Source organism: Lissotriton helveticus, chromosome 9 (assembly GCF_964261635.1).
Source record: "Lissotriton helveticus chromosome 9, aLisHel1.1, whole genome shotgun sequence".
Classification (NCBI taxonomy): domain Eukaryota; kingdom Metazoa; phylum Chordata; class Amphibia; order Caudata; family Salamandridae; genus Lissotriton; species Lissotriton helveticus.
Genome location: NC_136070.1, coordinates 15,372,832 through 15,444,920, shown reverse-complemented (window position 1 = coordinate 15,444,920; position 72,089 = coordinate 15,372,832). Strand labels below are relative to the sequence as shown.

Sequence of the window (72,089 nt, the reverse complement as noted above, 5' to 3'; positions counted from 1 at the left end):
CGGACCAGACCACTCGCGTCACTTCCACTCCCACCACTGGGCTCCCCCCTCCATGGACCGGACCACTCGCTTCACTTCCACTTCCACCACTGGGCTTCTCCCTCAAGGGCATGGACCACTCGCGTCACTTCCACTCCCACACTGGGCTCCCCCCTCCATGGACCGGACAACTCGCGTCACTTCCACTCCCACCACTGGGCTCCCCCCTCCATGGACCGGACCACTCGCTTCACTTCCACTTCCACCACTGGGCGCCTCCCTCCATGGATTGGACCACTCGCTTCACTTCCACTTCCACCACTGGGCTTCTCCCTCAAGGGCATGGACCACTCGCGTCACTTCCACTCCCACACTGGGCTCCCCCCACCATGGACCGGACCACTTGCATCCCTTCCACTCCCACCACTGGGCGCCTCCCTCCATGGATTGGACCACTCGCGTCACTTCCACTTCCACAACTGGGCACCTCCCTGCGTGGACCAAAGCACTTGCGTCACTTCCACTCTCGCCACTGGGCACCTCCCTCCATGGACCGGACCACTCGCATCACACCCACCACTGGTCTCCTCCCTCCATGGAACGGACCACTCGCTTCACTTCCACTTCCACCACTGGCCTCCTCCCTCGTTGGACCTGACCACTTGCATCCCTTTTACTCCCACCATTGGGCGCCTCCCTCCATGGACCTGACCACTCGCTTCACTTCCACTCCCACCACTGGGCGCCTCCCTCCATGGACCGGACCACTCGCTTCACTTCCACTCCCACCACTGGGCTCCTCCCTCCGTGGACTGGACCACTTGGGTCACATCCACTCCCGCCACTTCCGACGGAACCGTTCTGTCCATAGCACCCAAGGGATTAAAGCCAGTCTCAGCATAGTATTTTGTACTGGAAAGTTATCCTTCGAGTACAAAACCTATGCAAGACTCACGGAGACACTCTTGCATTATAGTGGAAAGGTGTGTCCCTGGCGCATGGCGGCACATTTCTGCACCATTGCTAGGAAGAGGGGAAGAGAGTGCCATATTACTGTAACTTTGGTGTTCTCCTACTCTCTTCTTCTCATGCAGCGCAGTGCCGCATTTGCTTTTTTTCAACTTCTATGTGTGCTGCATTCAGCAGCACACGTAAAAAATGGAAACCAACATTTCAGATTGTTTAAGTGCCGTAAGGGACACCTTCCTGCACATGAACAATCATCCCCTCAACGCAGGCACGCGTGCACCATGGTTCAAGGGTGCCTGCGTCGGCACATGGCAGCAAATTGTGCACCAGCTCAGGGGAGAGCAAAGGATCCGTCATATCATTGTAGATATGACTTATCCCTGTGCTTTGGAATTAACGCAGCGTGGCGCAGCCAAATGGCTTGCAGCACTGAGCTGCGTCAATTCCTTGTAAATGAGGCTCTTGTTCTTTTAAAACATCCTTTCAAATGGCGTTACCTTTTGGCGCTAAACCCTGTTTTCTACTGTTTGTAGATAGGGTTTCGCATCAAAAGGCATGGGTGGCGGCATGGAAACATCCATGTCCCACCCATGTAACACCCCTTTGGCGCTATTTAACTCAAAGCAGTGCTTCGCTCTGCTTTGTATTACTTTCAGGGCACTGGATAGTAAATTAGGAAAAAAACATTTTGTGCTGTCTACTGTCACTTTTGTGATGCTAGCCCAGCTCAAAATGGGGCATATTTACAAGGAAGTGGTGGAGCTCGGCGTTATAGAATACAGTGCAGCCTTGCCTTTCCCCCTGCGCTGCCACTAATTTAGCTGCGTAGCGCCAGAGTGGGCTGGGTATGCCCAGACATGGGTCCCAGGCTCTCCACACCACTGGAGTCAAGCTATTCAGGCTGAAGAAGGCTGATAGCCAGAAACCGGAACTAGGATGTTTAATTCCGGTCTAAGGAAGACATGGCTTGGCAGTTTGGGCTGGACTGTACCCATGAGGCACAGGGTCAGACTGATTTGCATATGGCCGTGTCTGAACTGGGGTGGTGTGGAGTGCAAAAAAACGATGGATTTAGGCCCAGATCTCTGTACTGGGGGTGAATGTATGACATGTTCTGCATTCTGTTCATCAATTATTCTTTTTGCATAGCACCAATGCAGGCACCCTTGCACCATACTACCAGGGTGCCTGGGTCGAGAGGAATTGATTTTTTACGTGCAGGGACGTGTCTCTTCCTGCACATAAACAATCTAAAACGGTGTTCTGAAACTTCAATGTGTGCTGCTTAATGCAGTACACATAGAAGTTGCAAAACGTCATTTTTTAAACTAATTGCTTATGTGCAGGAAGAGACACTTCCCTGCACATATACAATCAATGGCTTTTTGCTGTTTTCATGTGTACTGCACAACGCAGCATACATGGAAACAACTAAAACAAGGAGAAATGAAACATTTCTCCTTATTGCGCCAGTGTAAGACCAGGTTTTCGGTGGTCTTAATTTTGACTCTGCCCCGTATTTACACCACTCTTGTATATATGGGACAGTGTCAAAATCAATGGGTGTTGCAGTGGAACGCCCGCCACAACACCCATTGCCCGCCCCTTTCATGCTTAGTATTGCGAGAAAGGGTGCCTTAGTCATAAGGCGGCGTTAAGCCATGTTAAGTGGCTTAATGCCGTGTTGTGAATAAGGCGAACCCCTATCGCCACCACAACGTCGAGAAAAGTGATGTTGAGGTAGCGATAGGGGCTTGTGAATATGCCCCAATGTTTGCAAAGCCATCCCTAGGCCCATGATACTTGTGCCCAGGTCAGCACACTGCAGAGTGCTTGAGTGATGTTCGCACTCCAGGGCTGGGCTCCATCCTTCCAGCATCCTTGCCGAGAGAGGAGCTGAAGTGCAGAATCCATTTGTTAGAAGTGCTCTTAACTCTGCCCTTGAGGGAAGAGCTCAAGGTCAGCTGGTGAGGACCCCTAGAGGTGCCATGGGGCTGCCACCTTTACCACAGATCAACACAGCCGTCTCTTCACAGATTCTGCAATGGCCCGGATATGATGCTTGAGCAAAACTTTATACAATATTTTTAACAATGCCTCTCTGTCTTTGTTTACCTTAAGTATCAGCCAGGCATCATTAAGGCAGCTCTAAATCACGTTTTAAATTGCTTTCTTTTTATATTCACTGTTACATGTGCACTGGTAAAGGGAGAAGCTCCAGGGCATTTTTCAGGGCGGGTTTATTTTAGTAATACTCGCCCGGTGACGTCATGTGGGTAAATACCTCACTGGAGCATGCACATATATCAATGAGACGCAAAGCAGCAAATACCTACCAATCCAAAGGTACCCTCGATGGGGTATTTTCAGACCTCTCGAGGGCAGAGGTAGGTTTGTCGCTGTAGTCAAACCGTCTTCAGGGGTCTCTGAACGTTCTTGTACCTGCTTGGGGGCATATTATCAAGAACGGCGTTAAAAATTATCACTGGTTTAGTGTAGGAGAGTAGGGTCTGCTTTCCTATGGTCACCCCATTTTTTGCTTTTTGCTTCACTGGTTTTCGACTTAATGTGGCTGTGAGCCTGCTAATCAGACCCACAGCCCTGCTGTTCTCTCTCTAAATTCACACCATGTACTTTAGGTACATCACCAATTGGGATTTGGGTCACTCTTATGAGTCCCTGTACAGTGTACTATAGGTACCCAGGGCATAGATGCACCCAAGGCCTACCAGGGGCTGCAGCATATCTTTTGCCACCCCTGGCTGGTACTTAAATCGACACAACTGGCTGTTCACACAGCTGGGGCAAGGTCATGTAAACACCCCTTGCTTAGATATACAATACCTATGTCTAACCTTATATCTGGACACATATGCACCTATAAGTCACTTCCAAGGCAGGCCTTAACAATCTTGGAGGCAGAGTGCTTGGTTATATGTGAGATGGTGCTCTAGCACGAGCTGAGCCTGTCTGCAGCTTTTGGAACCATGTCCTTATAGCTGTTCCAGGATATTGCCATACCATATACTCTTAAGTGCATTATAATCCTCGCGGGTATTGCTAACTTTGGTTTGGCTTTATCAAAACATGTCGTGTAAAGTGTCATACGCTTTGGGATACTACCACCTCACCAGTTCTGGCAACGGGGGTAGCATTCCACCCTTCTAGAAGGAGAAGACATGTTACTTCCATTAATCCCGGTTAAAGTTAACCAGAGCCTCAGCATCACAAAATGGATGCTGCTGCCACAGACACAAGTCTGACCTCCTGCTGCTGGGAGTCCTTCCAGCGAGGGAGGCTTGGACAAAGGGTTTCCTGTCTTGGGAGGTGCTAGCACCACCCAGACATGCCATAGTTTATTGGGGCAGGGAGGGCTGAATGAAATGAGACACTGTCTGGGGCACACAAGGTGTCCCATGCATAGTCCAGTTCAAACCGGTGCTGGGGCACTCCAACCCCAGCTCTGGTGCGAAACTGGACAAAGGGAAAGGGGTGTAACCACCCCCTTCCTGGGTCCCACCCATAGGAGGGACCTAGCAGGTAATCCAGCCCCTTTCTTTGGAATAAAGGTAGGAGCTGTGACCTCAGACTTTAGATCATCCTGACTGAAACTCTGATATGAAACTCTGGACCCTTCAACATCCTACTCGACGTAAAAGACTGAAGAATCTCCCTTGTGGTGACCACCCTGTGCAAGCAGGCACCATCAAGCGCTCAACGGTTTGCTTTGTCGTTGCTCCCACCGGAGCTTGAACACAGAGCCTGACAAGATCCGGACTTCCAGCCTTCCTTCGACCCGATCCACAGCCACAGCAAAGCTGAGACCCGTGGAGGCGATGCGAGACGTGGGACTGGCCATCTTGGAAAGCCAGCGAATTGCTTTCCGTGCAACTTCTGAGGCACCCTCGAAGTTGTGCATTGGGGATTGACAAGCCCCAGCCCTGAGCACCAACTGCACCGAAGATCACCTCTCCACCGAAGATCAACTCTCCACACTCACCGAGTGCTGCGTGGGGCCCTTTTGCATTTTCCTGCTCGATGTGTCTGTCCGGTCACTTGCCCGTTGGCTAGTGGCCTCTGTGATGATGAACTCTACAATCTACACCACTGGTCTGGTTGCTCCAGACTGGCCCTTGCTTCCCTGCGAAGGAGAAGCCCCTCAGTCCTTGCTGGCCTGAGTAAGAAGCCATCTTTGATTCCTGCATGGGTTGCATTTGCCAAGGCCTGTTGATTCCAAATCGAGAACCGACACCGCCATCAGCGAGAGCCTTCATGGGACAGTCCGTGCCCAGCTCCTGGTCATCGTCGACACCTCCTGATCCACGTGGCAGCAGAGACAAGCTTCATTACATCACCTGATCGCAACCCGACATCGCCTGGTTCCTTCGTGGTTCCATCCTGGTCACTGGCTAGTGACCCAGACTCTGTCCCCTCTGCTTTCAGGTACTCTTCATCTTCGATCCACCCTTGGATCCAACCGGACTCTTCTCTCCTGGTCGCCTGCAACATCTTTTCTCCAAGGCTCCATAGAACTCCACGACGAAACCCGACACACTTTGACACCTATGCACCCGCTTCCTGTGGGTGAGGTAACGCGAGTACTGCGGTGCTCCTGTAGAGATTTACACTGCTAGTGTCCTAGTTTCAAGTGGTTAAGTTCTAGTCCAGACGGAAAACTCCTAACTCTTTAACTTTCTAACTCTACGCACCCATTGACCTCTATGTGTGCACGCGTGTGCATTTAGACACTGCACCCGCATCCCGTGGACCTCCTGCTCCCTAACTACTGTTAGTCCAGTGTAGGCCCAGCGATTCCCAAGGCCCTAGGCCTTTCCATTGTTCGTGAAGTGGTACTTATACCACTATTTTAGTATATAGTTTAACGGGCCACCAGGGCCTATCCATATTGTGCAACTTATTGTATGTTATATTAAGTTCCTTGTTATACGCTTGTGCTTCTGTGCTCATAAAGAGTACAGGGGGTTGTTTAGAAATAAATATATATATATTTTCAGTATATAACCTGTGTGGTGTCCTTTCATTTGGTATTAAAGGGTTTGCATATGGTAAAACAGCTGTCTTCACATGCCCTCTTGAGTTTAGCCCAAGACTGTTTTTGTCCATGCTACCATTAGGATAGCTGGTCTATAAGGTTGACTTTACAACCATCACCATGAGGGTTGTTTCGAATGGTGCAAGGTGCTCACTAGAATAGTGAACATCATATACCAGGCCAACTTCTCACATTGGTGTGCAGCGGTTGGGATTTGAGCTTGCTGTTGTTTTACCAATTGTAATCTTTGATATTATTTGAAAGATCACATTAGGTACCATAGGTACATATAACAAAGCTTAAAATACATAGGTTCTACTGAACTTAGTTGTTGTAGAGGAAAGGGCCTAGCACACCCTGACTATAACTCCTAGAGAGGTTCTAGTAGGTAAACACTCGGTGTAGGTAGGTGTACACGCCACACCTCACTAGACATGTCTGGCACAGGTGAACCCTCTGGTTCTCTACCTGTGGTAAGTGACCTTCCCAAGGCGCCCTCCAGATATGAGATGCTCAACTTCCGAGAGATGCGGTCACTGTGTACCTCAAGGAGGTTGAAACAGGGTTCCAACCCTACCATCCAACACCTGATAGAAGTCCTAGAGGCAGCTGATCTTGAGAAGGCCTCTAAACCAGGCCCCCCAGATAACACAGGTGAAGGAGTACCCTCTGCAGAAGATGACTCCATAACACCAGAAGATGGTGAGGAAGTGGAGGAAGATTCAGATGGAGATGATAGCCAGGCCCAAGTCAGGAGGCTTAGCCAGGCTAACCTAAGCTTACATGGGAATGGAGAAGGGTTGCACCTTCCCAGGCCTAACAGTAGACTTAATGCAGGCAATAGAAGGGAAAGATCTCCTTCCAGGGAGTCTCTCCTCTCTAATGCCTCAAGGGGTTCTCAAAGGGGAATGACTTCCCCTCAGAGAAGAGAACATGAGGCCAGGATGAGAGCTCTCTAACTACAGATAGAAAAGGAGGAAACAGCCCTGGCCCAAGCTAAACTTGCTTTAGCAAGGGAGCAAAAGTTAAGTGGATTAGATTCCACTGGTGGCAGCAATATCCCTAAGGATAAAGACAGGTCCTATGATCATAGAAACCTGAGTAAGATTGTGCCCCCCTACAAGGATGGGGATGACATCCACAAGTGGATAACTGCTTTGGAGAGGGCCTGCATGGTACAGCAGGTTCCCCAGAGTCAGTGGGCGGCTATCCTGTGACTCTCCTTCTCAGAAAAAGGAAGAGATAAACTCCTCACTGTTAGCCATGAGGATGCTAAAAACTACGTATCAACAAGGAGAGAGGTAGGGAGAAGGGAACACTCTTATTCCCCACTGGTCATCAAAAACAACAACAAAAGAGTGTTTGTAGCTCATCGGGAAGGCGAGATTCAGAGCACTAAGAGAAAAACAACACCCATTTGGTGTTATAGAAAGCCCTCACTCACAGACCTAGTCGGTGACATGCTTCATCTGGGCCCCACTGGGAGTGGCTAGGTGGTTATATAGGTAAAAAGTAATGTCAAAAAAGTGCATCCACGAGACCCGGTTCCCGAGGGCAGTAGCAGGTACCAAGCGGGTGCTTGATGCTGAGGGCGGTGTGCCAATTGCGTCAGCACCCCCCTCCCGAGGTCTATGGTGTGATAGAATCTCACCTGTCAAGTGCATTTTAATTTTTGCGTGGTCTCCAAAATTGCGAGTACCTATCATTTTGTTGCACTTTTTTGACATAACTTTTTACTTTCACGTTCCTTGGTAGGGTGGGCCTTAGCGTGTCCATACCGCCGGGGTTTAGTACACCATAGGTCCTGACGAATGCCAGGTAAATTAACACCAACATTGGCAGAAACATGCTGACCAGCATGTAAATTTATAGGAAACAAGCCATTCAATCTATTTGGCTTAGTTTTCCTACACATATTTAATATGTCTTATTGATCAGGCAATAAAGGAATTTTTTGATACAATTAAGACATTTTTAACCTCAACACTTACTCTTCTTTTATTCACCTATATAACCACCTAGCCACTCACAACTTCGCATTACCCGCTCCGCAATAAATCTGGCGTTGAAGCACACTGGGATGGCACTCGGCCACTCCCAGTGGGGCCCTATGATGAAGCATGTCACTGATTAGGTCGGTGAGTGAGGGCTTTCTATAACACCAAATGGGTGTTGTTTTTCTCTTAGTGCTCTGAATCTCGCCTTCCCGATGAGCTACGAACACTCTTTTGTTGTTGTTTTTGATGCTAAAAATTACTCTGTCCTGAAGAGTGCTCTAATTGATGGGTTTGGCTTAACCACTGAACAGTACAGGTTAATGTTCAGAGATACCCAGAAGACACAGACTCAGGACTGGACTGATTTTGTTGATTGTGCCACAAAGGCTCTGGAAGGTTGGTTACTGGGAAGTAAAGTTAAGGACTATACAGTATTGTATAATTTGATCATGACAAATCCTTAATAATTGTCAGAACCAGTTGTTGCACCAACAACTGATTGACTCAGATGTGACCTCTCCCCAAGAATTGGGAAAGAAGGCAGACAAATGGGTCAGAACCAGGGTTAAGCAGAGACCCCAGAACCAAGGTGGTGACCAGAAAAAGGCAGACCAAAAGGGTGGAGATCAAAAACAAAAAGACCAGAAGTCTTCTTCAGGCCCCCAAAATACTTCTAATGAGGGGGGGTCCCAAAATTCCAAGAAAAAGAAGAAAGAATGTCCAAAGAAACCTTGGTGCAATTATTGTAAAACTGCCTCTCACTGGTTTAGTGAGTGAACCAAAAAAGGTACAGCCCTACTACTGCAGCCCCTAAGGCACCTGCACCCCCTAGTACAGTCAGCAGTGGTAGTTCTCAACCCAAGGCTATAGTGGGGTTAACCATGGGTACTGAGGTGGATCCTGGCCTAGTCAGGATTCCTACTCAGGCTGTCTTGATCTGTGATGTGGACATGGCTATGTCCACTACCGTGAGTCCCAATACTTTGGGCAAGTACAGACAGACACTTTTGATCAATGATAAAGTGGCTCTTGCCTACAGGGACACATGTGCCAGTGTCACTATGGTGACACCTAACTTTGTGGACCCTGTACAGATTGTACTGGGTGATAATTACCTGGTGACCAATGCTATAAATGTCACTACTACACATAGTGTGGCAGTTGTTCATTTCTCCTGGGGAGGGGTAACTGGCCTCAAAAGAGTTGTGATAAGTGCAGACCTCCCAGTTGAATGTCTTTTGGGCAATGATCTAGAAAACTCAGTATGGTCAGAAGTGGAGTATAGGACTCATGCAGGGATGCTAGGTATTTCAGCACATGTTCTTGCTGTGACCAGGTCACAGGGCAAAAAGTGCTTACCTGAACCAGTGCTGGATCTCGAAACTATAGACCAGACACAACCCAAGAGAAAGAGCAGTAGGGTTAAGGCAGTGCCTTCCCCCCTGACCTCAAGTGAGGATCAGCCTTCTCAGGAAGCTGACTCTGAGACTCCTGAAGGAACTGTCCTGGAGAAGCTTGAACCTGAACAGGTTGAGTTTCTGTGGACAGGGGGACCTTCAAGAGCAGACTTGAGGCAGGCTCAGTTAGACTGCCCCTCTCTTGAACCCTTCAGACAGCAGGCTGCTGGGAATGCTCAAGGTACCCATAAAGTGTATTGGGAAAATGGGCTCCTTTATTCAGAGGCTACATACCCCAAGCCTGGTGGTTCCAGGAGGTTGGTCATACCTCTGCAATTTAGGGGCTTCCTTCTTACCTTGGCCCATGATATTCCCTTAGCAGGACATCTAGGCCAGAACAAGACTTAGGACGGGCTTGTCCCTCACTTTCACAGGCCCCATATGTCAGAAGATTCAAAGGAGTTTTGTCGCTCCTGTGTTACCTGCCAAGCCAGTGGCAAATCAGGTAGCACAACAAAGGCCCCCCTCATACCACTACCTGTGGTGGGGGTACCTTTGAGAGAGTGGGGATAGACATTGTTGGACCAATGGACCCCCAAACAGCATCTTTGCACAGATTAATACTGGTGGTAGTGGATCATGCCACCAGGTATCCAGAAGCTATTCCCCCGAGGACCACAACAGCACCTTCTGTGGCAAGAGCCCTCCTGGGAGTTTTCTCAAGAGTGGGCTTTCCAAAGGGGGTTGTCTCAGACAGAGGTGCAAACTTCATGTCTGGGTACTTGACTGCTATGTGGAAGGAGTGTGGTGTTAATTACAAATTCACTACACCCTACCATCCACAGTGCAATGGGCTTGTTGAAAGATTCAACAAGACCCTCAAAGGGATTATAAAAGGGTTACCTGAAAAGCTTAGGCGAAGATGGGACATCCTTTTACCCTGCCTTCTGTTTGCTTACAGAGAGGTTCCACAAAAGGGGGTTGGCTGCAGCCCTTTTGAGCGTTTGTTTGGCATCCTGTAAGGGGACCCCTTTGTCTTGTGAGGGAAGGATGGGAGTTACCTCTCAAAAAGCCTAAACAAGATATAGTGGACTATGTACTTGGTCTCCGCTCCAGGATGGCTGAGTATGTGGAGAAGGCTTCTAAAAACCTTGAGGCTAGCCAAGAACTTCAAAAAGCTTGGCATGACCAAAAGGCTGTGCTGACTGAGTACCAGCCAGGACAGAAGGTGTGGGTGTTGGAGCCAGTGGCCCCGGCAACAACCCTCCAGGAAAAATGGTCTGGACCCCACACCATTATTGAGAAAAAGGGAGAGGTCACCTACTTGGTGGACCTTGGCACCCCTAGTAGCCCCCACAGGGTACTACATGTCGACAGACTCAAAGCATATGTTGACAGGGCAGACATGGGCTTGCTCATGGCTACAGATGAGGGACAGGAGGAAGAGAGTGACCCTCTCCCAGACCTGTTGACTCAGAACCCTGATGATGGTTCAGTTGATGTAGTGGCCTTGGAAGGCAGCAGCCTCACTAACCAGCAGCAATGGGACTGCATACAAGTTCTACAGGCCTATAGACATATGTTTTCCTTAAAAACTAGTCAGACTAACTGGTGCACCCATGAGTTTGACACGGTGACAGTGTGCCTATGAAGAGTAAAATCTACAGGCAACCTGACCATGTCAGGGACTCTATAAAGACTGAGGTGCAGAAAATGCTTGAGTTGGGAGTAAATGAGCCATCAGAGAGCCCCTGGGCCAGCCCAGTAGTCCTTGTACCAAACCCTCACACCCAAGATGGTAAGAGAGAGATGAGGTTCTGTGTGGACTATAGGGGTCTCAATGCTGTCACTAGGACAGATGCTCACCCAATTCCAAGAGCAGATGAGCTCATTGATAGATTGGCTTCTGCCAAGTTTCTGAGCACATTTGATTTGACAGCTGGCTATTGGCAAATCAGGTTAGCTGAGGATGCCAAGGCCAAAACTGCTTTCTCAACCCCAGGAGGTCATTATCAATTTGTGGTAATGCCCTTTGGTTTGAAGAATGCACCTGCCACTTTCCAAAGGTTGATGAACCAAGTCCTTACTGGGTTGGATGACTTTTGTGCAGCTTATCTTGATGATATTGCTGTCTTCAGCTCCACCTGGGAGGATCACCTGATCCACCTGAAGAAGGTTCTGGAGGCCCTGCAAAAGGCAGGCCTAACTATCAAGGCCACAAAGTGCCAGATAGGGCAGAGTAAGGTTGTGTACCTGGGCCACCTTGTAGGTGGGGGTCAGGTTCAACCACTGGAGAGTAAGATCCAGACCATCAACGACTGGGCTCCTCCAACCACCCAGACACAGGTCAGAGCTTTCTTGGGCCTGTCTGGGTACTACAGAACATTTGCCAAGAATTATGGGTCCATTGTGACACCACTCAATGACTTGACTTCAAAGAAGATGCCAAAACAGGTTCAGTGGACAGTTAGCTGTCAAAAGGCATTTGATGACCTGAAGAAGGCCATGTGCTCTGCACCTATCTTAAAGAGTCCTGACTACTCCAAAGAGTATATTGTCCAAACAGATTCTTCTGAGTTGGGGGTGGGAGCTGTGGTTCTGAAAATCTGGACCCTGTTGTTATCCCGATATCGAGGTCCAATACCCGTGTCACAAAATATCAACGTACCATGACGAATTTGGTATCGACGAACCGATAATGATTAGTACATCATTCCTATGCATTTACATCATGATCGAGACATGCTAACACCCCCGAATCGTAGTTTCCGTCCCGATCCCTTAGACTCCATTTTGTGAACGACATCCATCTTGTGTCTTGCCCTCATGATAAGTCAATTAAAGGTCGAGCTTGATCTAAAAGGACACGTCCACCTTCCCTGACTTCCCTCTGACCTGTCCCAACTGACTCCATTGCCTTTAGCCAAACCTGTTTGGGCAGCCCCTCGCCCAGTGGCCAAGTACGATAGCATCAATACATAACATTCCTCAAACCATTCACTACATACAGACCATGCTTTCTACAAACATGCACCTGTCCATACTCCTTGTTTATGGCCAGTTTTATGACTGGGTGGTACCTTCCTTTATTGATGTTTCATCGATATCTGATGGGAGTTCCGGGCCTGGCTAGGTAATCTATCACGAATTGGACATCTAAAATATGGGCTTGCCTACATGACTTCGCTCTTTCGTATTATTGTAGAAATATGTGTATAGCCATATCATAAACTCAAGAATTCTTGCTTGCAGCTATTATTTTTGTATATAAGGAGAAGGCTGGTTCTGTAAAAACGAACAGTCTCCTGAGAACACATGACCCGTGTTTGTCGTGCTTCTAGGACACGTGTTACTTGGTAGCTATCAATAAAACTTGATCTCTGACTGCGACTAGAAGACTCCGTGTTTCTGTGGTCCGAAACAAGGGGAACTCAGAGGTCTTCGGGTGTTATTCCCTGGCACCACCAGGTTCCTAAAAACCCGGCACCTCAGTTGGCGCCCAACTCGGGGCGGTATCAAGCGGCGACGGTCTAAGCCAGATGTTCGTGAGGAGCTTCGTGTGAAAATTCCGGAGGACGGCCAGCCACTTCAGCGACCCCTGTATGTCGACGTGGTTCCAAAGGTCTTTGCTGCGAGGTTCCCCGCGTCCCGACGGCTACGAAGGACTGCTGCCCTGACTATCGCCTTGTTTTGGACCCAGTGATCCTTGGTAGAGCGAAACGATAGACGAGTCTTCTAGCGACGTCACAGATCTTCAAATACTTCAGTTAAGTATAAGTGGAGCGTCTCCCAGTCCATAGTTTGTCCTTAGTTTTTGGTATCCTTGAGATACGACTTGATTTGGTACTTGCAAGCCCCAAAGCCGAAGGACTCGTGTTTTCACGAGAAATATCGTAATAGATAATCTTTTGAAGTTTGAAGCTAGACTAGTGAGCGAAGATGCCTGGTTTTAGCAGACTTGGAAACTTGTTTTGTCTTGGTTATAGTAAGGACTCCCGATTAGAGGATTCCTGTCCGGTTCCTCCGATTGGAACTCCAACGTATGAGCTCTATGTAAAGCACGGCGTAGGTCCTATCGCATATAATGAAGTGTGGATAAAATACACCTGTAAGGATGGTGTTTTAAAATGGCCCCAATATGGTAGTTTCGACTCAGAAATTTTAGATAATCTAGAGGTCAAATTGTTCAAGAAGAAAGCCCGGCCGGCGATGTTTGACTCTTTCCGCTTATGGCGTAAAGAGGCCAAACAAAAGGAAATTAAATTAGAAAAGAAAAATAAGAGAGAAAGAGGTATTTCAGTAATGCAAGCCGCGATAAAATTTAAAGACAATGAAGAAGAACAAATAAGTGAGCAGTTGCACAGGCAACGTAAAATGGCAATAGATAAATACTATCCTGTTTTACAACCTCCTCTGCAAGAAACAATAAAAGAGCGTGAAAAAGATCCATTAATGGCACATCTGCTAAGTTCGCCGCCGCCCTATGCACAAAATGCCACAGCACCTCCGCAACCTTTAGTTGCACCTCTGGTAGCTGTTATGCCGGCTCCTTTACAGCACTCACCAGCTGCTCTTCAACTGGCTTCTATTTCTCTGGTGCAGCCTCCTCAAGGCTCACCGATTATATCTATTTCTCCTACTGTTCCTCCTACAACTTCGCCTAGCACACCTTCTATTTCTTCTGATACTCGCTCTACGAATGCTTCTGTTCCTACTTTGCATGACTCTGTTCTGCCACCAGTTATTCCTCCGCTTTCACCTTTCGTCTGGCATAAAATGGCCAGCATTTCTACTAACATTCCTTCACCACTTTTTCGGTCGCCTAAAACGACCCCTAATACGGGACCAAGACAATTACGAAGCCAAATGCCTGATTATCAAGAGAGGGAATCACTGAATAAGTTAGCACGGAATTGGGCTATTGATACAGCGAGATATGATGTAGAGTCTGTCGTGAACGTCTTCCGTCAATGGGATGAACCGACGCAAAGATATGTTTTTGAACAGATGTGTGTTTTTCTGTGTGAAGATTTGGAAGATAATGGTCAAGAGAGCAAAGCTCGAGAATTGTGCAATGTACGATTTAAATTTGGGGAAGGCATGATCATAGGTCCCGATGTCGAAAAAGCAGTTGGGATATTATTATCATATCGAAGTATGGGTGGTAATTCTGGGTCATCATCTGAATGTGGTACGTCTAGTAGGAAGAGAGCGAGACAGTACCCCATGAGAGAGGTTCCTCCCGTTTGGAGGGAAGGTGATGCGAATGCAGTACCGCCAATTCTGCCCCATTTCCAGCGTGTATGGGTACATGTCCCCTGGAAAAGATCGGAAGTGTTGGCACTCAAGCAGTCACTACCTGACCCTCGTAAAAACCCGACTGGGTATTATAAGGAGTTATCGCAAACTGCAAGCTCATGTATAATGAATTTAGCGGATGTAGACATGTTGTTTGGGAACGTTGTTCCACATCCTTTATGGAGCAAAATCCGTCATACGGATCACGATCAGGAACTAGGTGACTCGTGGGCGAATATTGCGACTACAGATGCTAGACAAGTCGGTGGTTTTAAACCTGAGCCGTTAATAGCTGAACTTCCCGGTAGGATTATAGCGTACATGAAAACAATAATGCCTGAAGTGCGCGTAAACTGGGACAAGCTATCCGCATGTAAGCAAAAGAAAGATGAGAATGTGTCTGACTTCTTCACGAGATTTGAGGAAACTTTCACCGATCATAGTGGTCAAGATATGGCTACCGAGGGTGGCCAAAGATTGTTTGTAGACAAGTTCGTACATAATTTGCTTCCTGAACTATGTAACAAACTGAAAGATTCGGAGAGTGCTTGGGCTGTCTCTACGTCGGCGCAGATTTTAGCTACAGCCCAGTACTATGAAAATAGGCGTAAAGACGAGCTAGATAAAGCAGATAAGAAGACGAAAGATTTGAAAACTAAAGTTCTTCTCCAGCAAGCTTATCCGCCTCGCACGGCTAGTCAGCCCAATTATCAACAACAACAGCAGTATTCGAGAAACGCGCAAGGAAACGAGTTTTCCCATCAACGTCCTACGTATGGCCCGAATCAATGTGCGTATTGCAAGGAAGAGGGTCATTTTAAAGGTAATTGTCCGGCCCTTGCGCGACGTTTAAACGGTTCTCCAGGTGTAAGGGGAAGAGGTGTTCAGCATGCCCCTAGAGGTAGGGGCCGTGGAAATCTCACTCAGAATACGACTTCTTTTCCGCCTCAGAGTTCGATGAACAGCTTTGACCAACAGAATAATGCGTCGTCCAGGTCAGCTCAGTACTATGCTGACGACTATTACACCGAACACGAAAATGAGGGTAATGATTGCTAGGACAGCCATGGACAAAGAGAGGGAGTTGTTTCAGTTACAGTAGATCAGAATGGACCTTATGTCGAGGTGATTACCTCAGGAGTGTCAGAGCCATTTCTGCTGGATACTGGTGCTACAAAAAGTTCTATTATGCACTCGAAACTTCCTGGCGCACCTTTGTCTGGCGAAATGAATGTCTCAGTAGGTTTCTCTGGCGCCCCTGTTAGAAACCCGATCTCTAGTCCTATATCCCTTTCTGTTGGCACATGCGAATTAGAAGCACCCCTCATTTTGACGACAGGTTGCGGTGAAAACTTGTTAGGTTTGGATTTACTAAAAAGGTTGTATGCGACTTTGTACTGTTCCCCCTTGGGAGTACAACTCACTTTAGGCAAGAAGGTCGTTTCTCAAATGTATTTGTCAAAGGAAAATACTCCAACTGAATTGTTATCACTTCCTGATATACTTTGGGCTAATGGTTCTAATGATGTAGGTCGTTTGGAGATAGCACCGTATGTCATAACTTTGAAAGCCAACGTTAGGTTGCCACGTATTCCCCAATATAAGATATCTGGTGAATGTGAAAGAGCGTTATTGACGATTGCTTATGACCTGATTGATAAAGACGTCATCGAACAAACAACAGGAAATGTTTGTAACAGTCCAGTTTTGCCCGTCTTAAAACGTACTGATCCTTCACAACCGTCTGTATACAGGTTCGTGATCGATCTCAGAGAAGTGAATAAGGTAGTTATCCCACAGTTTCCAGTTGTCCCCGACATTACTGCTTTATTGACAATGGTTCCAGCTTCAGCAAATTGGTTCTCGGTGATCGACTTGAAGAACGCTTTCTTCAGCATCCCGATTGCCGAGGAGAGTAGAGATCTTTTCGGTTTCAATTTAGGAGGACAAAGCTTCCGCTTCAAGTGCGCTCCTCAAGGCTACTGCGAAAGCCCATCGATATTCAGTCAGGCCCTGAAAACACAACTAGACACCATTGTTCTACCAGATGGGTCAACTCTGATTCAGTGTGTCGACGATCTGCTGATCGCTGCAGACACTGAAGAGATTTGCAAGAAAGCTACGTTATCATTATTGCATCACTTATGTGACATGAAGCACAAAGTCTCTCTCTCCAAACTACAATTTTGCCGACAAGAAGTAACCTACCTAGGTCACATCTTGTCGAAGGAGGGAAGGAGACTGACACCAGAAAGAATACAAGCAATTGCAGAACTGAGTGCCCCAAAGACACAGAGAGAGGTTCGAGCCTTCTTGGGCATTACAGCGTACTGTAGACAATGGATACCGAATTTCTCACTACTAGCTAAACCCTTGCTGGCGCTACTCTGTAAAGACACGCCTAATCCTATGCCCTGGTCTGAAGATTGTCAGACGAGTTTCCACGAGTTGCGTGATGCATTGTGTTCGGCTCCTGTGTTGGGAAATCCCAACTACAGTAAGCCTTTTACATTATACGTCCATGAGAAGGAAGGTTGTGCATTATCAGTCTTAACACAACACTTTGGGGACAAACAGCGCCCATGCGCGTATTTTTTGGCAACTCTAGACCCTGTGGCTAAAGACGACATTACACACCATTATAGAGACCGCACGTATTTCCCACCATTCTGCACAAGCTGCAGCACTTATTGCACTTACCAGAGCATGTGTGTTAGCAAAAGGAAAGCGAGTGAATGTCTACACTTACAGCCAGTACGCCTTTGGTGTGGCTCACAGTTTTGGGAGATTGTGGCGAGAACGTGGTTTCCTTACATCACATGGTGCAAAGATACAACATGGTCAGCTAGTTAATAAACTCCTTGAGTCACTGACCTTGCCCCTACAAGTTGCCGTTATGAAATGCAGTGCACACAAAAAGATTCAGGACGATGTTGGCCGCGGGAATGCATTTGCAGACGAGGTTGCGAAAGAGACTGCAAGGAACACAATGAGTCGGATGTATGTTGCGGGTCCCGCTAGATGGATTGCTGATGTGGGAATGTGTGAAGACACCATTGAAAGCGTGAAATCCATACAAGCCGAGGCAACTAAGAAAGAGTTGAATGAGTGGAGGGAAAGTAAGGGTAGACTAGATGTGAATGGTTGTTGGGTCGAATTGTCGGAACACCAGCGATGGCTATTACCTAATGCATACGTACTTGCAGTAGTAACGATGGCTCGTGGCATTGCGCACATCAGTTCGAAAGGAATATGTAAACTATTGGCCCCAGTATGGCAGAATAGCAATATCCCAAAATATGAAGAGAATGTGGTCAGAAACTGTATGATATGTCTAAAACACAATCCCGGTAGGGGAACTCCAACTCCAGCTGGTCATTTTGCGCCTCCAACGTATCCGTTCGAGGTTTTGCAGCTCGATTTCATCCACATGGAGAGGTGCAACAATCTAAAGTATGTGCTCGTTGTTGTTTGCGCCTTTTCCAGGTGGGTGGAAGCGTACCCCCTTAAGGACAATACCGCCTTGACAACTGCCAAAGCCCTTGTCAAAGAGTTCTTCCCTAGATTTGGTATGCCTAGAATTGTCTGGAGTGATAATGGAAGTGAATTCGTAGGACGCGTGATGAAGAGAGTGTGTGAGTGTCTAGGCATACACCAGAAGTTCCACACTGCAAATCACCCCCAATCAGCTGGATTAGTAGAGTGCTACAATGGCACGTTGAAACTCAAGCTAGCCAAGATCCAAGCCAGTACAGGTCTTAAATGGCCTGACGCCTTGCCCCTAGCACTCTTGTCAACGAGAATGACTGTCCATTCCAGATTAGGACTTAGCCCTCACGAGATAGTGTTTGGCCGCCCAGCCAACGTCTGGGGCGTGCCAAGACCAAAGAAAGTCAGCGAAATAGAACACCCCGTACTGCTTGACTATTTGTGCGAATTGACAGCTAAATTGCGTGTTTTACACCAACAGGTTCACAGTTCCTCTCCGCCAGCCTCTGACGATCCAGGTCATACCATCAAACCCGGCACGTGGGTCCTGGTGCGGAACGTCCAGCGCACAAACAACGGACAGCCGAGGTGGACCGGACCATACCTGGTACTTCTTTCTACGAGGTCCGCTGTTCGGGTGGAAGGCAAAAAGAACTGGGTGCACGGGACCCATTGTAAACGGGTCCCTCTGCCCCTTCCATACGACCGGTGGGTCAATAAAGGACTTGCCGACTCTGAAACAGAATCCATACCTCGTTTCATCCCTTTCAGCGATGCACGTTTAAAAGAGACTGGCACCGAAAAGGAGAGTGATCGTATTTTGCAAGGACTTGTGCCACTGTCTATGCAGTTGGACACTACCGAACCTGAGACATTGTTTGAAGACACTTCCGTACCTGGGAAACGACGATACAACTTGAGATCTAACCCCAGAGACTAATAAAAGAGCAAACTAATGTGATTTCTTTTCCCCTAAGAACTATTTTTTTGATTTTTCAGCTCTCTCGTCCCAGGGAACTTGCTCATTTTTGATTTTCGAACCGCCATCCGGTTCTGCTGCTAGGGTCGCGGTTGAAGTCTGGGGAGTGCAACTGGGGACGTTTAGGTCAACGGTTCTGATTGGTCCAAGGGAGCTACCCCGGACTGAACAGAGCGCACTCCCTGGGAGAACCAACCTACCACCGCGGGCAGCAAGTAGAGGATGGAGTTTCCGAGGGTAGAGAGACCTGCCAGATTCACGAACCTTGAAAGACAATTGTGTACAATACTGTCCAGAAGAAGATTTTTAATAATATGTGTTTTAATGCTGTGTAGCATAGTAATGTTCTTGACTGGTTATGCTCTATTCGTATTTCAAGTTTCCTTATTCCAAAATGACACCCGGCCAACGCCTCCTCCCACTCTCTCTCCACACTCCTTTCACCATCTACCTGAACACGAGTCTGCCAGAAGACTCGAATTTGTAAATAACTCATTTATTCAACTCCTACACCAACACCAGTCCATAATGAACACATCAAACTGTTGGATATGCGGACTCATGCCGCACACGACCGATAAGGGTATCCCATACTTCATCCTGCCATTCAGTTATTATGGTTCTCTGTGGGCTTTCCAGACCATGTTCCTATTCGCCCTAGAACCATACCCGACCCGTTCCATTGAAAGCGATTCTAACAACAAGGCACTAGTGGCAGGGATAAGAAACATGAGTAGAGAGTTCGACACATATCTAACGATCCCCAAAGATGAACTCACTCCATACACTCGTTGGAACGTAACTAAATATGGGTTTTACCTGAGTAAGAGCCAGACAGCGAAGAAATCCCGCCCAGTTTGGATAGTACCCCACCGAGGTCACTTATGTTTACAAGGTATTGGTAGGGATCCCAAAGCACAATTAGGAAAGAGCATATGCACGGAAACATATGTGTTCGCTTCTCGAACTTCCCCTATACTCTTAGCAGCCAAAGGCACGTATTTCGTCTGCCACGACCAAGCATATACATGGTTGCCCCCTGACTTATCAGGCACGTGTTTCATCTCATTTCTGCTGCCTCCCACCTACACGGCCCGAGCAGATTACCATCGGACAAGGACAGCTAGAGGTGTCGTGAGTAACGACGACACCGCGGGTCAGGAATTCGCTGACTTCGCAAAGGGTTTTTCTGCCATTTTGGGGGCCTATGGTGAACAGCAGGAATATTCGCCAGCTATCAAGGATAGTCGAATCCGCCGTGATCACAACGGCCAGAGCACTTGGCAATTTGACGACCGAGCTTCAGTCGGATCGACTTATGACCCTTCAGAACCGAGTTGCCCTAGATATCATACTCGCCGATCGTGGTGGTGTGTGTAGAGTGATCCAATCTAGTTGTTGCATTTTCATCCCTGATAACGCACCGACAGTGTACCAAGCCATCTCTAAACTACACGAAATATCTGGTTCCCTTCACGTGGAAAAAGGAGATTGGTCCTTGCTAGGGTGGTTCTGGGGACTGATCACTGCCTGGGGATGGAAAACACTGATCTTCATTGGGATGATCTTAGCACTTCTGTTTATGTTCTGCCTGTGTGTACAGTGCGCTCCTGCACTCTGTGGCCTCTGTGCTACTTCATGTGTACGGAAGCCTGTGTCAAGGGACGAACTGAGCAACAGAATGATGTTACAGCAGCATCTCCACGAATTCCTTCATACAGATTTGGACTCAGATTAACATGAATTATTGCCTTACATAAGGGCAAAAGGAGGGTCTGTGGTTCTGAAAATCTGGACCCTGTTGTTATCCCGATATCGAGGTCCAATACCCGTGTCACAAAATATCAACGTACCATGACGAATTTGGTATCGACGAACCGATAATGATTAGGACATCATTCCTATGCATTTACATCATGATCGAGACATGCTAACACCCCCGAATCGTAGTTTCCGTCCCGATCCCTTAGACTCCATTTTGTGAACGACATCCATCTTGTGTCTTGCCCTCATGATAAGTCAATTAAAGGTCGAGCTTCATCTAAAAGGACACGTCCACCTTCCCTGACTTCCCCCTGACCTGTCCCAACTGACTCCATTGCCTTTAGCCAAACCTGTTTGGGCAGCCCCTCGCCCAGTGGCCAAGTACGATAGCATCAATACATAACATTCCTCAAACCATTCACTACATACAGACCATGCTTTCTACAAACATGCACCTGTCCATACTCCTTGTTTATGGCCAGTTTTATGACTGGGTGGTACCTTCCTTTATTGATGTTTCATCGATATCTGATGGGAGTTCCGGGCCTGGCTAGGTAATCTATCACGAATTGGACATCTAAAATACGGGCTTGCCTACATGACTTCGCTCTTTCGTATTATTGTAGAAATATGTGTATAGCCATATCATAAACTCAAGAATTCTTGCTTGCAGCTATTATTTTTGTATATAAGGAGAAGGCTGGTTCTGTAAAAACGAACAGTCTCCTGAGAACACATGACCCGTGTTTGTCGTGCTTCTAGGACACGTGTTACTTGGTAGCTATCAATAAAACTTGATCTCTGACTGCGACTAGAAGACTCCGTGTTTCTGTGGTCCGAAACAAGGGGAACTCAGAGGTCTTCGGGTGTTATTCCCTGGCACCACCGGGTTCCTAAAAACCCGGCACCTCAGAGCTGTGCTTTCACAACTTAATGTATATGGTCAAGACCAGCCCATTGCTTTTATTAGCAGAAGGCTGGCCCCCAGAGAGAAACCTTGGTCAGCTATTGAGAGGGAGGCCTTTGCTGTGGTTTGGGCCCTGAAGAAGTTGAGACCATACTTGTTTGGTACTCACTTCAAGATTCAGACCGACCATAAGCCCCTCTTGTGGCTAAATCAGATGAAGGGTGAAAATCTTAAACTGCTCAGGTGGTCCATTTCCCTACAGGGGATGGACTTTACAGTGGAGTACAGACCAGGGACTGACCATGGCAATGCAGATGGTCTCTCCAGGTATTTCCACATAGAACACGAAGACTTATCTGGTCAAGGTTAAGTTTAATGTCCCTACGTTTGGGGGGGTTATGTAGGAGAGTAGGGTCTGCTATACTATGGTCACCCCATTTTTTGCTTTTTGCTTCACTGGTTTTTGACTTAATGTGGCTCTGGGCCTGCTAATCAGACCCACAGCCCTGCTGTTCTCTCTCTAAATTCACACCATGTACTTTAGGTACATCACCAATTGGGATTTGGGTCACTCTTATGAGTCCCTGTACAGTGTACTATAGGTACCCAGGGCATAGGTGCACCCTAGGCCTACCAGGGGCTGCAGCATATCTTTTGCCACCCCTGGCTGGCCATCCAAACTGACACAACTGGCTGATCACTCAGCTGGGGCAAGGTCGTGTAATCACCCCTTGCTTTGATATAGTATACCTATGTCTAACCTTATATCTGGACACATATGCACCTATAAGTCACTCCTATGGCAAGCCTTAACAATCCTGAAGGCAGAGTGCTTGGTTTTATGTGAGATGGTGCTCTAGCACAAGTTGAGCCTGTCTGCAGCTTTCGGAACCATGTCCTTATAGCTGTTCCAGGATATTGCCATACCATATACTCTTAAGTGCATTATAATCCTCGTGGTTATTGCTAACTTTGGTTTGGCTTTATCAAAACATGTCGTGTAAGGTGTCATACGCTTTGGAATACTACCCCCTCGCCAGTTCTGGCGATGCGGGTAGCATTCCACCCTTCTAGAGGGAGAAGACATGTTACTTCCATTAATCCCGGTTAAAGTTAACCAGAGCCTCAGCATCACAAAATGGATGCTGCTGCCACAGACACAAGTCTGAACTCCTGCTGCTGGGAGCCCTTCCAGCGAGTGAGGTTTGGACAATAAGTTTCCTGTCACAGGGAGGTGGTAGCACCACCCCAGACAGGAGATAGTGGATTGGGGCAGGGAGGGCTGAATGAAATGAGACACTGCCTGGGGCACACAAGGTGTCCCATGCATAGTCCAGTTCAAACCGGTGCTGGGGCACTCCAGCCCCAGCTCTGGAGTGAAACTGGACAAAGGGAAAGGGGTGTAACCACCCCCTTCCTGGGTCCCACCCATAGGCGGAACCTAGCAGGAAATCCAGCCCCTAGATTTGGAATAAAGATAGGAGCTGTGTCCATAGATTTTAGATCATCCTGACTGAAACTCTGATACAAAACTCTGGACCCTTCGACATCCTACTCGATGTAGAAGGCTGAAGAATCTCCCTTGTTGTCAAGGAGTGACCACCCTGTGCAAACAGGCACCATCAAGCGCTCAACGGTTTGCTTTATCGTTGCTCCTGCCAGAGCTCCAATGACAGAGCCTGACAAGAACTGGACTTCCAGACTTCTTTCGACCCGATCAACAGCCACAGCAAAGCTGAGACCCGTGTAGGCAACGTGAGAAGTGGGACCGGCCATCTTGGAAAGCCAGCGAATTGCTATCCGTGCAACTTCTGAGGCACCCTCGAAGTTGTGCATTGGGGATTGAGAAGCCCCAGCCGCGAGCACCAACTGCACGGAAGATCACCTCTCCACACTCACTGAGTGCTGCGTAGGACCCTTTACATTTTCCTGCTTGATGCATCTGTCCGGTCACTTTCCCATTGGCTAGTGGCCTCTGTGATGACGAAATCTACAATCTATACCACTGGTCTGGTTGATTCAGACTGGCCCTTGCTTCCCTGCGAAGGAGAAGCCCCTCAGTCCTTGCTGGCCTGAGTAAGAAGCCATCTTTGATTCCTGCGTGGGTTGTATTTGCCAAAGCCTGTTGATTCAGAATCGAGAACCGACACCGCCATCAGCGAGAACCTTTGTGGGACAGTCCGTGCCCATCTCCTGGTTGTCGTCGACACCTCCTGGTCCACGTGGCAGCGGAGACAAGCTTCACGACATCACCTGATCGCAACCCGACATTGACTGGTTCCTTCCTGGTTCCTTCCTGGTCACTGGCTAGTGACCCAGACTCAGTCCCCTCTGCTTTCAGGTACTCTACTTCTTCGATCCACCCTTGGATCCAACCGGACTCTTCTCTCCTGGTCGCCTGCAGCATCTTTTCTCCAAGGCTCCATAGAACTCCACGACGAAACCCGACACACTTTGACACCTATGCAACCGCTTCCTGTGGGTGAGGTAACACGAGTACTGTGGTGCTCCTGTAAAGGTTAACTCTCCTAGTATCCTAGTTTCAAGTGGTTTAGTTCTAGTCCAGTCGGAAGACTCCTAACTCTTTAACTTTCTAACTTTACGCACCCATTGACTTCTATAGGTGCACGCGTGTGCATTTAGACACTGCACCCGCATCCTGTGGGCCTCCTGCTCCCTAACTACTGTTAGTCCATTGTAGCCCCAGCGAATCCCAAGGCCCTAGGCCTTACCATTGTTCGTGAAGTGGTACTTATACCACTATTTTAGTATATGGTTTTACTGGCCACCAGGGCCTATCCATATTGTGCAACTTATTGTATGTTATATTAAGTTACGTGTTATACGCTTGTGCTTCTGTGCTCATAAAGAGTAAAGGGGGATGTTTAGAAATAAATTCATATATATTTTGAATATATAACCTGTGTGGTGTCCTTTCATTTGGTATTAAAAGGTTTGCATATGGTAAAACAGCTGGCTTCACATGCCCTCTTGAGTTTAGCCTAAGACTGCTTTGTCCATGCTACCACTAGGATAGCTGGTCTATAAGGTTGACTTTACAACCATCACCATAAGGGTTGTTTGGACTGGTGCAAGGTGCTCACTAGAATAGTGAACGTCTTATACCAGGCCAACTTCTCACATTATGTATAATTTTCTTTTCTCTTTCTTTTTTAGTGGGATATTGTTGATCCATACTGTGTCTGTGCAGAGTACGTGGTGGTGAGTTTAGCTGCTTCTGGCAAGTGAGTGGTATTGTTTTGCACTGTATAGGTATTTTTGATAAAGGTGAATTGTGTTCATTGCTTATTTTACATAGTGATTGTTGTTGTTGTTGACTTGTGTGACAAGTTACCTTTATTAGTAATCATTATGGCTAGCCGTAGAATGACTGCTCAGCAGGTGGTTGGTGTGCTTCTTGAATCTTCCTCTGAGCCGGATTATGACACTGACAGTGCGTCTGAGGGAGAGGAGGGAGGGGAAGATTCTGGCAGTGAGTTTTCTCTCCACACGGAATCATCGGATGATGAAGGTTCTCTCAGTGCAGATGAAGGGCCTGTTTTAGAGGAGGACACTGCTGTGCCGATGGTGCAAGAGGCATCTGGATTGCAGCCTGAGGATGCTAGGCTTCCTACTGGAAGTGTTGGACTCTGGGTTGATCCTAACATGGTGCAGCCGGTTTTGCCTGCCTTTAGCGGTGATGCAGGGTGTAGAGTGGATTGTGAACATTTTTTGCCTATACAGTATTTTCAGTTATTTATGGATGATGTGTTTTTGGGTGAGATTGTTGAGCAGACTAATTTCTATGCTGAACAGTTTTTGAGGGATAACAGTGACAAACTTAGGCCCCACTCTAGAGCTACCCGGTGGAGTCCCACAAATCTGGAAGAGCTGAAGAAGTTTTTGAGTTTGACTTTATTAATGGGTTTGCTAAGGAAGCCGAACCTGGTATCATATTGGTCTTCTAGTCCCTTGATGGCAACAGCCATATTTCCAGCTGTTATGACTCGTGATCGGTATTTACTTTTGCTACGCATGCTGCATTTTGTGGATAATTCTTTGGCGTTGCCTCGTAGTCACCCTGACTGTGGCCGTCTTTTTAAGATTCGGCCTGTTCTTGATCACTTTGTTGATCGATTTTCAGAGATTTACATTCCAGGGAAAGAAATAGCTATTGATGAGTCTTTGGTTTTGTTCAAGGGTCGTTTGGTTTTTAGGCAGTACATCTCTAGAAAGAGGGCACACTATGGAATTAAACTGTATATGTTGTCTGAGAGTAAGACAGGGTATGTTTTTAATTTTCGGGTGTACACTGGTAGAGATTCCACTATTGACCCCCATGGTTGTTCGTCCACTTTTGGAGTTTCAGAGAAAATTGTGTGGCATCTTGCTAGAAGACTGTTCAACAGAGGCCACCATTTGTACCTTGATAACTTCTACACTGCTGTGCAATTGTTTAAGGAATTGTTCAAAGTGGACACTTTTGCATGTGGCACAATCCGCTCTAACCGCAAAGGTCTTCCCAAAGAGCTTGTTTTAAAAAAACGTCCGAGGGGTCAGTGCAGTTCCTTACGTAGTGGCGAACTACTAGCTGTGACATTTGTGGACAGGAGGGGTGTGCACATGCTGACCACCATCCATGATGAGAGTACTTCACCTCTGCCAGTTTGGGGTCAGGTTGCTGAAGTGCACAAACCTGTGTGCATTCTGGACTACAATAAGTACATGGGTGGTGTTGACAGAGTAGATCAGAGGTTGGAACCTTACACTGCTAATCGGAAGGCTTATGTTTGGTATAAGAAGTTGGCCATCCATTTTTTCAACTTAACATCTTTCAATGCTTTTATTGTGTTCAAGGTGTGTTCTCCTGGGTCAAAGTTGACATTTCTTCAGTTTCAGCACTCTGTGATATCTAGCCTTGTTGTTGTGGAACAGGTAAGTGTTCCTAGATTTGGAGTGGTGGAGGATGTGGCTCGATTGAAAGATCGCCACTTTCCTGATTACATTCCTCCCACATCTACAAAAGACTTTCCCACTAGAAGATGTAGTGTCTGTTGGCGAAGAGGTTTGTGGAAGGAGACTTGTCTTTTCTGCCCTGGGTGTCCTTCTAACCCTGGGCTGTGTGTGCCTGCTTGTTATAGAGCTCACCACACACAAAATAATTTTTGGAATTATCCATGAGGGGTAAAATGAACTGCCTGGTCTGTATTGTTTAAAATTTGTATTCTGTTTTAAGGTTGGCATTAGTGCAATGTATTTAGTTTCAGATGTTGTGTTAGTAGATTTGTATCTATTTGCAATTTTTTTGTGTTTCTTTTGTAAAACAAATTCTAAATGTGATGGCGGTGTGTGTAGGCTGGCGCTTGGCTGGCGGTGTGCGTGGACTGATACTTGGCTGGCGGTGTGCGTAGACTGGTGCTTGGCTGGCGGTGTGCGTAGACTGGTGCTTGGCTGGCGGTGAGCGTGGATTGGTGCTTGGCTGGCGGTGTGCCTGGATTGGTGCTTTGCTGGTGGTGTGACTGGATTGGTGCTTGGCTGGCTGGTGTATGTGGAATGGCACTTGGCTGGTGATGTGCGTGGAGTGGCGCTTGGCTGACAGTGTGCGTGGAGTGGCGCTTGGCTGGCGGAGTGCGTGGATTGGCACTAGGCTGACGATGTGCATGGCCTGGTGCTTGGATGGTGGTGTGTGTGGACTGGTGCTTGGCAGGCAGTGTGTGAGTAGTTACTTTCTGTTGGTCACTACACACACTGCTAGCTGTGCGCCACTCCACACAGTCCATCACTTTGTGTAGTTGCTGTGTCAGGAATGTGGGCGTGTGAAAGTGATGGGTCCTTGAATGGTGCTGTCTGCTGGTGTGAGTGTTGAGATGTAATGGGCGCGCGGCTGGTGGTGTGAATGTTTTGTATGTGTCACACGTATGAAAGGTGTCTGAATGGCCTATAATGAGGTTGGTGCCTTGACGTGGCTTTACAGCTCACGAGCTGTGAGTCAATGGTTCAGTTTCTCCTTTCAATTATTAACAGTGTATTTCATTTTTTGTGAAATGTCTTGTTAATAAAATGTTATGTACTGAACCATCACTCGCTCTCGTGCCAAATCCAACCAGTATGTGTGTGTGTTTGAGGAATAGATAGCTGTGTGGAATGTTTGTCTTTTGAGTCTCTCTGTCAAGGTGTACATTCCATCTAGGAATAACCTAGTAAATGTGGAAATTATTGTTAGCCCATGGGAGAACATGGTGATGTCTCTCTTGTGAATTCCAAGTTATTTTTTTATCCACAATGTCCTGCAAACTTGAAAATGTCTGTCACAATTTCCATGCAATATTGTGCCAAAAATCTCATGCTGTAGAACTGAACACATAATTAAGTCAAAACAATTTGGTGGTGCAAGGGGGGTCACCTGGGTTTTTGGTCCCATGCTCGGTGGCCATCTAGGGAAACCTACCAAACCCACACACTTATGAAAACTAGACACCCGGGGGCTTTCAAGGAGGTATGGCTTGCATGGATCCCCCAATGTTCCCTTACCCATTATCCCTTGCAAACCTTAATTTAAGACGAAAAAAAAACATTTTTTTCACACATTTTTGTGTGGCAAAGTGTGGCATCACCAGGCTCACACAAATTTCCTACCAAGCAGCGTTCCCCCAGGTCTCCCGATAAAAATGATGCCTCACTTGTGTGGAAGGCCCAAGTACCCGCGACAGGCAAGGGCCCAAAACGTAGTGAGACGACTTCAAAATTGCCTATGTCAAAACCACCTGCTTTTACAAGGGGGTCATCTGGGTTTTTGGCCCGTGCTCGACGGCCATCTATGGAAACCCACCAAACCCACACATTTCTGAAAAGTAGACACCCAGGGGCTTCCAAGGAGGTATGGCTTTCGTGGATCCCCCAACGCTCAATTACCCATAATCCCTTGCAAACCTCAATTTTAGCTGAAAAAAACAGTTTTTTCACACATTTTTGTGTGGGAAAGTCTGGCATCACATGGCTCACACAAATTTACTACCACCCAGCGTTCCCCCAGGTCTCCCTATAAAAATTGTGCCTCACTTGAAGTACTGCATCCCGCTCTCGGAAGTGTAAGAATTTTGCCAGCATCGGTCTGGGTGGGGGTTTGCGGGCTGGGACCCTGTGGGCACGTTCAATGGAGAAGAATGCTGTCCGGTCAGCTGCGGGAGTGAAGGATTTCAACCATGTTTCTACATACTCCAGTGGGTTCAAACCTTCAGTTCTCTCTGGGAGACCCAGCACGCGGATGTTACAGCACCTTGAACGCCCTTCTAAATCGTCCGCCCGCTCCTCCATGGTGGTCAGACGGCGCATGACATCTTGGAGCGCCATTTGGTGTGCCTTGACGGTGGGTTGCAGGTCAGCTAGTGTCTTCTCCCCGTCCTTCACTTTGTCGGCCAAGTTACGATGGTCATCCCGGATTAGGCTAATATCCATCGTCAGGGTGCCAAGTAGTTCCTCCATAGACACCCTGGAGAGTTCGATGGCTGCCAATACCTGATCCAGTTTGTCCTAAATTGACAGGTCAGCTTGAGAAGTGATAGTTTTGGCCCCTTTCCGGGTGTTTGGCTTGTTCCCCAGTGCAGTCTTGGGTACTATGGTATGCTGTGATGCTCTAGGCTTCCCCATTGCGGTGATTGGGGGAGGTCCCACACGCAGCGAGCGTTGCCAGTAGTTGCGGAGTATACAGCGCACTGTTGGTGTAACTCGGTGCCTGGCTTGTTAGTCCCACTGCTAAATTGTGCTTCCCAGTGGATGCTTGAGGGTTGTAGCAGGTCCATAAGGGTCTATGTGGTAAGATAATTGAGTGCCAGTCGTCCTCTGAACAGGCCCGCTTCCTTGCAGTTTTGGGAGAGGGCGGATACTGCCAGGGGGGTGAGAACTGTGTGCGAAGTGCAGGAGAAGGTTCTTTGCGAGGGTCTTAGCGGGGGTCACGGGCGCGCCCCACCCCGAGTTGAGCCTGTAGGCTGATACAGGTATGATGTGTATCACTGGATCAATGAGCCGCCATGTTAAGGTCAGGCATCATCCATTCCAGGCGCGCTCAGTTCCGGCAATAATGGGAGGGGGATCGCCTCAACGTTGCCTGTTGATTCAGGGGAAGTCACCTCTCACATCTGGCTTGTTGGCACTGTGTGCTCTGGTGGCTCAGGTGGCTCAGTTGCTTGACGCTAGTTCCGCTGTCTGTCCCGCTCTCCGGGTACCATTTTGAAGTCAGACGGCACCGGCTGAGGATCATCCCGTAAGTTGCAGTAGGGTTGGGGTGGCAGTCCGTTCCCCTCCTCCGAGTTGCTGGGATCAGGGCCTCATGGGCTCGTACCTTCCAGTCCCGCTTGGTTGCGGTGTGGGTCCGGGAGTCTGCACAGGGCTGCTATGTCCAAAATGGAGGGCTGTCTCTGGTTGCCACCGACTGTGCTCATCTATGTGTGCATATCCGGGGCGAGTGTCGAGAATCCCCAATGTCGAGCTGTACCCTCGCTGCCACCTTTGTCCCGGGCTCGTTGGTTCATGGCACCCGTCTCCGGTGTGTGGCTCCGGCTCGATCTCCTCCGGTCTGCCGTCAGGAGCGGGCAGGCACCATCTTGCCTCCGAGGCTCAGGGTCCCGATATTTCGGTGTTCCATCGGGAATATGCCCGGTTGTTGCAGGAGTAAGGCACCACAGGGTGTTGTGGATGTTTCTTCACCTGGATGCAGTCTCAGGGGTCCGTTACGATGCAGGAGAAAGGGCACTGTGCTGGCCCGATCACGGAGACTTAGCAGGACACGTCTGCCATCGCAGCCTGCTTGGCCACGGCCCCATAAACCTGTCCAGATGTTCTGGATCTAGTCATTTTCTATTAACCACTCCAGATGCAATATCCTTCTCCAGGTCCTCAGAGCCTGTCATATGCCACAAAGCCCTTCAGATGTTATGGACCTAGTCCAGCTCAATAAACCACTCCAGATGCAATAATCATTTCCAGATCCTTAGGAGTTCGTCAGAGGCTAGGATCCCCTCCACATGATATAAACTTCAGCAGATGTTGTAAAACTAGTCAGGTTCAATAAACCACCCAAGTGGCAATAACCTAGTCCATGTGCTTACCAGGTCATCAGATGCTAAGTTCCACATGCTATAAACATATACAGATGTTAGCGACCTAGTCAGGTTCTATAAACTGCTCCACATGCAACAACCTTCTTCAGATGCTTAGAATATTGGTGCATGCTAAGATCCTCTCCACATGATATAAACCTCTTCAGATGATATGGACATAGTCTGGTTCTATAAACCGCTCCAGATGCAATAACCTTCTCCAGGTGCTTGGAACCTTGCCATATGCTATGATCCTCCCCACATGTTATAAACCTCTTCAGATATTATGGGCCTAGTTAAGTTCTACAAACCCCTCCAGATGCAATAACCTTCTCAATGTGCTGAAAAGCTCCTCAGAAGCTGTGATCCTCGTCACATGCTATAAACCTCTCCAGATGTTATTGACCTATTCAGATTCCATAAACCGCTTTAGATCCAATAACCTTCTGCAGGTGCTTAGAAGATCGTCAGCTGCTGTGCCCCCCTCCACATGCTATGGAGCAGTTCAGATGTTGTGCCATAGTCAGGTTCTATAAACCACTCCAGATGCAATAACCTTCTCTGGATGCTTCGGAGCTCGACAGATGCTATGATCCTCTCCAGGTGCTATAAACATATTCAGATGTTCTGGGCCTAGTCGGGTTCTTTAAACCACTCCAGGTGCAATAACTTTCTCCAGATTCTTAGAACCACATCAGATGCTATGACCAACTCCACATGCTATAAACCTCTTAAGGTTTCATGGACCTAATCCAGCTCTATAAACTACTCAGATGCAAAAACCTTCTCAATATGCTTAAAAGCTCCTCAGAAGCCATGAGCCTCTGAAATGCAATTAACCTCTGGTTACCAAGGTAATCTCGTATCCCTGAGGCGGAAAGCCGGGGAATTAGCACAGGCCGCTTCAACTTTTAACTTTTTAAACTGCTCTTTTATAGCACGATTTGCACTTTACTCTTGCCACATCCAAACTTACCGTCTTCTCCTCTCCACCCTCGAACCCTGGTCCCCACAGACGACTAGGTACTGCGGCGGGACGCTCCGGGGGATAGCGGACATCTTGGGAGGACGGTAGGGTACGGACTAGCAATTTTGCATTCCCCCGCCCCTCAGGGTATAAATGTCATCAGTCACTCGGCCGCGCAGCGGGTGCGCCGGTGGCGCGCCTAAGGCAAGCCCGTCTGCGCCCGTCCGCACCAGTTCGATGCCAGGCGCCAGGCAATATGCCAGTGCCCCCATGAGTGAGGCCTCTAACCCCACGGATAATGTGAAAATCACCTACTCGAGGCAAGAGCTTCTAAATCTTGCCAGCCATGGTGACAGCCAGGAGGGCTCTAACATCTTGCCCATCCATTGTAAACATCAGTTCCCCTCTAATCTTGAAGGACCTATTTCCTGTCGCCATTGTAAATTCTATAGTCTTCACGAAGGCACCAGTACTCCCCCCTCTGTTCCCCCAGCCACGGAGGAATCCCAAGCCGATCATGGATGGACAGCATTTTTGGCTAACGTGCGCTCCCTTCCTAAGCATGCGACTCACATCTGGGACCTTTTGACGTCCTAGAAACCAGACCTTGGGATTCTCACAGAAACTTGGATTAAAACTACCTCCACCCCAGCCATAGCTATAGCCCTGCCGGATGGATATAATAATAATAATAATATAATAGGGCATTTATAAAGCGCATGGCTGCACAAAACTGTGTATCCCCGCGCTAACTGCTGGCAAACAACTCTCATGGGAAAAGAGCCGGAAAAGGGGACCAAAAAGGAATTGTTGCGGGAAGAGGTGAGTTTTTAATTTAGCTCTGAATAGAGTTTCCGAGGATCCAGAAATTAGATAGACCCAAGAAAAGGGGGGGTGGGATAGCCATCGTATATAAGGACCCCATCAAGGCAACCATACTAGACCAACACATGAACACAGATCTAGAAGTTATCGTATTTAGGCTAGATTTATATTATGTTATGTTATAGTTTTTGGTAAAGCGCAAAACAGCTGCCCCAGCGAAGAGGCGTCCCGGCGCTAGAAAACCACAGACCCTAGCCTAAGAGTAAGAAGAGAGGGGAAAAAGGTGGTCTAGAGAGAGGGGAACAAGTGAGTCTTAATGGCCTTTCGGAAGGTGGATAGGCTATCTAAGGAACGGATATTTTGTGGCAGGGCGTTCCAAAGCTTGGCTCCCAGAACCCTAAAGGAACGACCGCCAATGCGGCAGAGCTTTGTGTACATCCTCAACACAGCTGGAAAGGCACACTTGTATATCGTCCCCCCGGTCCTACTGCCACGTCGCTTAATACTCTCTCTGAGCTTATTGCACCCCATGTCATGTCCTCTAATAAATTTGTCCTATTGGGAGATTTCAACATCCACAGTGAAAATAGCCTGGATGCAGAGACCATGCACTTCGTCGGAGAAATATCCCCCCTTGGTCTGATCAAGAAAAATAATGGGCCTTCACATAATGCAGGGCATACCCTTGACCAAATTGTATTGTGGTATTGTATTGTGGTATACTTATATAGCGCACCTGTCACCACCAAGGGCATCCTGGCGCTTTTGACTCATGGACCAGCAAAGCAACGGCTCAATACTATCAAGCTCCTCCGACCTAATATATAAACAAACTCTACCATTAATTTGGTCGGACCATCATATGATTACTTTTGACCTGGTAGGGCCCAGAGCGAACATACCAAATAAAAAACCTGGAGTACGCAGCGATAGGCAATGGCATAAACTCTCGCCAGTGTCCTTTGCAGAAGCATTCCATGCCTTCTCACACCCCGCTGATAGAACAGTTGAGGAGCATCTTAAACTCCTTCATGTGGCCACCATCGCTACCCTAGATGCCACCATACCTACAAAAAAGGCTGCCACTTTGGCACGCCGGCCCCGAGCCGCCTAGTTTACCCAAGAATTGAAGGCAGAAAAAAGCACTTGTAAAGCATTGGAACGGACCTGGCGCCGATCTAAAGCAATTTCAGACAGGGACAGCTTCAAAGAAAGACAGAGGATATATCACAAGATTCTTAGAAACACTCGGAAGAAATATATCGCTTCTCAATTGGAGCAAGCTGACAACACTTCTAAAACACTTTTCCAGATCCTCAATTCCTTAGTTAATCCTAAAGCCTGCAATCCTGAAGACGAGCCATCGCAACTACTCTGTGAGAACATCGCCAGCTTCCTAACGCAAAAGATTGAAGATATTTATGCCAAATTTTACCATTGTGGTCCCGGAGAGCCAGATATAGTTACCCCTCTACCGAGTTCCCTGGCGCATGCCCAGTTCTCCTTAAAATCGTTCCCCCTCCTTACTTCAGGAGAAACCGAAACCCTGCTTAAATCTGCCAAGTCAGGGTCCCCTAAAGACCTTATTCCGGCAAAAATTGCGTCTGAATTGTCCGGACCCCTGGGGGTAGTTTTTAATAGCTCAATTAGTGAGGGCAAACTTCCAAAGCAATGGAAAGATGCACATGTTATGCCTATTAGGAAGAACACTAAATTACCACCGGACGTGATCACAAAGTACCGTCCTATCTCCCTGCTCCCGCTCTATAGTAAACTGTTGGAGAAACATATTAACAAGCATCTCTCCTCCTTCGTGGAGATCTCCAACTGCCTGGACTATTGCCAGTCAGGATTTCGACCTAGGTATAGTACGGAAACTGCCCTGGTCAAGGTTTTAGATGACATTAGATTGCAAGCGGACGGGGGTCGAGCAGTTATTTTGGTACTGCTCGACCTATCCGCCGCCTTTGATACCATCTCGCATCAGATTCTTTTGGACAGACTGTGCAATATAGGCATTCAGGACACAGCCTTGGAATGGCTGACTGACTTTCTCAGGGATCGGACCCAAATAGTCAACTTGGGCCCCTTCAAAGCAAAAACCACCCTGGTCACGAAGGGAGTCCCTCAGGGATCTTGTCTTAGCCCCACCCTTTTTAATATTTATATTGCCCCTCTGGCTGTCCTGCTTAGGAAGATCGGGTTTATCCCGGTCTCCTACGCAGATGACACACAGCTGCTTCTTGCCTACGATACCAATGCCCCCAACATTCATGAAATATTCTCTGAAGGAATGCTCAAAATTAAGGCATGGATGAACCTACATTTTCTCCAGCTTAATACAAGCAAAACTGAAATCATGCTGTTTATGGAGGCAGTCACCAGCTGGTCCCCGAGCTTGTGGCCGGAAGAACTAGGTGCGTCTCCAACCCCTAAACCAGTTGTAAAAAACCTAGGGGTTCTTGTTGACAATAAGTTAAACATGGAGGAACACATAGCATCCACGAAATGCTCCTGCTTCCATGCCCTCAGCCTCTTACGGAAAGTCTTTCACTTCCTCCCCCTCAATACCCGTAAAACCCTGGCACATGCACTGGTACTAAGCCGGCTGGACTTTAGTAACACGCTTCTTATCTCAGCGAGAGACTCCGCCTTACAGGCCTTGCAGGTGATCCAGAACACAGCAGCCTGATTGATCACCAATGCCCCCTGTCGCACCCCCTCCCTTCCCCTTCTTCACAAACTGCACTGTCTCCCGGTTCGCAAAAGAATTCACTTTAAAATCTGCTGCTTAGTCTTCAAAGGTCTCCACCAGCTTGGTCCATCATACAAATAAATTGACAGTATAAACGCCCTCGCGCAAGCTTCGTTCAGAAGGCAAAGGCCTATTAGTTATCCCCCGCTTCAAGAAAACCAAATGGGGAGGTAAAGCCTTCTCCCACCTTGCGCCCAAATTGTGGAACCAACTCCCGGACATGCTGCGATTAACCCATAATTACCTCAGTTTCAGGAAGAAGTTGAAGACATTCCTGTTCTGAGCTAGTTGATTTTACCTATATAGTCTTTAGCGCGGAGATACCCCCTGTGGGGCGATTCATGCACTTTATAAATGAGCCAAAAAATAAATAAAATAAAACAGCTCCAAATACACTAACCTTCTCAAGATGTTTAGAAACTGCAGACGATGTGATCCTCTAACATGCTATACATGTCTGCAGATGTTGTGGACCTAGTCTGGTTCTATAAACCACTCCATATTTAATGACCTACTCCCGGTGCTTAGAAGCTCGTCAGATGGAATGATACTCTCTACATGTGTCAAACCTTTTCAATGTTATGAACCTAGCAAGGTTCTATAAACCGCTCCAGAAGCATTTCTTAGAAGATCTGCAGATGCTGTGATACTCTCCACTTGCTATAAACCTCTTCAGCTGTTAGAGACCCAGTCATGTTCTATAAACCGTTCCAAATGCAATAACCTCCTCCTGGTGCTTTGAACCTCGTCAAATACTATGATCCTCTCCATATGCTATAAACCTCTTTAGCTGTTATGGACCTAGTCGGGTTCAATAAACCCCTCCAGGTGCAATAACCATCTCCAAGTGCTTAGAGCCTCGTCAGATGCTGTGATCCTTTCCACGTCGTATAAACATCGCCAGATGTTATGAACCTACTCAGGATCTAAAAACTGTTCCAGATTCTATACCTTCTGCATGTGCACAGTAGTTTGTCAGCTGCTGTAATCCTCTTTATGTGATATGAACCTCTTCAGAGGTTATGGACCTCGTCAGGTTCTATAAACTGTTCAAGATCCAATATCCTTCTTCAGGTGCTAAGAAGGTCATCAGAAGCTGTGATTCGCTCCATATGCGGTAATCCTGTTCAGATTTCATGCCGTGGTCAGGTTCTATAAATTGCTCCAGATGCAAAAACCCTTCACCAGGTGCTTAGTTAGAAGCTCCTCAGATGCCATCATCCTCTCAAATGCAATTACCCAATTTGGAACCAGTGAGGGTCTATAAACCGCTCCAGATGCAACAACCTTCTCCAGGTGCTTAGAACCTCTCAGATACTATGATCCTCTCACACTTGCTATAAACCACTTCAGATGTTGAGGACATCGTCAGTTTCTATAAACCGCTCCGTATGCAATAACCTGCCCCAGATGCACTAACCTTCTCCAGGTGCTTAGACCCTCTCAGATACTATGATCCTCGCACTCTTGCTATAAATCTCTTCAGATGTTATGGATCAAGTCAGGTTGTATAAACCTCTCCGGATGGAATAACCAACTCGAGGTGCTTAGACGCTCAACCGATGCTATGATCCTTTCACATACTATAAATCTCTTCAAATGCTGTGGACCTAATCAGGTTCTATAAAGCACTCTACATGTAATAATCTTCTCTGGGTACTTAGAAATTTCTCAGATGGTATGACCCTCTGTACATTATTTAAACCTTTATCAGATGTTGTGGGCATAGTCAGGTTCTATAGACCACTTCACATGTAATAACCTTCTCTAGGTGCTTAGAAATTTTGGCAGACGGTATGATCCTGTCTACATTCTTTAAACCTTTTCAAATGTTATGCACCTAGTTAGGTTCTATAAACTGCTCCAGATGCAATAATCTTCTTCAGGTTCTTAGATGCTTGTCAAATACTAGGATCCTCTCCACATGCTAAAACCCTCTTCAGCTGTTATGGACCTAGTCAGGTTCTATAAACCTCTTCAGATGCAGTACCCTTCGCTAGGTGCTTAGGGCCCGATTCACTGAACTAACTTAAGACAATATCCTAAACTTACTACCATTTTGGCATTCAGAGAAGGCACTTACTCATTTCGGTATTCACAGAAGTTAGGACTCCTAAATGCCTTCTGTGAATACCGGAAGTCTTAAAATTAGGACTTTTCTCAGTTTAGGAGTCCTAAAGTTAGGATTCCTAATTTTACTGCTACTAAACTGAGAAAAATCTTAATTTTCAGACTTTCGGTATTCGCAGAAGGCATTTAGGAGTCCTAAAGTTAGGAGTCCTACCTTTACTACTACTAAACTGAGAAAAATCCTAACTTTAAGACTTTTGGTATTCACAGAGGCATTTAGGAGTCCTAAAGTTAGGACTCCTAACTTTTGTGAATACCGAAATGAGTAAGTGCCTTCTGTGAATACCAAACTGAGTAAGTGCCTTCTGTGAATACCAAAATGGTAGTAAGTTTAGGATTTTGTCTTAAGTTAGTTCTGTTAATCAGGCCCTTAGAACCTCAGCAGATGCTGTGATCCTCTGCACATGTTATAAACCTCTCCAGATGTTTTTATTGCTAGCCAGGCTCTCTAAACAGTTTCAGGTGCAAAACCCTTCTCCACGTGCAGATAACCTTGTCATATGCTATAAACCTCTCCAGATATTATGGAGCGTGTCAGACTCTGTAAACCGCTCTAGATTCAATGGCCTTCTCAAGGTGCTTAGAAGCTCGTCAGATGCATTGATCCTCTCTGAATGCTATAAACATTTTAAAATGTTAGTGACCTGCCAGGTTCTGTAAACTTCAACAGATGCAATAACCTTCTTCAGGTGCTTAGAACCTCGTCAGATTCTATGATCCTCTAACATGCTATAAACCTCTTCAGATGTTATGGACCGAGTCAGGTTCTGTAAACCACTCCAGATCCAATAACCTTCTATAGATTGCTTGAATCTTATCGGAAGCTTTGATTCTCTCCACATGCCATAAACCTATTCAGTTGTTGTAGACATAGTCAGGTTCTATACAACGTTTCAAATGCAATAAACTTCTCCAAATGCTTTGAAGCGATCCTTTCCACATGCAATAAACCTTTTCAAATATTATGGGCATAGTCAGGTTCTATAAACTGCTCCAGATTGAATAACCTTCGTGAGGTGCTTAGACGCTCCATGGATGCCATTATCTTCTCACATGCTCTAGAGCTCTTCAGATGTTGTGGGTCTAGTCAGGTTCTATAGATCACTCCACATGTAATAACCTTCTCTAAGTGCTTAGAAGCATGTTAGATGGTATACCCTGTCTATATTCTTTTAAACTTTTGAAATGTTATTCATCGAGTCAGGTTCTGTAAACTGCTCCAGATGCAATAACCTTCTTCAGATGCTTAGATGCTGGTCAGATGCTACGAGATTCTCCACATTCTAAAGCTGTTATGCACCTAGTCAGGTTCTTTAAACCTCTTCGGATGCAATACCCTTCACTAGGTGCTTAGAACAGCGACAGATGCTGCGATCCTCTCCACGTGCTATAAACCTCTCCAGATGTTTTATTGCTAGTCAGGCTTTATTAACAGTTTCGGATGCAAAGCCCTCCTCCAAGTTCTTATAAAGTCGTTATATGCAATGAACCTCTCCAGATATTACGGAGCATGTCAGGCTCAGTAAACCGGTCCAGATGCAATAGCCTTCTCAAGGTGCTTAGAAGCTCGTCAGATGCTATGATCCTCTCTGCATGCTATTAATCTTTTAAGATGTTATGGACCTAGCCAGGTTCCATAAACCGCACCAGGTGCGTAGAAGATCGTCAGATGGTTCGATCCTCTTTACATGCTTTAAACCATTTCAAATGTTATCGACTTAGTCAGGTTCTATAAACTGCTCCACCTGCAATGACATGCTCCCTGTGCTTTGAAGCTCCCCAGATGCTATGTTCCTCTTATATACTATAAACCTCTTCAGATGTTATGACCCTCTCCACATGCTATAAACCTCTTCAGATGTTATGACCCTCTCCACATGCTATAAACCTCTTCAGATGTTATGACCCTCTCCACATGCTATAAACCTCTTCAGATGTTATGACTTAGTCAAGTCCCTTAAACCACTCTATATGCCATAAACTTCTCCAGGTGCCTGGAAGATCATCAGATCCTGAGATCCTCTCCACATGCTATAAACCTCGTCATATGACATGGACCTAGTGAGTGTCAATTAATAGGCATGGGCAGAGTTCGCTGAGTTCCGATATCTGGAAGTCCGAGAGGTGTCAAAAAACTCATCAGCACTACACTGAGTTCAGCAAGTGGCTTGTTGTGTGGCGTTTTAGGGTCCGTTTGAATTTTCCCGATTCATGCCCTTATGTAAGTACAATTCACGTTGCCCTTATATAGGCATAGAAATCAAGCCCTTATTTAGGCATAGCCCATGCAGCCCAAATACAGGCATGGCTACTTCCATCCGTTCACCAAACGTCACAGCGATTTTTTGGAAAACCAGCTTAAGCCGTTAGGGACTTCCCCTTGCTTGAATATTGATTTCTCCAAGAACTCAGTTAGTTTTACAATGAACATCTATTCCTTAGGGGTTCATTCATGACATTCATATACCCGACTTTACGTCAAACATGGCATTCCTAAACACCTTCAAGGTATAAATATACCTTCACTTGCTATGGCAAAGCACAGTGGTTCGGAGCAGATCAATGACCTACGCAGCTCGCTACAGCAAGTGCCGAAGGAAACAGACTCTCCACTTGATGCACTGATCAGGAAGCTGCCCACCTCTGCTGAGAAATCCAGCTCCAGTGTTTCTCACTCCCCTTGCGGGGTGTTGGGAAATCGAGTCCCGAGAAAGAGATACTAGACCTCCTTCATTCCAAGGTATGGAGCTGATTAGAACTTAGAGAAACTTTTGGTAGATTCTTGGCAAAAACTAAACCTATGCTAAAAACCATACTCACTTCTACCCTTGTACTAAACCTAGGTTAGCTACATTGGGGTAGGCGTATTTTAGAAGCACCAGTTGAGTATTTTAGCCTGTGTTATTTATGTAGGTATTTTTATGGCTTAGAAACCATACCATGCTATTACAGTATTATTTCATAATACTATTCTCGCTGTACGCACTATACTTTGCATTCTGTCTAATGATTGTAGCAGGTCATATCTCTTGTATGAGAAATAAGACTGTTCAATAAACCCTTTTATTGAAATGTCCGTCTCTCTATTTTCTCTGCACCTCTGAAGAAACGAAGCATGCACGATTGACTGAGTGAAATAGTTATCTATTGTTTCCACGACTCTGAAGATATTTTCCAGTCCTAGGGAAACAAAGTTGTCATGTCTATGCGGTTGTCAGAAACGAATCCCTTCTTGTGAATTTGAGAAAGTTTCTAGTGACCTCTGAGCTAGCTGGCACTCACTATTAAGGTTAGTATATTCAATAGAGACCTGCTGACCTAAGTCCTACGTCAAATCTATAGGATATATTATTCCAATGCGCAGAGCCTATTGGGAATATAGGAACTACACTACAGGCTAAGTGCATTAGGTCACGGCATTCGTGATGATTTTTGAGGCTGAGTGTTTGTTCCGTACTGGAAAATCAGCGCAAAAAAAACCAACAACGGCAAAGAGGGTGCAGCTTCTTCCTGCCACTCAATTAGATGTTCTACTCGTAAGACAGCCTACTCAACGTGAACGGAAGGTTACTCAATGCAAGCGGTCGCAGCTATCCGCAACTGGCAACATTGAGATATCTCGCTTGGAGTTTGCCTGGAGTAAAATTTTACTTGCTCGTGCTCAGCAACATAACATAGGAAGCGACAGCAAGGAAAAAACGTTGCTCCATTTTGCAGAGCATAGTTTTTGGAACTCCGCGCTCTAATCCGAACACGTACTGGGAAACACTCTGCTAACTCTGCGAATTTCACACTTGGGCATATCTATAAACCACTCCAGATGCAATAACCGCCAGGTCCTTAGAAACTTAGAAAATGCCATGACCCTCCTACATGCTTTAAACCTCTCCGGATATTATGGACCTAGTCAGGTTTTATAGAAATGCTCCAGATGCAATAACCTTCTCCGCCTGCTTAGAAGCTCGTCAGGTGCTATGATCCTCTCCACATGCTCTAAATCTCTTCAGATGTTATGGACCTCGTCAAGTTCCTTAAACAGATCCAGGTGCCATACCCTTCTTCAGGTGCTTCGATGCCGCTCAGATGCTACGATCCTCTCCTTATACTACAAACCTCTCCAGATGTAATGGACCAAGTACGTTTTTATTAACCGCTTCAGATGCAGAAACCTTCATAAGGCCGTTAGAAGCTCCTCAAATTTAAAGATCCTCTTAGGATGCTTTACAACTCTCCAGATGTTACGGAAGTAGTGATGGTCTATAAACCGCTCCAGAAGCAGTAACCTTCTCCAGGTGCTTAGAACTTTGTCAGATGCTATGATCCTCTCATGTGCTATAAACCTCACCAGATGTTATGAACCTAGCCAGGTTCTATAAACGTCTCTAGATGTAATAAGTTTCCCCACGTGCTGAGAAGCTTGTCAGATGCTATGGTCCTCTCCACATACTATAAACCTCTCCATGTGTTTTGAACCTAGTCAGGTTCTATAAACCTCTCTGGATGTAATCATTTCTCCACATAAACTTCTCCAGGTGCTTAGAAGCTCCTCAGATGTTATGATGCTCTCACATGCTATGTACCTCTTCAGATGTTCTGGACATAGTCAGGGTTTATAAACGACTTTAGGTGCTTAGAAGCTCAGATGCGATGATCCCTTCACATTCTTTAAACCTCTTCAGATGGACTATACAAACTCACTGTATTTGGGAGCTAATAAGTCTGAAGTTCAGAGGCTACGGAGAGTCCAGAGCACGGCTGTAAGATCCCTTTTTGGTCTGCGCCGAGTCTGCTCAGTGACAAGCGCCATCCGCCGTTTACACTGGTTACCTGTGGCTAGGCGCATCGGGTTTAAGGCTCTTCGTATAGCCTTTAAAACTCTGAAACTGGCCTCTCTTAAAATCTTGACTGACCTGCTTTCACCTTACGTCCCCTCTCGCGAGCTCCGTTCTGTGGGACAACATCTGGTCGCGGTTCCTCAAGTTAGGATGGTTCGGGCTCGTGGTCGTTCCTTTTGGAATAGAGCAAACATCCTCTGGAATTCTTTACCGGCCCATATTCGGGAATTTACTAACTACCTCGAATTTAGGAAATCTCTAAAAACATTTCTTTTCCCCATTCTGTCCGTCCCAGGGCCTTTCATGTTCTGTCACCTCACTGCTAGTTAGCGCCTGGACGCCTCTTTGCTGGGGCAGCTGTCGCGCTTAATAAACCTGTTAACATAACATAACACATAACACATGTTATGGACCGTTTCAGGTTCTATAAACTGCTCCAGATGCAAACACCTTCTCCAGGTGCTAAGAAGCTCTCCAGATGCTGTGATCATCTTCACATGCTATAAACCTCTTACGATGTTATGGACCTCGTCTGGTTCAAAAAATCACTTCTGGTTCAATAATCTTCTCCAAGTGCTTAGAAGCAACTCACATGCTATGATCCTCCAACTTGCTATAAATCTCTTCACATGTTAATGACCTAGTCAGTTTCTTTAAACCGCTCCAGGTACAATCACAATCTCCAAGTTCTTATAAGCATGTGAGATGATTTGATCCTCTCCACATACTATAAACCTCTCCAGATGTTATGGACCAAATCAGGTTCCATAAACTGCTCCTTCTCCAAGTGCTTAGAAGCTCATCAGATGCTGTGATCCCCTCCACATGCTATAAATCTCTTCAGAAGTTGTGGACCCTCTCAAGTTCCATAAAACTCTTCAGATGCTAGAACCTTCTCTAGTTGCTTATAACTTCTTCCGATGCTATGACCCTGTCCACATGCTATAAACCTCTTCCGATGCTATGACCCTGTCCACATGCTATAAACCTCTTCCGATGCTATGACCCTGTCCACACGCTATAAACCTCTTCCGATGCTATGACCCTGTCCACATGCTATAAACCTCTTCCGATGCTATGACCCTGTCCACATGCTATAAACCTCTTCAGATGCTCTGACCCTGTCAACATGCTATAAACCTCTTCCGATGCTATGACCCTGTCCACATGCTATAAACCTCTTCCGATGCTATGACCCTGTCCACATGCTATAAACCTCTTCCGATGCTATGACCCTGTCCACATGCTATAAACCTCTTCCGATTCTATGACCCTGTCCACATGCCGTAAACCTCTTCCGCTGCTATGGCCCTGTCCACATGCTATAAACCTCTTCCGATGCTATGACCCTGTCCACATGCTGTAAACCTCTTCAGATGCTATGACCCTGTCCACATGCTATAAACCTCTTCAGATGCTATGACCCTGTCCACATGCTATAAACCTCTTCAGATGCTATGACCCTGTCCACATGCTATAAACCTCTTCAGATGCTATGACCCTGTCCACATGCTATAAACCTCTTCAGATGCTATGACCCTGTCCACATGCTATAAACCTCTTCCGATGCTATGACCCTGTCCACATGCTATAAACCTCTTCAGATGCTATGACCCTGTCCACATGCTATAAACCTCTTCCGATGCTATGACCCTGTCCACATGCTATAAACCTCTTCCGATGCTATGACCCTGTCCACATGCTATAAACCTCTTCCGATGCTATGACCCTGTCCACATGCTATAAACCTCTTCCGATGCTATGACCCTGTCCACATGCTATAAACCTCTTCCGATGCTATGACCCTGTCCACACGCTATAAACCTCTTCAGATGCTATGACCCTGTCCACATGCTATAAACCTCTTCCGATGCTATGACCCTGTCCACACGCTATAAACCTCTTCCGATGCTATGACCCTGTCCACATGCTATAAACCTCTTCCGATGCTATGACCCTGTCCACATGCTATAAACCTCTTCCGATGCTATGACCCTGTCCACATGCTATAAACCTCTTCCGATTCTATGACCCTGTCCACATGCCGTAAACCTCTTCCGCTGCTATGGCCCTGTCCACATGCTATAAACCTCTTCCGATGCTATGACCCTGTCCACATGCTGTAAACCTCTTCAGATGCTATGACCCTGTCCACATGCTATAAACCTCTTCAGATGCTATGACCCTGTCCACATGCTATAAACCTCTTCAGATGCTATGACCCTGTCCACATGCTATAAACCTCTTCAGATGCTATGACCCTGTCCACATGCTATAAACCTCTTCAGATGCTATGACCCTGTCCACATGCTATAAACTGCTTCCGATGCAAAAAACTTCTCCAGGTGCTTAGAACATTATCAGATGTTATGATCCTCTCCATGTGCTATAAACCTCTCCAGATGTTATGTACCTAGCCAGGTTCTATAAACTGCTCAAGATGAAATAACGTTCTCAAGGTCATTAGAGCCTCATAAGATGCTAGCATCCTCTCCACATGCTATAAACCTGTCCAGATGTTCTGAAACTAGCTAGGTTCTATAAACCGCTCCAGATGTAACAACCTACTCTAGCTGCTTAGAACCTTCTCAGTAGCAATCTTTTTTTGTTTTAGAGTTTTATATAGTGTGAACTAGACCCGAGACGTTGTGTATCAGAGCGCTTTACATGATTACCAGTTTTGTTACAAATGGACACATTCATTTTTGTTAGGCACGGGGAGATTAAGTGATTTCCCCAGAATCACATGATGTTGAGAGTTGTTGCCGAGACTCAAACCCGGTTCCCCGGCTTCCAAGTTGACCGTTCTAGCCGTAGGGCTACAGCTATGATCCTCTCCACATGCTATAAACCTCTCCAGATGTTATAGACCAAGTCAGGTTCTATAAACTGCTCCAAATGCAATAACCTTCTCCAGGTGCTTAGAACCTCATCAGGGGCTCTGACCCTGTCCACATGCTATAAACCTCTTCAAATGGTATGGACCTTTTTAGGTTCTATGAACCGTTTCGGATGCAAATACCTTCTGCTGTGCTAAGAGGCTGACCAGATGCTATGAGACTCCTCACGTGCGATATATGTCTCCAGATGTGATGGACCTAGTCAGATTCTATAAATCGCTCCCTATTCAATAATAATCTTTTTCGGTTGCTTACAAGCTGTCAGATGCTATGATCCTCCGACTTGCTATAAAACTCTTCACATGTTATGGACATTGTTGGTTTCTGTTAACCACTCCATGCGCAACAACCTTCTCAAGGTGGTTAGAAGATCGCCAGAGGCTAGAATACACTCCAAATGGTAGAAACCTCTCCAGATGTTGTGGAACTAGTCAGGTTCTACAAATTGCTCCAGATGCAATAACCTTCTCCGAGTGCTTAGAAGTTCTTCAGATGCTAGGATCCTCACCACGTGCCATACACCTCTCCAGATGTTATGGACCTAGTCAGGTTCTATAAACTGCTCCAGATGCCATAACATTCTCCACGTGCTCAGAAGCTCCCCAGATGCTATGGCCCTCTCCACGTGCTTAGAAGCTCCCCGGATGCTATGGCCCTCTCCACATGCTCTAAAGCTCCCCAGATGCTATGACCCTCTCCACATGCTCTAAAGCTCCTCAGATAGTATGGACCTAGTCAGGTTCTATAAATCGCTCCAGATGTAATAACATTCTCGGGGTGCTTAGTAGCTCATCAGATATATGATCCTCTTGACACACTATAAACCTCTCCAGATGTTATGGACCTAGTCAGGGTCTATCCCCCGCTCCAGGTGCAATAACCTCTCCCGGTGCTCAGAACCTCGTCAAATGCTGTTATCCTTTCATACCTCTCCAGATGTTATGAATCTCTCCAGCTGTTGTTTCTCTTGAGATGCTATAAACTCTTAGGGATACTATGGCGTTCTACTACATCCACAATCTACTCCAACCGTCATGAACAGCTGTGGCCCCCGCTCTTCTGGGGCCCTTGTGGACTGCTCCCCAGCCCTTGGGGGCGTGGTCTGGCACCCATCAACAGTGTCATGAAAGGTTGGCTTTCTTTCTATGGTCAGTTCAGCGTGTTTTATGGCCAGGGCTGCCCGGCTCACAGAACAAGCACAAATGACTGTAGAAACAAAGCTTTAGAAACAAGAAATCCATTCTACAAGGCCTGTTTGTGGGCACCTCTGGCTGTGGGCACCTCTGCCAGTGGGCACCTCTGGCTGTGGGCACCTCTGGCTGTGGGCACCTCTGCCAGTGGGCACCTCTGGCTGTGGGCACCTCTGGCTGTGGGCACCTCTGCCAGTGGGCACCTCTGGCTGTGGGCACCTCTGGCTGTGGGCACCTCTGGCTCTGGGCACCTCTGGCTCTGGGCACCTCTGGCTGTGGGCACCTCTGGCTCTGGGCACCTCTGGCTGTGGGCACCTCTGGCTCTGGGCACCTCTGGCTCTGGGCACCTCTGGCTGTGGGCACCTCTGGCTCTGGGCACCTCTGGCTGTGGGCACCTCTGGCTGTGGGCACCTCTGGCTCTGGGCACCTCTGGCTGTGGGCACCTCTGGCTCTGGGCACCTCTGGCTGTGGGCACCTCTGGCTGTGGGCACCTCTGGCTATGGGCGCTGTTTCTACAGCCATTGCAGCTTGTACTTTCAACAAGCCCGCTGGGCTCGTTGGTGGGACCGTAGATAAGAGAACTGTGTGATTGCTTAAAGAAAAATTATAGGAAATGTGGCCATGATTACAAGGGCAGGGAAGGTAGAAGGTGGTTAAAAAGTACACAACATTGTGTGACTGTCTGGTTGGTATTTTAATCTACCGGCGCCTGAATACAGAATATAATGCAATCACCTTGAACGAATCTATGGAAATGCGTGGTGTTGGTAGGAAAGCGGAGTTAGGGCCGTCACTACAGAATAATTCATATTTCTACGTGTATTACTGCCGGGTCACTCAGATGCGTCGTGGGTGGCGCACTTCAGAAAAGTGACGTGCACATATAATGCTCGGACTCCCTTCCTGTGACAATTACCACTGTGGATATACAGGGCAATGGTTTAAAAAAGTATAACACAGCCTACACGATTTAAAAATGTTTTAAAGCTACAAACGGTATCACATAACCCACTGCAAAAAAATGCAAAAAAGACTTTAAAATAAGCATTTCCTGGGAATCTTTTGAAAGGAGTGTTTTTCTTTTCTGTCTCGGTGAACCCCGCCCGACCCCTTGGGGACGCCTCGGCACCCGTGGGGCCCTCGGACACGCTCCAAACTGCACATTGGGGCCCTCGAGAGGATGTTTGCAGGGCCCCCGCTCCAAAGGGGTCAGCTTTGCCAGTGCTGCTAGAAGGTGGCATGGTGGGCGCTGGACGGATGCCCCGCGCAGGCTGCACTCTTCCCACGCGTGCGTCATCCTTGTGGCCCCCTCCTGGCCCCCTCCTCCCCTTCATCTGCCCAGAATGTCCAGTCAGTCATGACATTTATCCAAGATTGGATGAACTGCAACCACCTCAAACTCAATCCAGACAAGACCGAGTTGGTCTTGACCGGAGGTGGTTGCAGTCCATGGTCCCCTTCCTTCTGGCCCCCCTCACTCGGTGTCCCTCCACTTCCCGTTTCCAAAGTTAAAACCCTAGGGATTTTCTTGGATTCACAACTTTCTATCCATTCACACATTGGCTCGGTTGTCTCTTCTTGCTTTTTCTCCCTAAGAACAATTAGGAAAGTCTCCCGCTTTTTCTCCCTCCCGGCTTTGAAAATCATTGTCATGGCCATGGTACTGTCCCGTATTGATTACGGCAATGCCATATACAATGGGGCCCCAGCTTACGCGATCCATCGTCTGCAGCTGGTGCAGAATCAGGCTGCCCGCCTGATTCATGGCCTCCCTAAATAGCTTTACACTGGCTGCCGGTGCGAGAGCGTGCCCTTTTTAAGCTTGGCTGCCTCACTTTTCAGGCTAGGTCAGGCACCGCCCCTGAATTTCTTTGCTCTGCCATTGTGCCCTACCTTCCAGGCAGAGAATTACGTTCCTCCCACTCGGCCCTCCTAGTCACCCCCCGTTTTAAAAAACAGAAGGCAGGTGGAGCGAGGTTCGCTGTCCTGGCCCCAGCATTCTGGAACTCTCTTCCTGTTGGCCTTCGCACTATGCCCTCCTACACTCAGTTTCGGAGGGAACTCAAAACCCTCTTATTTGCGCAAGCCTACCCCGTCTAAACCCCCTCCAACTGCTGCCGTCCACCGCAACCTAAATAGCGCCATGAAACCGCTGGGTAAAAGTGCGCTGTATAAATGTTTTTAAATTCAAATTCAAATTCCTTTCATCCTGAGTGACACCCTCCTTTCATCCTGAGTGACACCCTCCTTTCATCCTGAGTGACACCCCTCCTTTCATCCTGAGTGACACCCCTCCTTTCATCCTGAGTGATACCCCTCCTTTCATCCTGAGTGACACCCCTCCTTTCATCCTGAGTGACCCCCCTCCTTTCATCCTGAGTGACACGCACCCCTCCTTTCATCCTGAGTGACACCCCTCCTTTCATCCTGAGTGACACCCCTCCTTTCATCCTGAGTGACACCCCTCCTTTTATCCTGAGTAGCACCCCTCCTTTCATCCTGAGTGCCATCCCCTCCTTTCATCCTGAGTGACACTCCTCCTTTCATCCTGAGTGACACCCCTCCTTTCATCCTGAGTGACACTCCTCCTTTCATCCTGAGTGACACCCCTCCTTTCATCCTGAGTGACACACCTCCTTTCAGCCCTCCTTCTCCCTCTGGCCGACATCCTGCCTCCATCCCTTCCCCTTCCTCGCCTCTTGCCTCCGGATTTTTGCCCCTTGGTTTTGGTTTCGCCTGTTATCGCAGGTCGTGGCGTAAGGGCCAGAGCTGCCCACTTTGACGCTGGGTGAACTCGGTTCGAGTCTCTGCGTCGGTTCAACAACCTGTGATTCTCGGCACATCCCGCGCCTCACACAGATGAACGTGTCCGTGTGACGTCACCGGTGCTCACGTAAAGCGCTGTAAATACATTCGGGTCGAGTTCCCGCTGTATAAAACTGCAACAACAACAACAACAAAAGTCTATACTTTTGAGGGTTTTAATGTGTCGCTGTTATGCGGGACGGTTGCAGTTTGTGTCTGTGTTATTTTGCTGAGGAGGCGCCTGGCTGCCTCGGTTGCATTATAAATAGGGCTCACGGTTTTATGGTATTTAATTAACATTTCCGTCTGTATTTATTCATATTTCTTTTTGGGCCATTTTATCTGTATTTATCCGTATTTATTTTGTGTTTTACTGATTAATGAAGGTGTAAACCTGTCCATTTCCATATTTATTTAACTAAAAGCCGTACAGTCATAACTTGTCTGTCATGTTTTAGCGACTTAAGCCGCAAAATATTGCATGACACTACATTTACTGGTCAATATGACCATTTTACCACAAATGTGTTCTGTCATACGCCTTTATTTAAAGAAAATTCACCCTGTTTTTGGTTTCCCATCCTGTCGATCTGCTCAGCTGTTGGGCTATAGTTCACGAAAGACAGCACGGAAAGTCACTTAAAATAAGCCCAATTTTCTGTTTTTATTTACTTTTAAAAATAAATGCAGATAGAAAACACATTGTTTTCTATCTGTATTTGTCTGTAAAACATCCCTAAAACGGATTTCTGGGAGCCTTTATTATAAATAACCGAATAACATATCCACCGCTCAAATGACTTCATACTTCACTCTACTCATTTTCAACACTAATCCTTGTAGGTTCCATAGTAGCGCCAGAAAAGCACTTCAACCCCCATCAGGGGTAACAGGTGCTGTATGAATGCAAACCTTTCTTCCCCTTGTATCCCTCCTCTAACCTTGCAAATCGAAATAACTAATATCCACCACTCAAATTACTTCCAAATGTAACCATACTAATTCACCACTAATCCTTTATGGGCTTCCTGAAATTCGTGCTTCAACGCCCCATCAGGGGTAAAAAGCGCTATATAAATACACACCTTTTTCCCACTTCTATCTTTCTGAATCCAAATAACTGACTAACCTGTCCACCACTTTAAATTACTTTCATATTTCACCGCACTAATTCAACACTAATCCTCGATGGGTCTTGGAGCAGCGTGCTTCTGGCCGAAAAAGCGCTTGGACACCTCGTCAGGGGTAGTAAGCGCTATACAAAAGCAATTGCAATTACAATAAATAAAGTAAATAGAGTTTGGGGTGACGTTTCTGCCCGGCTGCCCTGGTTCTCGGCTTCCCTCGGTGGCCCTCCTTGTCCCCCTCACATGTACCCCCTGCCAGCCCCGCCCCTGGTCCCCTGCCCATGTCACCCTGCCCTGGGGGCGCTGGCTGTGGGGTCCCTGCATCCCTGGCCCCTGTGTCCTGACCCGGGCCCCTCTCTCTTCCACCCCTCGCCTCTCTTGGGGTCCCCTCCTCCGTGTCTGGGGGCTCCCTCGCCCCCTCGGTCCGGCCTGTGCCCAGTCTGTGCCCCCTCCCTCTGTACATGTCCCTCCTCCGGCTGCAGTGAATAGAAGCCCCTGTCTGGGCACCAGGCGCCCCCGCACAGCCCCCCCCCCTTGTACAAAGGAGCCCACTCGAGCTCTGGAATAAATGGACTCTGCCGGTCCGTGCGGGGGGATTAGAGCCCTCGGGCCCCCCCTGCTTACCTCGAGCGGCCCCTTTGTGGGGAGCGGGGGGGGGGGGGGGGAGAGGAGGGGGGGGGTACACACGTGCCCCCCCTGAGCCGGGATCTCAGGGACAATACCGCACTAAGACTTACCCCGGGAGTGGGGGAGGGGCGCGGTGCAGCTACCTACAGTAGGCATGGGTGGGGGAGGGGCGCTTGATACAAGGCTCATAGATGGGCACAGGGCAGATACCCGCAGAGGTGTGGGCAGTGAGGGTACAGTGTGCAGGTACCTGAGGCATGTGTGGGCAGTGAGGGGGCATTGTGCAGGCACCTCCAGCAGGGATGAGGGCAGAGCTGGCGCCCGCTTCAAGTATCAGACATACGTGGCAGGTGCCCACACGCAGAGACTGTTAGGGGAGGGGGCCCGGTGCAGATGCCCGGGCACGGAGGCGTGTGTGCCAATGCGGGCACCTGCAGAGGGGGCCCGAGAAGGGTCTATGTACTCTCGGCGGGTGTCCAGGGTGGGTGGGGGGCTCACAATGCATGAGCCCACAGATGGTTGGGGGCAGTACTGGTACAGGAGCAGGAGTCAGTGGTGAGGGCACAGTGTGTCGCGGGGAGAGGGGCACAGAGCAGGTATAAACAGCTGATTTTAGGGGTCAGACTAGAGGTCCCTGCAGGAGGTGAGGCGGGGGGGCGCTGGGACTTGTTGCAGCAGTCAGTAGTCACGGGGCACTATGCAGGTACAGGAAGTGGGAGGGAACTATGCAGGTACAGGAGGTGTGGAGGGCACTATGCAGGTACAGGAAGTGGGAGGGAACTATGCAGGTACAGGAAGTGGGAGGGAACTATGCAGGTACAGGAGGTGTGGGGGGGCACTATGCAGGTACAGGAGGTGTGGGGGAACTATGCAGGTACAGGAAGTGGGAGGGAACTATGCAGGTACAGGAGGTGTGGGGGGGCACTATGCAGGTACAGGAGGTGGGGGGGCACTCTGCAGGTACAGGAAGTGGGAGGGAACTATGCAGGTACAGGAAGTGGGAGGGAACTATGCAGGTACAGGAGGTGTGGGGGGCACTATGCAGGTACAGGAGGTGGGAGGGCACTATGCAGGTACAGGAGGTGGGAGGGGCACTATGCAGGTACAGGAGGTGTGGGGGGCACTATGCAGGTACAGGAGGTGTGGGGGGCACTCTGCAGGTACAGGAGGTGTGGGGGGGCACTATGCAGGTAGAGGAGGTGTGGGGGGCACTATGCAGGTAGAGGAGGTGGGAGGGGCACTCTGCAGGTACAGGAAGTGGGAGGGAACTATGCAGGTACAGGAGGTGTGGGGGGCACTCTGCAGGTACAGGAAGTGGGAGGGAACTATGCAGGTACAGGAAGTGGGAGGGAACTATGCAGGTACAGGAGGTGTGGGGGGCACTATGCAGGTACAGGAAGTGGGAGGGCACTATGCAGGTACAGGAGGTGTGGGGGGCACTATGCAGGTACAGGAGGTGTGGGGGGCACTCTGCAGGTACAGGAAGTGGGAGGGAACTATGCAGGTACAGGAGGTGTGTGGGGCACTATGCAGGTACAGGAGGTGGGAGGGAACTATGCAGGTACAGGAAGTGGGAGGGAACTATGCAGGTACAGGAGGTGTGTGGGGCACTATGCAGGTACAGGAGGTGGGAGGGAACTATGCAGGTACAGGATGTGGAGGGCACTATGCAGGTACAGGAGGTGGGAGGGAACTATGCAGGTACAGGAGGTGTGTGGGGCACTATGCAGGTACAGGAGGTGGGAGGGCACTATGCAGGTACAGGAGGTGTGGGGGGGCACTATGCAGGTACAGGAGGTGTGGGGGGGCACTATGCAGGTACAGGAGGTGTGGGGGGCACTATGCAGGTACAGGAGGTGGGAGGGCACTATGAAGGTACAGGAGGTGTGGGGGGCACTATGCAGGTACAGGAGGTGTGGGGGGCACTCTGCAGGTACAGGAAGTGGGAGGGAACTATGCAGGTACAGGAGGTGTGTGGGGCACTATGCAGGTACAGGAGGTGGGAGGGAACTATGCAGGTACAGGAAGTGGGAGGGAACTATGCAGGTACAGGAGGTGTGTGGGGCACTATGCAGGTACAGGAGGTGGGAGGGAACTATGCAGGTACAGGATGTGGGAGGGCACTATGCAGGTACAGGAGGTGGGAGGGAACTATGCAGGTACAGGAGGTGTGGGGGGGCACTATGCAGGTACAGGAGGTGTGGGGGGCACTATGCAGGTACAGGAGGTGGGAGGGCACTATGCAGGTACAGGAGGAGTGGGGGCACTATGCAGGTACAGGAGGTGTGGGGGGCACTATGCAGGTACAGGAGGTGTGGGGGGCACTCTGCAGGTACAGGAAGTGGGAGGGAACTATGCAGGTACAGGAGGTGTGTGGGGCACTATGCAGGTACAGGAGGTGGGAGGGAACTATGCAGGTACAGGAAGTGGGAGGGAACTATGCAGGTACAGGAGGTGTGTGGGGCACTATGCAGGTACAGGAGGTGGGAGGGAACTATGCAGGTACAGGAAGTGAGAGGGAACTATGCAGGTACAGGAAGTGTGTGGGGCACTATGCAGGTACAGGAGGTGGGAGGGAACTATGCAGGTACAGGAAGTGAGAGGGAACTACGCAGGTACAGGAGGTGGGAGGGCACTATGCAGGTACAGGAGGTGTGGGGGGCACTCTGCAAGTACAGGAAGTGGGAGGGAACTATGCAGGTACAGGAGTTGTGTGGGGCACTATGCAGGTACAGGAGGTGTGGAGGACACTATGCAGGTACAGGATGTGGGAGGGAACTATGCAGGTACAGGAGGTGTGGACGGCACAATGCAGGTACAGGAGGTGGGAGGGCACTATGCAGGTACAGGAGGTGGGAGGGCACTATGGAGGTACAGGAGGTGGGAGGGCACTATGCAGGTACAGGAGGTGGGACGGGCACTATGCAGGTACAGGAGGTGTGTGGGGTACTATGTAGGCACAGGAAGTGGGAGGGAACTATGCAGGTACAGGAGGTGTGTGGGGCACTATGCAGGTACAGGAGGTGTGTGGGGTACTATGTAGGTACAGGAAGTGGGAGGGAACTATGCAGGTACAGGAGGTGTGTGGGGCACTATGCAGGTACAGGAGGTGTGTGGGGTACTATGCAGGTACAGGAGGTGGGAGGGAACTATGCAAGTACAGGAGGTGTGGAGGGCACTATGCAGGTACAGGAGGTGTGGAGTGCACTATGCAGGTACAGGAGGTGGGAGGGGCACTCTGCAGGTACAGGAGGTGTAGAGGGCACAATGCAGGTACAGGAGGTGGGAGGGCACAATGCAGGTACAGGAGGTGGGAGGGCACTATGCAGGTACAGGAGGTGGGAGGGCACTATGCAGGTACAGGAGGTGGGAGGGGCACTATGCAGGTACAGGAGGTGGGAGGGCACTATGCAGGTACAGGAGGTGGGAGGGCACTATGCAGGTACAGGAGGTGGGAGGGGCACGATGCAGGTACAGGAGGTGTGGAGGGCACTATGCAGGTACAGGAGGTGTGGAGTGCACTATGCAGCTACGGGAGGTGTGGAGTGCACTATGCAGGTACAGGCGGTGGGAGGGGCACTATGCAGGTACAGGAGGTGGGAGGGCACTATGCAAGTACAGGAGGTGTGGAGGGCACTATGCAGGTACAGGAGGTGTGGAGGGTACTATGCAGGTACAGTAGGTGTGGGAGGGAACTATGCAGGTACAGGAGGTAACTATGCAGGTACAGGAGGTGGGAGGGGCACGATGCAGGTACAGGAGGTGTGGAGGGTACTATGCAGGTACAGTAGGTGTGGGAGGGAACTATGCAGGTACAGGAGGGAGGTAACTATGCAGGTACAGGAGGTGGGAGGGGCACGATGCAGGTACAGGAGGTGCTGAGGGCACTATGCAGGTACAGGAGGTGTGGAGGGTACTATGCAGGTACAGTAGGTGTGGGAGGGAACTATGCAGGTACAGGAGGTAACTATGCAGGTACAGGAGGTGGGAGGGGCACGATGCAGGTACAGGAGGTGTGGAGGGTACTATGCAGGTACAGTAGGTGTGGGAGGGAACTATGCAGGTACAGGAGGGAGGTAACTATGCAGGTACAGGAGGTGGGAGGGGCACGATGCAGGTACAGGAGGTGCTGAGGGCACTATGCAGGTACAGGAGGTGTGGGGGGCACTATGCAGGTACAGGAGGTGGGAGGGCACTATGCAGGTACAGCAGGTTTGGGGGTTATACAGGTACCTCTAACTGATGCCAGGGCAGGTACGCACCGAAGGCTGCAGTGGTGGAGGGTACAATGCGGGTCCAGACGGTTTGGGGTACAATGCAGGTACAGCAGTTGGGGGGCACAATCCGGGTACAGAACGTATCGGGAGGTGGGGGCTCGTACAGGTATCTCCAGCTGCTGTGCCTACCGAAGGCAGCTGTTGCGGGGGGGGGGGGGGAGCGGGGCGTGTAGTACTCTTGATATACCCCGTGCACGGGCCTCGGGGGGCACTGAAGCTGTGGGCACATGCCAAGGGCCCAAGGAAGTGAAGGGAACGGGCCAGTCCAGAGCCCACCGGTGGGGGCGCAACACCCCCCCCCCCTCCCTTATTGGTAGACTCGTCCTCGGTTGTAGGTGAAGGCACTCGCCCTTCGACCAGGGTCGCCTCGTGGGTACGAGTGGCCGGGGGGGGGGCACTGAGGGTGGGCACAAGAGCCCGAGACCCCGCCACAAAGTGAAGGAAGGGGGTGGAAAGCGCTGGGGGGGGGGGGGGGGGGGTTCGGAGCAAGAGCCCAAGAGACCCCCCTTCTTCGGGAGTTTGGGGTCCTGGGCAAAATGTATATATTTTCATTTTGGGGGGGGCTGTTCGGAACAGCTTTGGGCTCATGGTCCAGTTTCAGCCCTTTCATGCCCTCTTAGCGAGGTCACGGACAGAGGTCACAGACAGAGGTCACCGACAGAGGTCACAGACAGTGCGCAGGCGCATTGGTGCGAATTCTAAATGTGTTTACATCTAATTTTGCATAATGACGCTGCTTTCAACGTTGTAACACAGCAGCAGCACAATATTATCACTGCAAATAATCTCTGTGACCCCCCCCCCCCCATTTCTCCTATGCGAGGCGCTGTTTTTCCCTAAAAGAAACTTTTAATGGATGTTGCATGAAACCTCAACACATATTTTCCACGCAGTGTCTGTAATAGATTCCCACAGATCGACCACACGGAAAATAAATGAAAGGAAACGGATTCAAAACAAAGCGAGAGAGTCTGCGGGCGGAGCTGGTTCTATCAGGGGCCCCTGAACGGCTGGGGCCCGGGGCCAGCCCCACTGTGCCCGAGCCTTAAAACGACTCTGAGAACGGAACAAGTGCCTGAGCCCCCCCCCCTCCCCCCTCCAGGGCAAAGAGCGCTAAGGGTGGGGGCGTGGGGGGCTCCAGCCCTGTGCCCCCTCCCCCCACCCCAGCAGCCATTAATTCACCTTTCTGCCGCAAACAGACTTCCCTCTAAGCCTCGCGCAGACAAAGTGAAAGTGAGCCCGTGTAATGGGGGGGGGGGGGGCGTGGGGGGGGGGGTGTAAGGAGATAAGCCGTGTACACAGCCACCATTTACCCGCCGCCTCGAAAGCCTCAGATAATGTTCCGGGGGGATCTTTCTTGGAATAACCAGCTTCCTTCATTCACATGTTAATCCTGACGCTCCGGGGTCCGCGGAGCCGCCGCGCCCCCCTCGGTGGTGCCCCCCCCACTCCCCCCCCCCTTCATTCAAAACCACAATTGAATCCGACAACCCAAAGCCTCAAGTTCGGGGGGGCGGGGGGGGGGTGCAGGGGCCCCCAGTCAAATATCAAACAGTGTCCCTGGCACAGGAGAGCGCGCTGGGACTCACGTGTCCACCTGTCTGTCCGGGGCCGGGGGGGGGGGGGGTGCAGGGGCCCCCAGTCACATATCAAACAGTGTCCCTGGCACAGGAGGGCGCGCTGGGACTCACGTGTTCACGTGTCCACCTGTCTGTCCGGGGCCCGGGGCTCCGTCGCGCTAGGAAAGTACTTTTTATACAGTTTATCTCTGTGGGGTTTTCACTTTCCTTTAATAGGGCTGGTGGGGGGTCTCACGGGTTGAATCCGCAATCTATGCACATTAAGTTACCGACACTTGTCGGATTAAACTTGTGTAAAGTGCATTTCGATATGTTGGCGTTCAGTGGCCCCAGGGGGCCCGAGGCGCTCGCGTTGCGCGCACCGGTGGCCCCGGAGCCGCGGACGGGCCCCTAATAACACGGGGGGCACCCTGAGCCCTGGGGGTGAAGGCGGCGAGTCGTGGGGAGACGGTGTGACCCGAAGTCGGGAAGGGACGTCTGGCCTGAGCTGGCATTGGAACCACAGGAGCCGCAGAGGCAGTGCTTAATGTGAGCCGGTGGTGCCTGGTGGTCGGCACCGGCACGTAATTGAAAGCACCGGTGCTTATGGCAGTCTGCCACAAGGTGTGCTGCCTTAGAGATGACTACACCAGTTAATTATTAACTCAATATACATAAAAAATGACTATTACCTGCCACCAAACTCCTTCTTATGGCTTTGGAGGCCTGAAATACTCCGGATTGTCACCGGTAGGAGTGTGCTGGGTGGTAGTTGTGTTGTTACCATCACTGGCAGCGTGGCAGGGGCATCTGTGCTGCAGCAGGAGTGCCCCCCCCCCCCCCCCCAGTGCTGACGAAAGCCCCGGCACTTCATTGTTTACAAATTAAGCAACGCGCGAGGCGCAGGGCCGATGAGGTCACAGTCATGCCTTCCTGGTTGTTTCATTGCTGTTTTTACCAGTTCACAAATGAAGCCATGTATCAAGGAACAGATACAATTAAATAATAAAGATTGATAACTACTATTAATCGAGAGTTTTGGCCAAAGCAACAAAACCAAACGCGCGTAAACGGCATCCAATGGCGGACACGGTGGAGGCGCCTGGAAGCTCTGAAGCGCTACAGTGCGGAGTCCGAGCCGCACAGACGGCCGTACACTTACACCCAGTCAGTGACGCGGCTCCGCGGTCCTAGCTCAGGAGGGTCGGCTTCAGGGCGCTCTTTTAAGTGTAGACCCCCCTGGGCGCGCTCTGATGAAACCACGTCCACTGTGGCCCCGTGGCCTTCGGCTCAGAGGAGGGTCCCGGGCGCAGAGAAACGGGGAGGTGTAAAAGCGCTATTTCTCGTGATTTTTGTTGTGTAACACGCTGGCACTGGCACAAAAATAAACAGAATAAAACATGAATGCATGCTGGACCGAGAATTGTCAGGGGGAATCCTGACAGAAGAACCACCACAGCCGTGAAGGCTCCCCGAAGGCGCAGGGCCGGCCCTTACACCCGGTGCCAGTGAAGGGTTCCCGAAGGCGCAGGGCCGGCCCTTACACCCGGTGCCAGTGAAGGGTTCCCGAAGGCGCAGGGGCAGGCCTGGACCGGCTTACACCCGGTGCCAGTGAAGGGCCCTGGAACCGCGGGGCACAGGGACGGACCTTACACCCGGTGCCAGTGAAGGAGCCGTGAAGGGCCCCGGAGCGCAGACGGCACGGCCGGAACTTACTGCGCCAGCAGCAGGGACAGCTTGACGATTTCGGGGGCCCGGGGCCAAGCGCATATTTGGGGCCCGGCTGGAACAGCTTTGAATTCATGACGCAGTTTCGGGCCTTTCGTGCCCTCTGTGGCCGGGTCACCGACAGTGCGCAGCGCGCGCTTCCAGATTATAAACGTGTCTACATCTTACATAAAGTAACTCCGCAGCAGGTCACCAATATTGATGCAAATCATTCCAGTGACACCCCCCCCCCCCCCCCGTGGCTCATATGTGAGGCCCCGCTGCGATCTAAAAGAAACTATTTTTAATGGATTTTGCATGAAGCGTCAACAATATTTCTCCCTGCAATGTGCCTAAAATCGACCCTCACATCACCCGCGTTACAAACGAATTAAAAGAAAATGGTATTCAAACTAAGAAGTTAAAGAATTATTCAGAGCATCAGGGCCAGCCTCTGAAGAACGGAGCGGGTCCGTCAGGGGCCCTTGAAGGGCTGTGGCCCTGGGCGAGAGACCCTTTCTCCGTGCGTAAAACCGCCCTCGGTGCCAGGCGAGGACGGGTCGCGGCCTCGGTGGGCACATTTTACAACCCTGATGTCAACTCTGTACCTCGAATCCCAACTTATATTACATTAACAAATGTGTACAAAATGGAACTGTCGTTCATTTCCTTCAGAACTCTGCACAAAAGCAATATATGCGCAATAAAAACGCCAATGGGCTGCGCGTGCGCGCACAGGAGGGTTTTCAAACTTGCAGAACTGTGTGACTACCTGTGTTGTTGCAGTGAAATAACACCCAATGATGGAGCCCCCTTGAAGGGGGGGGGGGGCAGTCCCCCGTCTCTGACGGATATTCATAAACGGGGCACCCTGAAAGCTGGGGTCCCCCCTCGTCGCAAGGCTTGTTTCATTCAGCCAGAAACTAAGAAAGGCTGTACTTAAAATTGTTAATTTTATTAAGAATTAATTAATTCGTTTTACTGCAAATTGAGAACTTTGCAATTCAAAATATGCTTTCTAACAGAATACACAAACACAGCATATTTTGAATTGCAAAGTTCTCGATTTGCAGTAAAACGAATTAATTAATTCCTTAATAAAATTAACAATTTTAGGTACAGCCTTTCTTAGTTTCTGGCTGAATGAAACAAAAATAAAAATAAAAGGAGCCGGTGGAACGCAGTTTCGTGAGAAATAAATAAAAAACGAAATGCGGGGAAACGTAAAATGCGGGACTGAAACGAGGCCGCGACGCTGGACTTCAGCTTGCTGGGAAGGGGCACAGACTGGGGGGTTCAAAGGGCACTGCCCGCCGACGGAGGGCGCGACCCCTCGGAGCGCCCCCATCTTTACGCAGCGCCCCCCCGGCGCGTCCGAGGCACATTCTGGGGAACAAACAGTCAGGGATGCTGTACACCACCCCCCCCCCCCACCCCTCCCGCCGCTGCCCCCTGGCACTGCCGCCCTGTCAGAAGGACTTTGTGACATTAACGCGCAAGAAATGCCACGTGTGGCACCGAAACCCCGACCCTGCGCGCGGCCTCCCAGGGTGAGGGGTCCCGGCGCCCTAAAGTGTGAGCACAACCCTTTGTCACTGGGCTGGTCTATCCGGCAGATACGAAGTGCCCCGACCTCAGGCACTGTGGCCCCCACATACCCTAGCCCCCCTTTCCACCCCCACCCCCCTTTGAGGGGCAGCTCCCTGCCTGCTCTGACGGCCACTGCCATTCACTTGCCCTTGCTTCTGCTTCATGGGCGGGTTTAACTTTCATCTTCACCTGTTTCGGGGGTGCAAAGGGCCAAAGGTCCGCCAAAATTCACCAATTTGCCTTTGGTCGTGAGCTTTTAAAATTAAGTGACTGCTTAAAAATACGATTCATGTACCATTTTAGCCTGACCTTGGCACTGGGGTTTAAACAGCTCTGGAGTTTGGGGTCCCCACTTTCACTAGAGCTTCACCCCGGCCACGAGCTGGACAAACACACACAAGCGTTGTGTATTATCACCTATACCATATATGAACGCGCGCTTAACACGTTTGGAACGGTACTTATAACAAAACAATTATTACATGTTTGGCGTGATGCTGACGGAGAACCTCGTTACTTTTGAGGGGGCACACCCACCCGAGGGGACACCCACCCGAGGGCACACCCACCCGAGGAGACACCCACCCACACCCAGAGCCCAGGAGGTCCCCCCGTGCGCCAGGGAGGAGCGAGAACCACTCGGGCCGTTCACATCCGGTGCATTTATTGGTTTGTAAGAAGCGGCTCTCGCCAGCGCCTACATCTACGAAGTTACAGCAGAAAGGAAGAGGCGCAAAGAAAAGAAACATTTCCAAACTCAGATGATGAGGCAAAGAAGGGACGGGCGGCGGGTGCGCACAACTTAATTTACAATCTTCTAGAAACTAAAATGTTCAGCGCAACCAAAAAATACAGCTACAATTTCACATCAATTTCCAAAAGGGTCGGGGATGAGGCAGGGGTGGGGGTTGGAAACGGTCCACGGGGCAGGGCGGCCGAGGGGCACTTGTCCTGAGTCTGCGCCCTGGCCCCCGGGCCCCTCCCGCAGGCTCTCAGGGTGGAGGGCCCGGCCCGGCCCTTGTGGAGTCTGAAGGGGCCACCTTGGAGTGCCTCCTTGGCGCAGCGGGGCCAGCGCGGCCCCCAGGTCTCTCCAGCCTCCTCTCCACTCCAGGCCCCCTCTCGAGGCGGCCCTGAGGGGCTCTTGTGACTCCCGAGGCCCATAAATATCCCGGCTCCGCGGGGCCCCTCACCAGGTCCGCCCGTAGAGCAGGGTGGAGCAGCCCATGCTGGACCCGTAGTCCGCGCCGGAGGAGTTCAGGTGGGACAGGCCTGCGGGGCTGGCGGCGTGGGGCCCCAGGTCCGCGGCGGGGGCCTGCGGGTGGCCCTGCTGCTGCTGCTGCTGCGGGGCCGGCTGCGCGTGGCCCTGGTGGCCCTGGGGCGCGTTGGAGCCGGCCTGGCAGGGCTTGCCGTCCTTGACCAGCACGGGCACGGCCACCCTCCGGGGCGACTGCTGCTGGCAGGAGGCGCCCCCCGGGCCCCCCGGGCCCTCCTGCGGCTGCTGCAGCTGCTGCTGCGCCGCCTTGTCCTTGGCCTGCCGCTTCATCTTGTAGCGATGGTTCTGGAACCAGATCTTGACCTGGGTGGGCGTCAGGTGGATCATGCTGGCCAGGTGCTCGCGCTCCGGGGCCGACAGGTACTTCTGCTGCTTGAAGCGCCGCTCCAGCTCGTACACCTGCGCCTGCGAGAAGAGCACGCGCCGCTTCCGGCGGGGGGCGCTCTGCAGGGGCGCCATGCCCTTGGCCACGTCCCCCAGGGAGCCCAGGCCCCCCATGGCCCCCATGTTCATCCCCGAGGACGGGCCCATGAAGCGGGAAACTGTAAGGAGAGAAAAGGAGAAAGGTGAGTGTCGGAGTCCGGCCACAGCGCGCAACCCCCAGAAGAGGCCAGCAACCCAGCCAAAGTGGGGGCCCCTGGACCCCCCTGCAGCGGGAATCTACAGCACTGGTGCAGCCAGCCCCCCCAACCCCACCAACTACACCCCCCCCCCCCCCCGCCCTGCCAGGGCAACGAGTACATCCAGGGATGGGGCCTTCCCTGGAGAATCGACAGCGCTGCCGCCGGGACCCCCGTGGTGCAGCCTGAACCCCAGCCCCCTGCAACCCCCCCCCCCCCCACACACACACACCCACACACCACCACCAGAACCTCCAGGTCACACTGGGATGGGGCCTTCCCTGGAAAATCTACAACGCCCACTGCTGAGCACCCCGAGAACAGGCAAGATTGGCCCTGCGTAAAACCCCCGGTGGGCCCTCCACAAAGCCCCCCATAGCACCGGTTGGGACCATCAGTGGCCTCTTCCAGGAGCCTCGGCCCCACCCTCGCTGGCCGGGGACCCTCCCCAGGGAACGGGCAGTGCCTCTGGGCCCCAGGGCAGGGCCCCTCCCCAAAAGCTGATCCGGTCCCCGAGGAGAAACCAGGACCGACCACCTTCAGCGGGGGCGATTAACAGAGAGGTTCAAGAACACCCCCCGACCCCTCCCACCACCACCAAGGCAACTAAGACCCTAGCTGGGGCCCCCAGGAGTAATTTAAACACTGCATCTATTCAAGACATTTAGGGGCCCCACAGCTGTAGAGAGGGAGCCGCAGACAGGGAGCTGCGGGCCAGTTAGGGACCCGCGTACCTGAAAGGGAACGCGCACAGGGTGTGTGTGTGTGGGGGGGGGAGGGGGGGGCGCAGGACCCCCTGTAGGGGAGCGGCCCTGCCGGGTATACAGGGGGCTGCTGGCCCACCCGCCACACCCGCAGAGGGCAGCAGCACTGGGCGCCCGCGCTTCTCCAGGGAGAAAGTGAGTCTTGAAACAAAAAAACCAGCCCCCGGGAGTCGAGGAGAGGAGAGGACAGCCCGCCAAGAGGGACAGGAATACTGTCCTTGAAGCGATCAACGGAAGAGGGAAGGGGAAAGAAATACAAAGAGACATGTCCATAGCGCTGCGAGGCTATAACAATGAAAACAGCAAGGAAGTGTGTTGACGAATCACGGAAAACCTTCCTGTCTGTGGAGAAGTGAATCAATAAAAAGGTAACATGGCTGCGGGTCCGGGGCGACCCCCACGGAACACCAGGTATGGGGGGGGGACACACCAGGTAAGGGGGGGGGGCGGGGTCTTATACCGAAAGAACGGTGCATTGATGGGAAATGTTGTCCTAAAGGAAAACAGAACTATCAGTGATTTCGTTACCTAAAGGACAACGGAAAAATTGTTAATTAATAACTTTAAGTGACAGCGGAAATATTAAATTACTTTCAGCGGCAGCGGTCATACAGTTAAATAACTTTAGGGAGACAGCGGAAAAAATATTAAATAACTTAAAGTGGCAGCGATAATATTGGTAAATAACTTTAAGGTACAGCGGAAATATTATTAAATAACCTTTAAGTGGCAGCCGAAATATTGTTTAATAACTTTAAGGTACAGCGGAAATATTATTAAATAACTTTAAGTGGCAGCCGAAATATTGTTAAATAACTTTAAGGAACGGCCCAAAAAAATATTAAATATGAAAAAAATATTAAATAACAAAGTGGCAGCGGAAATATAACTTTAAGGAACAGCGGAATTTTTTACAAATAACTTTAAGTGGCAGCCGAAATATTGTTAAATAACTTAAAGTAACGACGGAAATATACCCGAGCAAAACAGGTACAATTGTTGAGGAAGTTATCGCAAAGGTGAAACAGATGTTACATTGTTGTTTAAGTTCGTCATAGATTAAAAGTGAACAATACTGTTTTTTTGCCTCGATCCTTTGTCCAGCAAAAAAGAAATGACAAACGGGAATTTATTTTCGAAAGAAAGAACCTGCAACTTTAGTTATTTCCAGCCAAAAAGCGTGCGATACAATCGAATATTTGTGTGTGTGTACATACATATATATATATGTATATATGGTCCAGTTGAAGACTAAGTATAGTCGAAACGCGTAGGCCGTCCTGTTGCTTAATGCACGTGGTGTTTGTGTAATCAAGAAAATTTGAAATCTGACCTAGCTGCTGTGGTGAATACGTGCCCAGGGGATCCGAGGTGATATATATATATATATATATATATATATATATATATATATATATATATATATATATATATATATATATATATATATATATATATATATATATATATATTTATATATATATATATATATTTATATGTATATATATATAGACACTATATATATATATATATACAGACACACATATTTATCATATATACACACATTTGTCATATATATGATAACTATGCATGTGTGTATATATAAACATATATATATATGTGTGTGTGTGTGTGTATACACAGACGCACGATTATCTGTGGTCATTGCACAAGTAAAAGTTGTAATTCCTCCTCGTCGTGCACGGGGGTTGAGGCACAAACGGCGACACCAAATTGCTATTTTTTTTATTGCGAATGCGCCACGTGAATCAATTCGGCCTTTAAACCCGTTATTTCTGGATGCATTCGTTGGAAACAGTGTCCGAGCCTTGGAAGGTGTATATTTCATATATTTCATATATTTCATATTTCTGGCAGCGGCTGCAGCGGCTTCGCCCCACCCGACCCGTCGCTCCAGCCGCCTCCAATGCTCATGTTTCTGCTCGGGGTCTCAACGCCGCAGCCTTTGGTTGAAAGGCGGAGCGGCCTGGGGCGCGGGGCCCCGGCAGGTGTGGGGCAGAGGGACGGCGAGACATATTAGAACTAGAAGCGGCATTTATGGATGGTTTGGATTAAATGAAATCGGCCACAATCCCTTAAAACGAGATCACACGAATAACCTTTACATTTACGCGCGGGTCCGAGCGTGAACCCACCCCCGCCGCTGGGGCAATAGTTTCCTTCCTGAGATTCCGCACAGACAGTTGTATAATAAACAGGTGCGCTCTAGCGCCTAGAAGCAGAGGGGCGCCTGGGAGCAGAGGGGCGCAGGCCGAGAGGAGGGTGACATCTCCTCAGGGCCCGGAGACGGACGGAGAGGGGCCCTTAGAGCTGCGGCCCTGGGGGCCCCGACTCTGAGGGTTGGGGGCCAGAAAAGGAGGACTGTGTGGCCCGGAGACCCTGCGCGCTCAGTGTGATCCTGGGCGTAAAAGAGTGGAACCACGGGGTGGCGCGGGGAGAGGGCGCGCACCGGAGGGTGGCACGGGGCGAGGGCGCGCACCGGAGGGTGGCACGGGGCGAGGGCGCGCATTACAGGGTGCCAAGGGGAAGCGCACCGCTGAGTACTTGAGCACGGCAGGCCTTGTAGTCCAGCCTGAAGGTCTATAAGGGGTTTTATCCTTCAGAAGTCACCCTATCCAAGCACCCCTTCACCCCAGCCCCTGTCCAAGCACCCTTCACCCCAGCGCCTGTCCAGCACCCCTGCGCCCACCTCGCCCCCCCACCCTCAAACATTCCATCATTTTAGGGGCGCTTTCGTTTCTGGAAGTGTGGGCACACACACCGTCACCCCTCCGAGGCCAGCTGTGCCAGCAGCCCCGGGGCGCGCAGAGACTTACTTGTGGAGAAGCGGGGGTCCGGGTTGGCGCCGTACCAGCCCCCCGAGGGCGCGCCGCTCCGCATGCCCTCCTGGTAGGGGGGCAGCTCGCCCATGTTGCCCAGGTTGCCGTTGCAGTAGCCGCCCATGCCGGCGTGGGAGAGCTGGGGCACGGTGGCCATGTGGTAGGCGGCGGCGCCCCCGCCGTGGCCCATGGGCCCCTGCTGCATGCCCGGCTGCCGGTAGCCCCCCAGCTGCCCCCCCAGGGCGCCGGCCTCCATGCCCGCCTTCTTGTAGCTCTCCTCCAGCGGGCTCAGGATGTCGGACACGGAGAAGGGCGTCGTGTGCTTCGGGCTCATGGACATGGTGCCGCCAGGGCCGGGGGCTGGCGCGGGGCGGTCGGTGCCAGTCCTGTGCCCGGGTCGCCCGCACCCGAGGGCTGAGGGTGCCGTGGGAGGTGGAGAGCTGGGAGGGCGCCTTAATTGGCTGAGTGCTGCCTGCGCGCTGCCTGCGTTTGTTTTAGGCAGGCGCCGGGGCCGGGGGGCTGCGCCGGTGCCAGAGGCGGGGCCTCGGCCGTGGCACAAAAGCGCTCCGGGGTAATGAGCCGACGGGCTGATGGCAAGGTAAACACCTCCGAGCTGCGCCTGTGAGAGCCGCGCCTGTGAGAGCCGCGCCTGTGAGAGCTGCGCCAGGGGCGGGGGTGGACTGGGGGCACAGAGACAGGGGCCACACTCGGAAGGGGAGGCCACAGTTACGCACGGAGGGGCCTGGGGCCAGGGCTGTGCGCGCAGGGCCCACCCTCAGCAAGGGCTTCCTTATCCTGCATGGGGGGGGGAGTGTAGCTCCCAGAAGCAGACTGCACCTGTGAACACGGCCACTGAGGCGAGAGGGACTTCAAAGCACTAGTGAACACGGGCCACTAAGGCCAGAGGGACTTCAAAGCGCTTGTGAACATGGGCCACTGAGGCGAGAGGGGCTTCGAAGCACTTGTGAACATGGGCCACTGAGGCCAGAGGGGCTTCGAAGCGCTTGTGAACAAGGGCCACTAAGGCGAGAGGGGCTTCGAAGCGATTTTGAACACAGGCCACTGAGGCCAGAGGGGCTTCGAAGCGCTTGTGAACACAGGCCACTGAGGCCAGAGGGGCTTCGAAGCGCTTGTGAACACAGGCCACTGAGGCCAGAGGGGCTTCGAAGCGCTTGTGAACACAGGCCAGAGGGGCTTCGAAGCGCTTGTGAACAAGGCCCACTGATGCGAGAGGAGTTTGAAGTGCTTGTGAACATGGCCCACTGAGGTGAGAGGGGCTTCGAAGCGATTGTGAACACAGGCCACTGAGGCCAGAGGGGCTTCGAAGCGCTTGTGAACACAGGCCACTGAGGCGAGAGAGGCTTCGAAGCGCTTGTGAACAAGGCCCACTGAGGCGAGAGGAGTTTGAAGTGCTTGTGAACATGGGCCACTGAGGCGAGAGGGGCTTCAAAGCGATTGTGAACACAGGCCACTGAGGCCAGAGGGGCTTCGAAGCGCTTGTGAACAAGGCCCACTGAGGCGAGAGGAGTTTGAAGTGCTTGTGAACATGGGCCACTGAGGCCAGAGGGGCTTCGAAGCGCTTGTGAACAAGGGCCACTAAGGCGAGAGGGGCTTCGAAGCGATTTTGAACACAGGCCACTGAGGCCAGAGGGGCTTCGAAGCGCTTGTGAACACAGGCCACTGAGGCCAGAGGGGCTTCGAAGCGCTTGTGAACACAGGCCACTGAGGCCAGAGGGGCTTCGAAGCGCTTGTGAACACAGGCCAGAGGGGCTTCGAAGCGCTTGTGAACAAGGCCCACTGATGCGAGAGGAGTTTGAAGTGCTTGTGAACATGGCCCACTGAGGTGAGAGGGGCTTCGAAGCGATTGTGAACACAGGCCACTGAGGCCAGAGGGGCTTCGAAGCGCTTGTGAACACAGGCCACTGAGGCGAGAGAGGCTTCGAAGCGCTTGTGAACAAGGCCCACTGAGGCGAGAGGAGTTTGAAGTGCTTGTGAACATGGGCCACTGAGGCGAGAGGGGCTTCAAAGCGATTGTGAACACAGGCCACTGAGGCCAGAGGGGCTTCGAAGCGCTTGTGAACAAGGCCCACTGAGGCGAGAGGAGTTTGAAGTGCTTGTGAACATGGGCCACTGAGGCGAGAGGGGCTTCGAAGCACTTGTGAACATGGACCACTAAGAGCAGAGGTGAGGTTCTTCAGAGGGGCTCCGTAGCCCTTGTGAACATGGGCCACTGAGGTCAGAGGGGCTTCAAAGCGCTTGTGAACATTGGCCACTGAGGCGAGAGGGGCTTCCAATCACTTGTGAACACAGGCCACTGAGGTGAGAGGGGCTTCGAAGCACTTGTGAACATGGGCCACTAAGGCGAGAGGCGCTTTGAAGTGCTTGTGAACAAGGGCCACTGAGGCAAGAGAGGCTCCAAAGCACTTGCAAAGAAGTGCCACTGAGGCGAGAGGAGCTTCGAAACGCTTGTGAACATGGGCCACTGAGGCGAGAGGTGCTTCGAAGCACTTGTGAACATGGGCCACTGAGGCGAGAGAGGCTTTGAAGCACTTGTGAACATGGGCCACTGAGGCGAGAGAGGCTCCAAAGCACTTGTGAACAAGGGCCACTGAGGCCAGAGAGGCTTCAAAGCGCTTGTGATCATTGACCACTGAGGCGAGAGGGGCTTCAAAGTACTTGCAAAGAAGTGCCACTGAGGCAAGAGGAGCTTCGAAGCACTTGTGAACATGGGCCTCTGAGGCCAGAGGGGCTTAAAAGTGCTTGTGAACACAGGCCACTGATGGCAGATGGGCCACGCAAGCAGAGGTGACCTCATAACCCTGCATGGCACTGAGTAAGGGGTGTCAAGGGAGGCACACATGCAGAGGTGCCCCCATGATCCTGCCTCATTTGTCACAAACAGACACCGGAGAGGGTTTGAACCTTCCCAGGGGGTCATCTGCCCCCACCCGACAGTCCCTGGGCCCAGAAGTGGCCACCGAGGCCCACAGTTTCCATCGGGGGCCACCGAGGCCCGCAGTGTCCCCCGGTGGCCAACGAGGCCTGCAGTGTCCGCCGGGGGCCACCGAGGCCTCGCAGTGTCCGTCAGGGGCCCGCACTTTTCATACATGTATCCGGGTCGGCAACTTCAAATTATTAACGGCTGGAAGATTTCTGCCGTAAAAGAGTTCGGGGCATATTATCAACAACTAGCGATATTTATCGCTAAAGAAGCTTAGTGAATTTTTTTTTACCGCCAAGCATCGCCGGATTTTGTTGCAGAGATAACGTGCTATTAGCAACGTTTATCTCCAATCTCCAATGCGATAAAGTAACCGGAGATAGCGGCGAAATGTGTGAATATCGCTGGAAAACCAGTGATATTCACGCATCATCGCCGATAGGGTCTTAGCCAGAATATCCACCTCCCATTGGATATAATGGCTAGGAACTGGTCTGACGTTATTAACAAGGGGTAACCCAATCAGAGTCAAGAAGGACCTGGGTATCAAATGTTATAGACAAAAACGGTCCTAGACGTTAATTCAACGTACGCACTTGTCAACATAAATTAAATGTTCACTTCACTTTTGATTACCATTTGATTAAATCATTTTGGTTCATAACAGAAAACACTTGTGCGCCCGAGATAATTTGGTGAAGCAAGAAGACCACACCTGAAGCAAAAGAATTTGGCCCAAAAGATGGGAAGTTCTCTTATTTACTACACATTTACAAAAAAGCACATTACATTTTTACAGTGTAAAAGAACATTATTTACAAAGAGAGGGGGTTCATTTGTCGCAAAGGACGTGCACAGAAAAGAGTAAAAGTACGTGCTCGTGTGTGAAAAGATGACCAAGAAGGTCAGTGAAGAGATAAACATACAATTGAGTACTTTAAACTCCTGGAGCCTGTGCCTATATTGTATCTCCCACGGTTCCCCCCCCACCTTTTTTATATATTGATCTAAATTTGGAGGACATTTTGATTTATCATTAGCAAGAAAGAATTACATTTGTTGCTAAAATAGCATCACGGGCAGGCTCATGTCCACCACTCTAAGGACTCCGACCTTAAAAGGGGTTTAAAGTACTCAATTTTATTTGTATCTCTTCACTGACCTTTTCGGTCATCTTTTCACACACGATGAAATCGTGCGATAATCAAAAGTGAAGTGAACATTTAATTTATGTTGACAAGTGCGTATGTTGAATTAACGTCTAGGACCGTTTTTGTCTAAGAACAGGTCTGAGCAGGCGTTAGTTTTTAGCGATATTCGCGCTTAGCGCTAATTTTTTTATCGCTACGCCTGCCTTGCTAATAGCGATGTCAGCGACTGCTTGCTAATAGGGCGATGAAATTATCGCTGCTTTGCGGCCGTTTCATTTCGCCTGCCTTGGTAATATGCCCCTGGGTTCTGGGGAAAAGAAGGTGTGTTAGTGTGGTCTGTTCTTGTACCATCTGCGAAAAGTGATTTCAGTGTGTGTCGTTTCTTGCTCTACCATCGAAGTTCACTGATATCTTAGTCTGTGTGTCGTTTGTTGTTCTATCGTTTGAGTCAATTGATTTATGTGCCTGTCCCTTATTGTTCTATCATCTGCGTGAAGTGTGGGTTGTTCTACCACGTGAGTTCAGTGATTTCTGTGTGTGTTTGTTTGTGTCGTCTGTTCTTTCTTGTACGTTAAGTGATTTGTGTGTGTTTGTGTCGTCTGTTCTATCTTGTACGTTAAGTGATTTGTGTGTGTTTGTGTCGTCTGTTCTATCTTGTACGTTAAGTGCTGTGTGTGTTTATGTCGTTTGTTGTTGTACCATCTACGCTAAGGGATGTATGGGTGTGTGCTGTTTGTTGTTCTACCACCTGCGTTAATGTATTTCTGTGTGTGTCGTTTGTGGTTCCACACCCGCCGTAAGTGCTTTCTTTGCCAGTTTACACCTCGGCTCTTCCCGCAGGGAGACTTTTCGTCCCGCGGAGATGTTTGTTTCACAGTTTCGGAGAGAAACAGCCCCTTCCCTCTGATTGTTAAGACATGCCCGGGGTATTAGGAGCCGGGGCAGTTACACTGACTGTGCCCGTGCCCGGGGTATTTTGAGTCCGTGCAGTTAGACGTTCGTTCAGTGTGGGGGGTGCGCAGCTCTCTTCTGCCACGGAGCCACGTCCACTGAATAAAAGCGGATATGACCCATTTTACTCATTACATATCTGCAATACTTTGCTGCATCCGCACACACACAAACATACAGCGTGGACGACACAGGTGCACACTCACAAAAACAGGAGCGCAGACACGCACACAGACACACAGGCACACACAGAACAAACACACAGGGGCGGACACACAAACACACACAGGGGCAGACACACAAACATACACAGGGGCAGACACACAAACACACACAGGGGCAGACACACAAACACACACAGGGGCAGACAGACGCACACACGCGACACAAACATTGGCTGACACGGAAGCGCAAACAGGCACGCGTGCACGCACACACGGACACAGAGTGGCAAATACAGCTGCTTGCGCACTCGGTGACAGACGCACGCACACGACACAAACACGCAGTGACAGGCGAGGAAGCGCAAACACACAAAGTGGCGCACGCGCAACCACAGTGGCAGAAACACAGACACACACAGGCAGCACAGGTGCGCGCACGGAAACACACAGTGGCAGAAACAGGTGCAAACACGCACCCAAAGTGGCAAACACGGTCGGGCGCACACACGCGGAACAAGTACACACAGAGACGGGCGCGCACACGCATTTCAAGCACACCTGCACAGACGGGCGCACACACGCTGCACAGATACACACACAGAGAGTGGCACAGACCCACAGCACAGACACACACACTGTAACTGACAGGCAGGCACGCGCACATGGAACATACAACCAGGGGCAGACACACAAAAGCCCACAAAGTTTCCTCCCGGGGCAGCGGCTCCTCTCCCGGCCTCCCTGCGCGCACAGAGCCGGTTGCACCGCGGCTCCTCCCCGGCCTCCGAGCGCGCACAGAGCCGGTGGCGCACAGAGGCTGTGGCACCACTGCTCCTCCCCGGACTCCTTGTGCGCACAGAGGCTGTGGCACCACAGCTCCTGGCACAGAGCTGGTGGCACCACAGCTCCTCCCCGGCCTCCGTGCGCGCAGAGAGCCGGTGCCACTGCTGCTCCTCTGGCCTCCGTGCGCGCACAGAGCCGGTGCCACTGCTGCTCCTCTGGCCTCCGTGCGCGCACAGAGCCGGTGCCACTCGGGCTCCTCCGGCCTCCCTGAGCGCACAGAGCCGGTGGCACCGCGGCTCCTCAGCCGGTGGCTCCGCGGCTCCTCTACCTGGTCTGTGCGCGCACAGAGGCTGTGGCACCACAGCTCCTCCCCTGCCTCCG

General features: G+C 49.9%; 1 protein-coding gene across 1 annotated transcript; it reads right to left on the bottom strand.

Annotated features, from left to right (window-relative positions):
• Nucleotides 1-61,325: 61,325 nt before the first annotated feature.
• On the bottom strand, nt 61,326-66,166 carry NKX2-1 (NK2 homeobox 1). The gene is made up of 2 exons (XM_078661966.1): nt 65,716-66,166; nt 61,326-62,036 (listed from the first exon to the last, which is right to left on the bottom strand). The coding sequence occupies exons 1-2, from the start codon at nt 66,056-66,058 to the stop codon at nt 61,408-61,410; spliced, it is 972 nt and encodes a 323-aa protein (XP_078518092.1). The 5' UTR covers nt 66,059-66,166; the 3' UTR covers nt 61,326-61,407.
• Nucleotides 66,167-72,089: the final 5,923 nt, after the last annotated feature.

What these genes read in the sequence shown, in the direction of transcription:
- NKX2-1 (XM_078661966.1), bottom strand. Translation starts at nt 66,058, where the DNA reads ATGTCCATGAGCCCGAAGCACACGACGCCCTTCTCCGTGTCCGACATC. An exon ending in GGACCCCCGCTTCTCCACAA is followed by an intron (nt 62,037 to 65,715) that starts GTAAGTCTCTGC and finishes CTCTCCTTACAG; the next exon opens with TTTCCCGCTTCATGGGCCCG.